Source organism: Canis lupus, chromosome 23, assembly GCF_011100685.1.
Source record: "Canis lupus familiaris isolate Mischka breed German Shepherd chromosome 23, alternate assembly UU_Cfam_GSD_1.0, whole genome shotgun sequence".
In the NCBI taxonomy this organism is placed as follows: domain Eukaryota; kingdom Metazoa; phylum Chordata; class Mammalia; order Carnivora; family Canidae; genus Canis; species Canis lupus.
Window position 1 is genome coordinate 41,620,255 of NC_049244.1, and position 72,089 is coordinate 41,692,343.

The following is a 72,089-nucleotide window of genomic DNA, read 5'->3' on the forward strand; positions in this document are numbered from 1 at the left end:
AAACTTTACTATTAAGAATATTTTTATATTTATAGAAAATTTGCAAAGGTAGCACAGTGTTACGTATAACCAAAACTCCATTTCTCCATTATTAACATCTTATATTAATAAACACTGATACATTATCGAAACTAAATTCCATACTTTATTCATATTTCCTTAGTTTTTACCCAATGTCCTGTTTCTCTTAGGATTCTATACAAATACTGTATTACATTTAGTCAACATGTCTTCCTAAACTCCTCTTGGTGTGACAGTTTCTCAGGTATTTCTTGATTTTGATGACAATTTTGAGGAGTATGGATCAAGCATTTTGTAGAATGTTCCTCAACTGGGATTTATCTAATGTATTTTTTCTCATTATTAGACTGGAGTTAGGGGTCACTTTAACCCATTCAGTCTGTTATAACAAAATGTCAGAGACTAAGTAGCTTAGAAACAAGATTTCCAGTCTTATGAACAAAAATTTATGTCTCACAAATTATGCAAGTTCAAGATCAGGATGCCCACATGGTCAAGTGGTAGTTCTCTGCTAGGTTGCAGACTTTTCATCATAAATTCACATGGTGGAAGGGGCTACAGAGCTCTCTGAAGCCTCTTTTATAAGACACTAGTCCCACTGAGCCCTCATGATTTAAGCACCTCTGAAAGGCCCGACCTTTGAAAGTAATACAATTACCTTGGGAATTTCAACAAATGAATTTTAAGAGGATATAAACTTTCAAACCACAGCAAGAGTTTTCGGAAGGTATGATCACAGAGGAAAAGGGCCATTTCGTCACATCATATCAAAATGACTTATACTACCACTGATACTGAGGTGATTACTTAGCTAAACATAAATTTTTAAAAATAATTAAAATCAATGTGATAAATATTCAAAATAGATGCCTGAACTAAGAGACAGATAATGCGAGTAAGTGAAATGCAAATGTTTCTTGAATCTATATACATTATTTGTTTGCTTATTGTAATTTACTGAATAAAAGATATGACAATCTCCTCATATTTGTGAATGTCTACTTCTTATAATTCTGATAATTTTTTGGCTTTATATATTTTGAGCTTATATTAGCCTAATGCACATTTAGAATTGTTTCCTGATGAATTAACATTTTAATATCATAAATTGTACTATACATCTATTAATATTTTTCTTAAAGTATACATTTTTATTTATATAATTACTTAAGCTTACTTTGATTAGTATTTATAGCATATATAGCTATTTTAGTTCTCTTACTTTCTACCATTCTGTATTGTTAAGTTTGAGCTGTATCTTTTGAAACTAGCATACAGTAGTGTTTTATGTGTTACCTAGTCTGTGAATTATTGTCATTTAATTGTGATGGGAATATTTAATGTAATTATTCACAGATGTGAATCTGTGTATATTACCTTAACAAGTGCTATATATCCCTTCTTCTCCATATCACTTTTTTCTCTACTTTGTCTACTTTTTTCCTACTTAGCTATAAAATTCTAATTATTCCATTTTCTCCTGTATTTGCTTGTTACATAAATTATTTTACTAAAATTGTGCTTATAACCCTAAAGATGAAAACGTACATCTTTTGATACATCAAAGGTTAATTTTACCTTATGTAATTACCTTTTTCACCTATATGTTCCTGTTACCCCTTGCCTTACTTATATGCTATCATTGCATGCACTTTAATTCTAGAGATTTTAAACCTCAAAGACATTATCATTGTTATTGCTGTTGTTTATCAAGGCAATATTCATTTAGATTTAGTTTCATAATTACTCAACTTTTACTCTTCAGTTCTTCCTGCCATACATGAATTTCCACCTAGGATATTTCCCTGCTGCTTGAAAATCACCTTTTATTTCCTTAGTGACTGTATATAAATGCTAAAGTCTTTTAATCTTGGTCTTTATTTCACATTTATTTCTTAAAATATTTTTTCTATGTTGAATTCTAGATTAAAGGCTCTGTAGCCCCTTCCACCATGTGAATTTATGATGAAAAGTCTGCAACCTAGAAGAGAACTACCACTTGACCATATGGGCATCCTGATCTTGAACTTGCATAATTTGTGAGACATAAATTTGTGTTCATAAGACTGGAAATCTTGTTTCTAAGCTACTTAGTCTCTGATATTTTGTTATAACAGCCTGGGTTAAAGTGACCCCTAACTCCAGTCTAATAATGAGAAAAAATACATTAGATAAATCCCAGTTGAGGGACATTCTACAAAATGCTTGATCCATACTCCTCAAATACTCAGATACTTCCGTTCATCAATTTATATAAAAAAAAATCCCTTGCATTGTGGCTTCTTGGCTTTTGTTGAAATCACTGTCAATCTAATTGTCTGACATTATGTCTTTTTTTATCTGGGTATTTTTTACGTTAGTCTCTGTGTTCTAATTTCAGGAGTCTTATAACATGGCTAAAAGTGAATCCCTTTTTCATTAATCTTGTTTTGTGTTCAGAGGTCTTGAATTTGCAACGATCTTCGTCAATTTCACACATACAAATTTGGTCAAATACTGCCTTTTATCTTACTCTCTCTTTTCTCTACTGAGATTCAAATAACATGTCTTTTACTATATCCCTAAGTATTACTCTCATTTTTCTATTTTATTTCATTCCCATTTTTCAACCTCATATTTTCTGGGTTTTTTTGTTTTGTTTTGTTTTGTTTTTAGTATTTCATTTACTTATTGAGAGAGACAGCATGAGAGAGAGGGAGAGAGAGTATGAGCAGTGTGGAGGGGTAAGAGGGAGAAGCAGACCCCCTCCCCCACTAGTTTATTATTTCCTTTTCAGCTATGTTTCATCTATGTTTTAATTCTGGTTTTAGTATTTCCATTTGGGCCTTTTGGGTCATTTTAGAGTTTGCAGTTTCAACGGAAGGGTTTTTTTTTTTTCTTGTTTGTTTTTACAAAATGTTAGTGAATATATTAAGCATAGTTATTTTAAAGTCTCTTTCAGGGATCCCTGGGTGGCTCGGCGGTTGGCACCTGCCATTGGCCCAGGGCGCGATCCTGCAGTCCCTGGATCGAGTCCCACGTCAGGCTCCCGACATGGAGCCTGCTTCTCCCTCTGCCTGTGTCTCTGCCTCTCTCTCTCTGTGTGTGTCTTTCATAAATAAATAAATAATCTTTAAAAAATAAAAATAAAAAATAAAGTCTCTTTCATAACTTTGCTACTAGAATGATGATAATCATTCCACTCCCTGATCTGATAACCTGTGACTCTGCCCTATATTCTATTATTTTTCCTGGTTTTTGTTCATCTTATTTTTTTAACTTGTACCAGATTATTTTTGATTGAGAGCTAGATACTACTTATAAAATATTGTAAAAAAAAAATTGGTGTTATCTCCTTTAGTAGATGATTCACATTTGTTTCTTCCAGCCGGGTCAGTATACTAGCACTTCAGGATAACTTTTATTCAATAAGATTTTTGATCACAGAGGATTTAAGAGCTTATTCTCTGGAAACAGATCTGATATAAAAAGTCTGTCTCTTTGGACCATTTCTACAGCATCTCTAAGCCAACACTTTTGTTTTCTTCTGTTGTTTATAAAATGGAGCTAATAATGGTATCCTCATCTGGGCATGAGGTAAAGGTTTACCACCATGTTTCTAGTACTCAAAAATATTAGATTATTATTTTTATTATTACTGGTGATGACAATTATTTGGTCAATAGAGGGTGAACCAGATATTGATGCTGAAACCCAACTGGAAATTTTGAGTTCTAAAGTTGTAAACACAGCCCAGTAACTAGAAAACATAAGAATGAATATTGATGCAGTAGTTTGATATTTTTCCATTGGTTATTTCTAATAAAATGCAAAAAGGCAAGTATGTTTCTATGAAGTTATGAATGTATTTATTCTCTGTCAATCTGACTGATTCTCTCATGTTCTCTGTTGAGATATATTTTTCTTCTCTTTCCCAAAATGCCTCTGTATCTCCCTAACATTAACTTTTGCTCATATGGATAACAACTATAGTTAATACCATGTTTTATTGAACTAAGATATATATGGTTTAATAGAAAAAAATAAATTAGTTAAGATAACTAGAAATAGATAATACATCATATGTTCAACCTACATACCAAAAATATACCCCTTTTCATGGATAATTTTCTGTAGTCTTACATAGTTATAAATACCAGTTAAATACTAGGTTTCTGTTTAATAATACTAGGTTTCTGTTTAATAATACACTTGAAAAGTCAGCCGAAAAGGTACAAATTCTAATGTTTCTATTGGCCACTCTGACACTAATGCATTTTTAAAGTTTTAACCACTTCTAAAGAAATTGAATTAATCTTAAGCCAACTGCAAAGGAATTGTAGAGAAAGTGCATTTGGAAGAGATTAATGAAGAAATTTATTACTTTGAGCTAATTTGTTTTTAATTAGAGCTAGAGAAATTCAACCCAAAACTCCATGAGGAATAAGAGTATATTTTTGTCAGTGTTAATAAGAAAACTGTGACTCTGATTCTTTTCTAGTTCACCTCGTCATTACAAATGGAGTTGTGCTTTGGTATTACATCTTTACACTGTAACACAGTATCTCTTCTTCTGAATATTATCCTTTCAAGGAATACAATTATGCCCCACTTTGTTCTCCTAAGTAATTGTTCACTGATGATATACAGAAAACTGTCTTTGTTCACTCATGTTACACTATGTTTTGTTTTTCCTTGTTTGGTTTTAGCTTTGGTCTAAATTGAGCTTGCCAAATGAGAGGGAAAAAACGAAGTCTCAAAGAAAGAAGTGATTTGGATATGGTATAGGACCCTCCATAACAAAAGCTTTTAGTTAATATCTTAAATAACTTATATGAGCAAAATAAATCATTTGATGAAAAAAAGCTGTCATGATCTTGAATTATTATTTGTTAAGTTAAATAATAGGATGACTGACATTTGCTTTAAAATATCTCAAGACAAAGGAGGTAAAGGAGATAGATGGAATACAATTGGAGAGATGTTGGTAATCATACCTGTTGACCCTGGATGAGGCACACATGAGCATTCACATATTACTCTATTTTGCTGTATATTTGAAATTTTTCATAATACAAAAGCTATTTCCAAATGCCAACACGAATCAAATTCTTCACTATATATCAGAGGCAATATTATTTGTTTTTTCTTACATATTTGAATAAAAAATAAAGCAAAGTTTTTGTACTTACGACGCATAATCATTTACATCAGGAATTTTTATCTTACTGTTCACAGTGACCTTACTTTCAAAAACCAGTAAGTTAGGCAGCCCCGGTGGCACAGCGGTTTGGTGCCGCCTTAAGTCCAGGGCGTGATCCTGGGGACCCGGGATCAAGTCCCACATGAGTGGAGCCTGCTTCTCCCTCTGCCTGTGTCTCTGCCTCTCTCTCTCTCTCTCTCTCTCTGAATAAATAAAAAAAATCCAAAAACCAGTAAGCTTTCACATTCAAACAAAATATAACAAGTGAAAGAAATGAAGAAGAAAGAAAAAATCTAAGATCACCAACACTCCTCATCCACCTAGCCATCAGAGGATTTGCTCCTGAATATCATCTAATTTTCAGGGTGCTGAGCAGGATCATAAGGGAAATGACACTGAAAGGCCAGAACACTGAGAGAACTGTCACTATTGTATGAAAGTAAAATAGCCTTTACTTCTCAGGCTTCTTCTCAATTTTCTAAACTCGATTTTCACAGACTATCCAACATACCAGTGCATTTTATATCCAGCATTTTTATTCTGTTTAAGTTTAAAAAAAATAATTTGGCAACTCCTAGTGCTTCCTGAATTTAAAAGAAGTAAAAGAAAAAGAATCAGAACAAAAATAACCCTAAACCAAATATTACTAATTGTACAGAGAGAACATAATCCAGACTCCAACTGACTTTCTACTGAAAATGCCCCCCTACAGATGCTAAAATTGTTCTCATATGACCATTTTTCCTTCAGTCTTTGTAGAAAATCATGATGTTTCAAGTGCAGTGATATATAAGTGCAATGATGACTAGTGCTGACACAGTAAAATAAATATAAACTGCTTGAAATTGGCCAAAGAATTGAAGATAACTAGCCCATTCAACCCCTCCAGCATCATACTTCCTTCTCACTGTGCAGGCAGATAGAATGTAAAATAGCCCAAATGGAAAGCTCTATCTAAACCTACCAATCAATATGAAATAATTGTTAAATGCTGGATGTGACAATCACACCTGATAAACTCCTGAACAGCAGCAACTTGAAATAGAGGACAAAATTAAGTAATCATCAAAATGTCTTCAAAGTGCTTGTTCAGCTGACAGTTATATACACATCCTCTTCATCAATGTCAAGAGGTTTACAAATCTATGAAAAAAATAATGCCCCTGCACAGCATTTTCCTATCTGAATGTTTTCAATTTCAAGCTTGAAATTCTGTCTTTAGTTAATCTTTGAGAAATTTGTATAATTTACTTAAATATTTAGCACTTAAACTCATAAAGTGAGACTTTCTTACAAAGGCAAGTCAAGCATACCTCAGATATATTTTAGTTTGGATGTAGGCCACTGCAATAAGCAAATATCACAACAAAGTGCGTCAAAAAATATTTTTTGGTTTCCCAGTCCATATAAAAATAATGTTCACACCGTACTTTAGTCTACTAAATGTGCAATAGTATTGTGTCTAAAAAACAATGTACATACCTTCACTTAAAAATACTTCATTGCTAACAATTTGCTAATCATCATCTGACCTTTCAGCAAGTCATAATCTTTTCCACTGGTAGGCTGTCTTGCCTTGATGTTGCTGGCTGCCGACTGATCAGGGTACTAGATGCTAAAGACTGGGGTAGCTGTGGCAATTTCTTAAAATGAGACAACAATGAAGCTTGCCACATCAATTGACTCTTCCTTCACAGATGATTCTTTATAATATGTGACATTGTTAGATAGTATTTTATCCACATTAGTGCTTCTTTCAAAATTTGAATCAATCCCCTCAAAAAAATTTGCCACTGCTTTATCACCTAAGTTTACATAATAGTCTAAATCCATTGTCATTTCAACAGTTTTGACAGCATCTTCAGTAAGAGTAGATTCCAGATCAAGAAACTATTTTCTGGGGATCCGTGGGTGGCTCGGCGGTTTGGCACCTGCCTTTGGCCCGGGGCGCCATCCTGGAGTCCCGGGATCGAGTTCCACGTCAGGCTCCCTGCATAGAGCCTGCTTCTCCCTCGCCTGTGTCTCTGCCTCTCTCTCTCTATGTGTGTGTGTGTGTCTCATGAATAAATAAATAAAATCTTTAAAAAAAATAAATAAAGGGTCCAGTTTAAAATGAATTACCGGGATCCCTGGGTGGCGCAGCGGTTTGGCGCCTGCCTTTGGCCCAGGGCGCGATCCTGGAGACCCGGGATCGAATCCCACGTCGGGCTCCCGGTGCATGGAGCCTGCTTCTCCCTCTGCCTGTGTCTCTGCCTCTCTCTCTCTCTCTCTCTCTCTCTCTGTGACTATCATGAATAAATAAAATCTTTAAAAAAAAATAAAAAAAATAAAAATAAAAAAAAAATAAAATGAATTACCTTCCAGTGGTGTGCTGGCACCAGCTGACCCCCCAAAGGTAACTGTTAAATTATCAGGAATTTTGTGAGTCAATTTTTATTAAATTATAGAATTTAAATCCTATTAATAAGAAATCTAATAAATACCCAAAAGTCACCATTTCCAAATTATTTTTCTACATTTTACTATTATCTATCCCCTTGAGATTTTGTTTTACTTGAAGTATAGATGACATAAAATGTTATATTAGTTTTAGATATACAACATAATGATTTGAGACTTCTATGCCTTATTCAGTACACCATGATAAGTGTAATTACCATCTTTCACCATGTTATTACAATATTACTGACTATATTCCCTATACTGTACTATGCCTACTGAGATTATGCCTATTTTGCTATATGGTGGGAATATTATAATGGTGTGCTACTGCACCTCATCCCATCTTCATATCAACATGATGTCGTGTCTGTAGGTTGAAATACAACATGATGGGATTATTTCAACCATATATATCAACAAATACTACAAATGAGTGTTTTTCTTAGAGAGCTGGCTATTAAACATTTTATCCATACATCACTGCATATTGAATTTAAAGAATAAAATAAACATTAGTACATATAAAAGAGATTTTATATGTAAAAGGTACAAAAAAGTCTATGTTCTATTACTTTATTTTTACAAATTCTTATTTGACATCTCAATCAAGGGAGAAATTATTTTACTTAATCATATATATAGTAATCTAGTTTGCATGTTTTTCTAGGTTGGAATGGTGCTAAGCACTGTATTATGGGCAGAAGAGAATCTGATATTTAATTTTTTTAGAAAAACAGTCCAAGGCACCTGGGTGTCTCAGTTAGTTAAGCATCTGACTCAGTCTTGGCTTGGGTCTTGATCTCGGGATCATGAATTTGAGTCCTCATTGAGCTCCATGCCCAGCATGGAGTCTGCTTGAGATTCTCTCCCTCTCCTTCTTCCTTTCACCCTGCTCATGCATGCATGCTCTCTCTATCTCTCAAGTAAATAAATAAACTCTTAATAATGATGACGATAAACAAATAAAAGAAAAAAAGAAAAATCCACGTAATTTCAATTAATAAATTATTTCTAGGTATATTTCCATCAACAAATCCACTGGCAGTTAAAACATAATGTCTGCACACAAATAAATGGTTATTTTGATAGCTCTCAATAAGGAATCTACCTATTTGCAAAGTAATCCATATTTTGTACATTAACCCAGAAAGTATGAAGTAACCTGAAGATAGTACAAAACTAAACAAAAAGTGAGAAATATTTGGTATAGAGGAAAACTCCAGTAGAATTCATTGTGAGATAATTTCATGGAATAAGAGGAACTTAAATTATACCTTTTGTAGCCAGAGTAGAAAAGCAGAAGGAAAAGGAGTCACCATACCACCTGGTACAGCAATAAACACAACTACTGCTATTGCCAAGTGAATAGCTAGACTGCAGCTACTCACATTCCCAGAGCCACTAGTATTGTTACAACAGAAATGTTTCCTACACTAAGAACAGGATCTTTCTGGCCTTGGGGAGCAGCCCTGGTTAAAATGAAGTCAATAATTACCTAGCCATGTTAAATCTGCAAGAAATTTGCATCTAATAAAATGGAGCAGTGGAATTCAGTTAAAAAAAAAAAAAAGACAGGCTGGATAATAAAGAGATGCTTATTATGGGAAAGTTTAAATATAACTTTAAGATAATAAGGAATAATACCTCTCAGAAGCTCCCCAGCAAGCTTAAATCCCAGTTGCCCTACTAATGAACACACCATTTATTGTCTCTTCCACCTTCCCTGTTTTTCCTCCCTACTCCTTCAACATGCTTCCCAGAATTACCTCCACCCCACAACCCCCAACCAAAAAAAAAAAAAAAAAAAAAATCCTTTCACTCAATTATTTGTCCCAGAATTTTGTTTTCAGGAAATCCAAACTAACAAAGTCCTTATCGATGTTCAAGACTATGTGTAGTATGAGAAAAATAAGTAATTCAATTGTGACCAATGGCATTTCCGGTAAGATTTTTCATACTATGTCAATACAATTCCTGGGTTGACTTAGAAGAGAGAAAGCTACTTCAAGCATGTAATTAAGCATAGGATCATGAAGACAACTCAATTCAGTAAATGTTTATACAGTATCTGCTATATATGCACTACAGAAAGCACTTCCCCAGGCCACAAAGTACGCAGTTTCCTTCCCCTAAAATTCCCAATCGAGATGATTAAACAGACCCAAATAGATAATCAGATTTCTCAAAGGTGATCAAATAACTTCTTTTATTATTTTTATTATTATTATTATTATTATTATTATTATTATTACTAGACCCTTAAATGTGAAGCGGATCGTTTATAAGATCCTGATCAGGCCACATAATGAATCAATCTATCCAACGTCATTTATTTGGAAGCTGACACTAACAAATTTGGGGACATTCCCCAGAACCAAGAAGAGAAAGAGATTTTCTTCTGGTGATACACAGCAATTCATCTAACTATATTTGTCGTTATAATCAATCAGGCAATTATCAAATGTGTTGTCACTTGACAACTGGAGCAATACCATTGATCTGCTGCCTGGCCATAATGGTACTCAGTTCTTCAGTTCAAAGGTCAGGGTTCTTTAGGACTGTTCTTATAAACTAAAAATTCTTGAAAGTCCTCGAAACTCAATTCAATAACCTACTGATGGATGTTATAAGTCTCCCCTTGCCACCCTACAGTCATACTTGTCTCTTGCCAACTCAAGCTTACTACACCTCTTCAGGGGTTCATAAGTATTCCAAATCTACTTTAGCCTAAAGCTACACATTTTGGAAGTTCATCAAAATATGAGGGTCTCCATAACTACCCCCCAGTGTAGTTGTTTAGAATAGAGCAGGCAAAGGTGACTAGGATACAAGGGAACACAAGAGAACCACCATGGTAAGAATACCAATGAACATTCAATTACCTGTATCTTGTGCTTTCTCTGTGAAATTAAGCAATATTCAATTTCCCAAAAGCTGAAGTCACATAATGTAATCTCTGGAGCAAGTTAATTTGTATATTTTAATTACTTCCCATTCTGCTATAAAATCACCACCCAAATACATTAAAGCATATCTATATGAAGAGACTACTGGGAATGCTAAATAGTCCACTTACAATAAAAGTAAAATATCTTAATTTTCACAAAAAAGCTTTATATTTTTAATTAGATGTTAAGAAAAGTGAGAATGAGAGGGCAGTTTCTGCCTTTGTCAGAGCAACTTGGGTACCTCATGAGAGCCCCGGAACAAGCTTCACACTAGACAAGTCTACCCCACAACACCCAGCTTACTGTATGTGGCAGAATATGGCCCATCTATAAAGTTTAATTTCTGAAAATGATGCCAGAAATATGTTGGAATAGAATAAAAGCTGACAAAATTTTGTACTAAATCTCTAATCAACACAATAATACAATTCACAGAGGTGTGTCACAGATACTTTCTTAAAATAAAAATCAAACTATGGTAAATTTCAGGTAGAAAGACACACAGAAAATGCAGATATGTCCTTTTTAAAAAGCTAATTCTATCTTGCTGGTCTACTGCTGTCTATAAGCAACTGCCTATGTCTTCCATCTGGACAGTAACTGAAAGGCCCTTCCGGCTAAAATATCCACTATGCAGTCTACTATGGTGTCTAAATTCCTAACTACATTCACTGCTTAATTCCTTTTGGTCTAACACATTATCTTTGTTTTATTTTTTAAGTTAAAATACTTACAAAAAAGGAGAGCATTTTATCATTGAACATTTTATATTACAGCTGCTATCTATGGGGATAGGACATTGAATAAATATTGATAGCAGTGACAGCATCAAGAATGAAGTATAAGAAAAAGCACTCCTTACTCCTTTGTCAAGAGCCTAGTAGATAACTAATCGTGCCTCTCAGAAAAGAGTTCTGATTGAATAGATCAAATACTTCCTTCATCATTTTAATTCAATTGACATTATTTTCAGAGAAAATTAGATCATCAGCTAAGCAGTAGACATTGGAAGCCATGTGTTCTAACTACCTCATTATACACATAAAGGCACTGAATCTCAGAGAGGTTAACTTGCCAAAAATTGAAGAGCTATCTGTTGCCAATGCTACAGTCAGAACTCTGGCCCATGTCAGAAGGTAAAGCTGGTCAGATGTCTCTATCAAACTGCTCAGAAATAGGGAGGGGAGATGGGATATATGTAATGACTAGAGAAAAACACTACCTTTATCACAAGTTCTCAGAAAAAATGCCTCCAAGAATTTTTTGTAACACATCTGAAATTGAGATGGGAGGAGCTCCTATGCCTTCTTATAACACCCTCTACTAAATGAGTAAAAAGTATAAAATACTTCACTAGTGTATTTCATCTATCTCTCACTAAAATCTATTACCTTTCACAAAAGGGACAATATTTTCATTTATGTACATCTTTAATATCTTATGTGGAAGTGCAAAGACTGACACCTTATGAATATTTGATATATATTTGATGAATAAATAAAACAATGTTTATAGCATAATTCCTCTTAACAGTGAAATTAGCCTAAATGAATAGCAATATATTATCAGTTAAACAAAACCTGGCAAAGACAATGATAGAATACTATCCATGCATTAAAATGATACTGTTGAAAAATATTTAATAACATAGAAACATTCACTAATGTTGCAAGATAAAAGTCAGTACACCAAGCAAGATGTTTTAATTTTTGTGAATAAATACCTGGCTAGAAAAGTAAGCATCAAATGTTAATAATAATTATTTCTGGTTCTGGTCTTACTCTCTTCTCGTTGTTGTACTATATTTCAAATACTTTGAAGTGGTACCTGGATGACTCAGTTGGTTGAGTGTCCAATTCTTAATTATAGCTCAGGTCATGATCACAGGGTCCTAGGTCCTGGGATCAAGACCTGCCTCCACCTCCACACTAAGCATGGAGTCTGCCTGGGGTTCTCTCTCTCCCCATCCTTCTGCCCCTCTCCCCAGTCACATTCTAAATGAATGAATGAATGAATGAATGCATGAATACATAAATTCTTTAAAAAACACTTTGAAAATGGTCAACCACTGATATAATAAAAACTTTATATTTCTCCAAAATAGCAATTCCTGTTAACTAATTTTTACATATGGTATTTGATAATAGGGGAAAGTAGTCACCTAACCAGACCTATATTTGTATAATGTCTTAAAAGAGTATTAATTTTAACAATTTAGATTATAAAGTGATTTTATGCTCTGGATCATAGCTTTCAATCTGAAAATAATGGGCTAAGGGCTAGTGATTTGTGAGGAAACTCATCCACTTGAGAAAGAGGTGATTATGCCCTTTCCCCTGGATTCATACAAATCTTTGGGAGCCTCTTCATGAATCTGAGCACTTACTTCCTCCATGTGAAATATCCCTGCTATGCAGCTTGTTTCATCGTTAAATGAGATGGTGTCTTACATAATGCTACATACTCAATGACTGCTAGCTCTTACTACTATCAGGCTATCATTAAACTGAAAAAGCCAAAATCCAAGGTGGAAATTGGACACTAACAGATGTTAAAGAAATAACTTATTATAGAAGCACTTGGAATTATTAAAAGAAAGGTGATGCCCATAGTAACACTTATGACTTCATATATACACTTATGCATCAAAAATAGGCAGTAAACCAAAATTGATACATAATATGGACAGTAATTACTAATATGCTAATTATTACCAAAATTTATTAAGTATGGCTATTAAAAAAATAGGAACAATATGATGGCAGACAGTTTTTATAATCAAAGAACTCTGGAGATAAACTCCATTATCATCATTTTTTAGCAATTTATTTTCTTGAAAAAAATTCTCTGATACCTGGTAAAATTGGAAATAAGAAGAATTTTATGCAGATTAAAGGCCAAAAAAAAGTGGAAGTTGGCATGAAGAAAGCAATTAGTGACATTATTTTTTATATTTTCAATCATTTGGAAGAAACAAATCAACTAGAAAGGAAGAAACAGCAATGATAAAATTCAACTTGTTTAGATGTCTCAAAACAGGCACTTTGGAATGAAATAAGGATGAAGACATAAGAAAAGGGAAATAAAATAGATAATACTGTGGTAATATGCTAAAGACTTAGAAGCCAAATAGAACAAATGTATTTCTCTAGAACATAAAACTGACCTGAATGCAAGATATAGCTGTTATGGGAAAACTTCAAGTCCCAAGCCATCTACTAGGAGCCTAATACTGCTTAATGCCAAGCAGCTGATAAATAGTTAATGAATTCAGTACTTGACCTGATGAAAATAGCTTTCCACAATATTGGAATAGTTGAAATATGAATGTGAACTTGCCAAGAGAGCTGTGTAAATCAGTTTCATCCAAACAGGGTATCTCTATCAATTGAAACTAAAAATGAAGTAAATATAAATATCATTCCTTTTAATATTCTCTTTATTGGTGGATCTTTTAGAAAAATATAACTTGTGCATGTATAATAAGATGTGAAAATAAATTTAATCATGATTTTATAAATAACGGTCTAATAAAAGTAGCAATGAAGAAAAGCCTATTGGAATTCTCTCTGAAGTTGTCAGGAACAAAAAATGTTGTACAAACAACTATTCACATTCATTTATTCATTTAATAAGAATACATTAATTGGACAGCCACATGCAAAATAATGAAACTGGGCCACTGTTTTACATCATACACAAAAGTTAACTAAAAATGGATTAAAGACTGAACATAATACCTGAAACCATAAAACTCCTAGAAAAAAAAAATAGATGGTAAGCTTCTTGACATAGACCTTGGTAATGATTTCTTAAATCTAACACTAAAAGCAAAAGCAAAAAATGCAAAAACAAATGTAAGGGATGATATCAAGCCTCTGCACAGCAAAGGAAACTATCAACAAAATGAAAAGACAACCTACTGAATGCAGAAATTATTTTCAAATCATGTATCTGGTAAGGAGTTAACATCCAAAATACATAAAGAACAATACAACTCAATAGTAAAACAAAATAAAACAAAACAATCCAATTTAAAGGCTGGCAGAAGATCTGAATAGACTTCCCCCCCAAAAAAGACATATATTCAGCTAAAAAGGATGTAAAAAGATACTCAGCTTTACTAATTATCATGCCTAAATCTCACCTGAGAAAGTAATGAAAGTGTGTGTGTGTGTGTGTGTGTGTGTGTGTGTGTGTGTGTATAGCAAGAGGGGGGGAGACAGCACAGTGGTTCTCAAGGTTCTCAAACTTACAGTCTCAGGATGCTTCATACTTTGCAAAACAAAGAGCAAACAAATGAAAAACAATAATAAAAAAATCTAATAGGTGGTTTTATACTTAGACCATCTTTGAAATTTAAACTAAAAAATTTATTTAAAATAACAATAATAAGCCCATTATTAATTAACACTAATAACATATATTAGTCAAAATTACTAGTTTTCCAAGACAAAAAAGGTAAGAAATAAGCAAAGCAATCCTGAGAAAAAACAAAACTGGAGGCATCACACTTTCTGATTTAAAGATACAATAATCCAACAGTAAGGTATGGCATAAAAACAGACACACAGACCAACAGAGCAGAACCAAGAGCCCAAAATTATACCTATATACATAAGCCAACTAATACTCGACAAGGAAGCCTAGAATGCTCACTGAACCAAAGACAGTCTCTTTAATAAGTGGTGCTGGGAAAACTGTATACACATATACAAAAGAATGACACCCCTCACAAAAACTAACTCAAAATGAACTCAAGCCTTAAATATAAGACCTGAAACTCCTAAAAGAAAACATAGGGAAAAGTCTTGAAATTGGTTTTCACAATGATTTTTTTGCATATGATACCTAAAATATAAGGAACAAAAGCAAAAATCAACAAGTGGGACAACACCAAACTAAAAAGTTTCTGTATAGGAAAAGAAATGATCAATAAAATGAAAAGCAACTGACAGAATCAGAGAAAATACTTGCAAACCACATATCTGATAAGGGGTTAATATCCAAAATCACTAATGATCAAGGAAGTGCAAATAAAATCCACAATAAGATATCACCTCATACCTGTTAGATTGATAATTATCAAAAGGACAAGATATAACAAGAGCCTGGAGAGCCTTTTCCATGCACTGGAAAAGTATTTTAATAGCCTTCCCAGGTAATTTTAGGTATTATTTTCTGATAGTACATCCACTGTTGACAAGTAGTAATTTTTAAAAGGTTGTTTGGAATGTGGAATCTGTAATTTTGTCAAGGAAATTTCAGATTCTGTTACATTACAATCGACTGATCTATCGTGCATTTGAATGGATCTTTTACCCCTGCATGATTTTGTAACTTTTGCATTGTTCATTTGGAAAATATTACTTCACTATGGTACGCAGATCTTTCAAATGTTAACACATTTTGTTATGTAATGTTTTTAATATCATACTTAACATCAGGAATCTAATCAGAAAAGTCAATATGGGTAAGCTGTTAGGCTCACAGTGGTAGGAGGAAGTTTCCTAAAATCCTAATTTTCACTTGAAAGTTCAAATTTTCCCACTGGCAACAGTCAGTTGTTTTCCTTGAAGTGACAGGCTCAAATGATTCATTAAAAGAAAGAAAGAAAAAGTCTGTCAAATACTCAAGTCTAAGTATAGTTTGACAGTCTTTCTTTCAAGTAAAAGCAATATTTCATGAAAAGAAAAGCAGCTAAGTGACTAGCTAGCTAGTTCAGGCTCCCACTCAAGTAATTACACATGCACTTCCTTATGCAATGGAAGAGCTTTCTGTGCACTTCTCATTTTGTCACAAAATATTAGAAAGATGTATACTCCTGGGCTGAGATCTAATAAAATTAAAAGTTGTTACTACTTCATCAAGGACATTCCTAAGTGAAACTAGTTTTTTTTTTTTTCCTTCTTCTAATGGAAGATGCGTGGCAGTAAAGAACATGGTAACTACTAGAACAATCTGTTGCCACTGCCTTGGTTCCTGCCAAGGCACCAGCAGTTTCACACACCATTGCCTTGTGCTCTATCAGTACAAATGTCAATACAGTGAAAAGGGCAAATCATGTTTCAGTATTATTATGAAAATAGGTTTGCCTCATGGACCTCCTGAAAAAGTCATAGGGATTTCTAGGGCCCCACAACACTGAGAATTGTCCTTTAGATCCCTGGTTCTTCACAAGGCTGCATATGGCATATTCTGGGGAACTTTCAAGAACTGTCCACCTTCTGGCTCCACTCCAGATTCACTAAATTGGCCTCCGGGGTGGGGCCTGGAATAGGGATATTTGAAATCAGCTAATTCTAATGTAACTTGGATGAGAACAACTAGTTTAGAGAACAGTAAAGGGGGGCAGGGGGTGGCAGCCCAGGTGGCTCAGCGGTTTAGCACCACCTTCGGCCCAGGGCGTGATCCTGGAGATCCAAGAACGAGTCCAATGTCGGGCTCCCTGCGTGCAGCCTGCTTCTCCCTCTGCCTGTGTCTCTGCCTCTCTCTCCTTCTATCTCTCATGAATAAATAAATAAAATCTTTAAAAAAAAGAGAGGGGGGATAATCTATTCCTTTGTGGAAACTAAAGCAGAATACTTTATGAAACTGAAGAATCTAAGGACCTACTGCAGACTTTTTAGCACCTGGGGTCTTTCCCTTAATTCTTACCCCTAAAAAAAAAAAAAAAAAATTCTTACCCCTAAATGTCTGGCATGTCTCCATATATTCTTGAATATAAAATTTCTTTTATGGTGTCTGGAAGACCTGGAGCAAGGAATTCTACAAAAATTTTTAACACAATACGAAGACAGTTGTAAAAATTCAACAGTGCAGAGTAGTATATGTGAAAAATGATTAAGAGAGCCTCAGGGCCCATCCAAGATAAGCAAAGCTAATGATCCTCTATATTTTTTTTTTATTTACAAAGGTGTATCAGTTCCTAGATCGTTTTACTTCTCTAGCCATAGTGTTCACCCTCTGTAAAACAAGAAGTTAGATGCATCTAAGATTCATCAGATAGTCCATGAGAGCATCACATAGCTGGGCTTATGCACAATGAAGAGAGAGTCATATCTGCATAGCATGGCACTGAGGGAGCCATGAAACCATCTCTGTCCCCTCCACAAATTCAAATGATATCTGTCAAATATCTGTTCACTGTTGAGAACTCTAGTCATTTGACTTAAGACTTAAAATAGGTTTTAGCTCTTAAAAATAATTTTTTCTTAGTAATTCTAAAAATGGTAGGAGGGATATTTATTGATCCCCAACAATGACCAAATCAGAAGCTTTCTCGGTGGAAACTAAGCTAGTCAAGTGGAATGGAATCCAAATGCAGTGTGACTGCTGATCCCTCCCCAGACATCCAGGCCCTTCTTTGTATCAGGCACTGTGTTTGATGTGGAATTACTGAATCAGGCCACTCTCTCTGTCTTTCTCTCTCCCCACCCCTTCCGTCAGCCTCTATTTTTTAGCTTAGTGAATTTGCATTTAGCTTCATCACAGGGCTTCCTTGTGTGGAAAGTACAAATCTAAAGTACCTGAGCCAGAAGTTACTGATCATTTAAAGATCATCCAAAACTATGATTATTATTAATTTTTGGTAGTACCTTCTCCACAAAGTTGCATATGTTTTGCAAGGCTTGCCTCTCTCCTTTTTCTAAGATGTTCTATTACCTTTACTGGGAGATTTACAGAATGCATGGGTTTTCAAGTTCATATGCATTGTGTTACGGAAAAATCCCCTTTGCCTGTTGTCTTGAGGAAAACAAATGGTGAATATAGGTTAATCTAAACTGAATTTTTCCAAGATAATTTACAATTAAAGTTTCAAAAGTGTTTCTTTTAGTCATTTAGTCACCATGAAGCAGCATCTTTTATTGAAAAGTCTTATTTCAAAAAAAAAAAAAAGAAAAGTCTTATTTCAATAACATCTGTGTTCTAATCTACTTAGTTTTTTGAACATTCTCTATTTTTTTTTAAGATTTTTATTTACTTGAGAGAGAGAGCAAGAGAGCACAGCAGGGGAAGCAGCAGAAGGAGAGGGAGAAGCAAGCTCCCCACTGAGTAGGGAGCACAACATGGGGCTCGATCCCAGGACCCAGAGATCATGACCTGAGCCGAACGGAGGAGCTTAACCAACTGAGTCATCCAGTGCCCGATGCTCCTGATGCATTCTCTATTATTGCTTAGAATAAAATTCAGGTTTGAGGTTATTCTTTGTGGTATTATTTTCTCCCCATTTAAAAACATTAAAAATGTCATGCTGAACATGGCTCAAAAAATAGCTCTTCCATATTCAACACAGAATTAATTCTTCTATACATATGTTATTTATTAAATGAAAATCTAGTCAATGTTTCAACCTTGGTGAGATACCCATTATTTTTCATAAGTCTTATTATTAAAGAAAATATATCTAAATATAACTCCTTCTTGTGAAAATAGCTTATTCCATTTTGTAAAAACATTTGCAAAAAATTTTCATGTTTCTAGTCTGGATGAAATTATGCTACTAGACATTCACGATTGTTCTCAAGGTTGTATCTTTTTTTTCCAAGAGAAGTAGAAAAAAGCTACATATTATGAACATTCAATGTCTTTCCCGTCTCTAAAAGAGGAGAAGGAAAGGAGAAAAGTAGAAAGGCTGATGATGCTACAGAAAAGAAAAAAGCCCAAAACCTGTGCTTAGTCAAAGTATGTATGGTGCCCCTGTGAGAGACAAATGGGTTTTAATGAAGCTGCCAACACTTAATTTATGAAAGCAGTACTTACAGAGGTTTATTGAACATATTATATCTATTGATACATCACTCATGAAAGAGAAGAAATACTGGATCCATTTGCTAAAGCCACCTTGCAGGTGGGTCTTGGCCAAGACAGTGAAGAAGATCAATCATACTCTCCACTAAAAAAAAAAAAAAAAAGTGAAAATAGATCACATATTTTAAGAAACTAAATTAGGATGATTTGCAGCAGCTAAAGCAGCATGCCTGTCCCACCTACCGAGAAAGAGTTCGACTACCTTTCCTGGTAGGTAGGTCACATGTCCCAATACAGTGCTTGGGACCCAGACTGCTAGCTGTGTGCAACAACCCTACACAGTTCAGAAATCTTGAGATGCAAATTTTTGAACATTCTAACAGTATCTGGGCTCACAGTTTGTCTTTTGATGTTCTCTCCTGATTGTTGTTGAATTGCCACATAATTGTCATTACTGTTCATGTGCAAACATGGTCATATTTTTATTGTTTCAATTTAGTTTCATGCATTGAATTTAATTGCCATTTACAATGACTTTTTGGTTGATGTCTAAAAGCTTTATTTTCATACCATCTGTAATGATTAAGAAAGTGCCAGCATCTAAACTTTTAGAAACAGTGCCAATGGCTAAGAAGAAAATCTGAAAGCCCAAAATTGAGCATTCTTTAATGAACTGTAGTATTACAAATGCTTTTGAAGACACAGAAGAGCAAATGTGCAGAAAAACTTTATATGATAAAAAGTGATGTGAAAAACTTTATATGATAAAAAGTCATGTGTTATACTTTAATTGGTAACATTTTTTTCTTTCTTAGCATGTATAATAGTGGTGCATATTAGCAATGACAGCATAAGAATCAATAAATACAATATTTTTGAGAATAACAACATTCCGTAGCAATTGGTTTCAACAATAATTAATGATTCCTTTACTTATAGAACTTTAACTTGGTATCATCTGAATTAACTATCTGATTTGTAAATTCAAAAAAAAAGATTTTATATTTTTGTTATACTCCCTGCCTTAAGAATAAGAATATTGCCCTTCTAGGTTGTTGGTTCCTAAAAATACTATTTACATGATTGACAAGATGTGAGAGGATAAATAAAAGCTTTTTTCTAGATCCTCAAAAATAAAGAAAATATTCCTCCGCACTTTACTAGATGGCTTTTAAAATAAAGTGGATGTCAGATAGTCTACTAGTGCCAACAAAGAAATGATAGATGTGAGAAAAAATGATGTCTCTTTAAGAACATTTTCAGAAAGAGAAACATACCTTTTATTAACCTTACTTTATTCAACAATGATATATTAATTCTATATTTGCCAAGAAGAGCTCAAATATGTCATTATCCATACAAATACAGCCTAAAATATTTTCTAATGAACTGTAATCTCTTTTCCAAAGTATATATTCATCACCTTACTCATAGTAATGAAGCTCTACCTTCCAGAAGAGGAGAAAAATGTATATTGTCCTGACACACTGAGGGGGTAGCAAAAATAAAGTGTCAAATATTCCCATGCCCCATTTGAAATGTCTAACTGGTTTCACTGAATATGTAATAAAACCCTCAGAATTTTGATCATCAAGGCCTATGCAGCTGGCAAAAAAACAATGGTATCCCATGGTTTTTCCCAGGGATTTTCTGCAAATAATAAGAATGAGGTGAATCTTTTGGTATCAAAACTCTCAAATCCCTGAGAAAATACTTTAGTGTTTAAATATCAAAATCATCTCTAGTTGGCAACTTAAAAGAAGGTCCCTTTTGAACTTCCTGAAAATCATGCTCAGCAATATATTTATGTATAGTTTCTTTAGCTAGACTAGGAAAGAACCACTGGTAACTTTACATGGTGTTAACTTTAACGAGCATTTAGTTGACTCTATGCACAGAATTAAGATCTAAATAAAACAAATGCCCCTATAGACATCAAGAATTCTGAAGATTTATAAACATTGAATTATTATGTTATATACCTGAAACTAACATAATGGTATATGTCACTTAAACTAAAAAAAAAAAAAAAAAAATCTTTTGAGATTTAGATACTAAAACAACTTTCTCTGTGACTACTGCAGAAAAAGAATGGCATCCACCCAAAATTTGGTTCAATATAGAGAATAATGATACCACACACTTGCCAAGAGGGTATGAAACTAGAGAAAGCTAGTTTCATACCCTCTTGGGGTAGAAAGCTACGGCTCTTGAGCAGGTCTGAAAATGGCTTAAGAGAGCAAGAAATGAAATTTTTGGATTTTTTATGGATTGGAATTTTTATGGGGGCTGGGGGCAGGACTGATGAGAGTTCCCATGCATGGTCTGGACTTCCTACCTGTTCCAAGGGGGCGGGGGGGTACCTGGGCCTATTTACTAGCTCTCCAAGATGTGGGGCGGAAGAGAGGAAGGATAAGCGATGCTTAAAAGTTGTCGGCAAACACCAAAATATGGACTCAAACTGTTTATTACACTTTCCTCATTCTTTACCACTTAAATTCTCAGATCAAACTGAAACTAAACCCTTCCAATTGACTAGCAATACTTCACTTGTGAACTACTCCCCATTTCTTCCTTCTTGGGCGCAATGGTATTATTATAGAGGTCCTGGCTAACAGTCAGAGTCCAGTTAGGAAATCACAGGTCATAGCAAGTAACTCAATGGAGGGAATTTAATATAGGTAGCTAGTCACAAAAGTGTTAGAACCACTAAGAAGCCAATCTACAGTTGATGGAAAGCCCAGAAATAAGGCACAACACAATGCTGGAAGCATGGCAGAGGCTCCTGGGGAAGTGGGAATTACAGAGGTGATATTATTATGGAGCCTGAAACAGGCAGGAACACAGACATATACAAAGAACAAAGATGGACTTGCTGTGAAGCCACGGAAACTTATTCCTCAGGGCCCCTCACAAAGACCTTGGCAATGTATTACATAGTCCTGAGTTGTAGAAATGTTAATAATAAGAAAATTAGTAGGACGTATTAACCGCAGTTGGGTTAGGACCATGGTCTCTTTCCATCCCAATTTACCATCATCATAATTCTTTCATGTCAAGTGACATGGGAGTAGCTACCAGAATTTGAACCCAACTAAGGGGCAGTTGAGATTCAATTAAAGAGATCTCAGTGAGACACAGTGTGTGGTTTATAGTCACTTTCACGTACAGTAAAATTATTTCTGGCTATCCTGGTATAAAACCGGCCTCTAGAAACCCTCTACTGTCCAGTATGGATATCTATCTAATGTCCTGACAGGATGAGGCACTGTACTATAATATGAAAGTATTCTAGGGCTCAGCACAAGTATGCTGGTGATGGGAGAGAAAGTGCATTTGCAATGTATGGGCACAAAAGCTACATTGGGGAAAATTCTTCTATAGTCAATCATATAAAATTCTAAGATGATACTTAGGTTGTTAAAATCCAAAGAAAACAGAAATTATCTTTTTTGAGGATATAATCTATACACTGTATATAATTGTAAATATGCAATACATTTCTTATAAAAACCATGCAGAGTAGAAAGTTAAAATTCCCGCGTTTCCAACACCCAAATCCATAGCAGTACTGTGAATAGCCAAAATGTCTGCATGTGAAATCATGTTTTGTCCATCTCAACTGTAATTAATAAAAGAACAAGTTTTGATCACCCATGCCAGAGGAAAGAAAGACTACATAATCTTATACTGTTATAGTACATATAATAATCTTACATACTATATAATTTTATACTGTTTAAAGTGTACAAAATCATTATCATATGAAGAAGTAATTAAAGAGTATGCAAAAATATTGAAAACAAATATTATGGAGGTATATAGAGTAACATAAGAAATTTTGTGATATTTATCTTGGGCTTTTGATGTTTGTGATTATTGCCAGGTTTTATTTGTTTTCTTAAATTTTTTAAAAAAGATTTATTTATTTATTTGAAGGAGAGACTGGTGGGGGAGTGGGAGGGGGGGAGAGGGAGAGAGAGAATCTCAATCAGACTCTTCACCAAGCATGGAGCCCAATGCAGAGCTCCATCCCACTACCCCAAGATCATGACCTGAGCTGAATTCAAGAGTCAGACACTTAACTGACTGAGGCACCCAGGTGCATCTTGCCAGCATTTTAAAATCATTAAATGTAGTGAAGTGATTTCTTTTCTCATTCTAAGTATATTTTCACTCTTAAATATAATTCGTATAATGCAATTTTATATTCTTTTTCTTGAAGAGGGCTCAAAACATCATGTAATCTTCAGGCCCCAACAAACTTTTATCCCCTCTGACACAAAATAAATCCCTGATTTCTATCTGCTCTCTGCCCCCAACCTCTTCCCAGCATTTCACATTGACTGAACATTGACTGAAAAGCAGATTGCAGGGGTCAGCTCCCTGAGATGCAGGTCAGTGCTCAAGGATAGTATGGGAGTGGGAGGCTGGATTCAAGATGAAAAGCAATGACTAGCATCAGCCATTCACTGCAAAACATAATTAGAAAACCTTTTCCCACCTCCCACTCTGTCTCTCATGGCTTTGAGTGTAGGAGTTGAACACCAAAATTTCCCACTTTCTCTCTTAAATTTCTAAATCAATGCACAAGTTCAATTTCTAAACCGGTTCAGGGTGAGCTGATCCATTTTGCTAATTCCTTTTGGCAAAGAAAGCAAATGATGTTTTTTTTTAAGAAGACAAGGAAGGGGCAGCCCTTGTGGCTCAGTGGTTTGGCACTGCCTTCAGCCCAGGGCGTGATCCTGGGGACCCAGGATCGAGTCCCACATCAGGCTCCCTGCATGGAGCCTGCTTCTCCCTCTGCCTGTGTCTCTGCCTCTCTCTCTGTCTCTCATGAATAAATAAATAAAATCTTTTAAAAAAATAAAAAGACAAGGAAGAAGAGGACAAAGTCTCCTATTCATCTTTGCATATAACCCTCTTGGACACCAATGTGAATCCAATCTATGGGGAAAAAAGCTGGACATCCAATGTTTTCCTCAGTTATAACGACCTTTAATTTAAAACTAAAAATCACAGCTAGCTCCAAAAGACATAAATTCCTTAAAATGAGTCTGATAAACTTTAGACCTCTTGTACACATTTATATCTTCTAGATAATAAAAAGAATCTCTTCAGGACAAAAGTAAAGAGAAAAGGCTGTTCTATTTAATTTAATTGCTTTCAAGTATGTTTAGTGATGGTCAGGGAATGTATGACCTAATTAGTTTTGAATTACATATCTAAACTAATGCCAGAAAAATAAGTGAAAAAGATGCTTTACTACCAAAGTATACACATATCTGTGTTAATCTTACTACTTTAAACCCTGGTGGTTATAAACAACTTAGTGGTAAGGGTTTACTGTAAAATAACATTGGCTTTACAAGACGAAGTTAAAGAATCTTCTAAAATAGAGCATTGCTTTATGAATGAAAATGACTAACACCATAAGTAAAATTCTAATTTCTTGTGAATTATATTAAGATGTCTTATCCCAATTTGTAAATGTGAAAATGGCAATTATGACCATCTTAATAATATCAAGTTTTGTAACTGGTGCATATACAATGTCAACAAGGGTTTTAAATGTTGAGTACAAAGAATGAAAGTTACCAATATTCTTAATAAGGTTTTAATTTAAATGTGATCTCAAACGTGATCAACAAAACTATTATACAAAAAAGAATTATTATGTATTTAGAAACACACGTTACTATCTATAATATGCTATACATTGCTGATGAATATATGTATGTATTCCTTAAAGAGACACACTATCATTAGTTTTATTTTACAATCAGCAAATTAAAAACCAATAAGATTAACTGATACTCCCCAATTCATAGAAGTACTAATAGACTTTGAACTCAAAAAAATCTAGTATTTCCTTTCTCAATATCCTATTAAATAGAGTAAGCATTAAAAATTACATACTTGCATAAATATAAGTTGTTCCTCTTAGAGAATGTCATTAAAATCATACTTTTTAAATTCTCCAAAAAGAAACAAACTTAAGTAGTGGTTACATAGTCTTCAATCATATCCTCCAGGGGCCATATTTATGCACTGGGGATTAGACACTTACTCTTTTTGTGAGATTTAAGTATGGGCTTCAGAGGCCTTAATTCTGTCTTCATTTGTCAATATCTGAAATGGTGTCTGAACTTTTCTTTTTAATTCACTTTTTCCAAGTCTAATCTTCTAACCATTTACATCAGAATTACTCAAGGACCTGAGCAATTTGACAACAGGGAAGAAACAGGTATGTAGGCTGCGAAAGAGGTAAAATTATATTTACAGATGATATAATCCTATAATAGAAAATAAGTAATCACTAGAAAACTATTAGAATAAGTGAACTCAGCAAGGTTGCAGAATACTAGATTAATACCAAAAAATCAATTATCTCTATATACTAGCAAAAGCCATTCCAACAATGATATTAAGAAAAAAAATTCTATTTAGAATAGCGTCAAAAGAATAAAATATTTACTATAAATTTCATAAAAGATGTACTGGAATTGGCTACTGAAAACTACAAAACACTACTGATAGAAATGAAAAACCTAAATAAATGGAAAGATAGTGTATGTGCACCAATTACAAAACTTGATATTGTTAAGATGGTAATATTCCCCATATTGATCTATAGTTTCAAAGCAATTCCTGACAAAATCCTAGCTAACTTAATTGCAGAAATTGACAGGTTGATCCCAAAATGTATATGGAATTAGGACCCAGAATAGCCAGAACAATCTTGAAAAAGAAAAATAAAGTTAGAGATCACCTATTTCCCAATTTCAAAAGTTAACCAGGATCTATAGTAATCAAGAGTACAGGGATCCCTGGGTGGCTGGGATCCCTGGGTGGCTCAGCGGTTTAGCGCCTGCCTTTGGCCCAGGGCACGATCCTGGAGTCCCAGGATCAAGTCCCGCATCAGACTCCCTGTGTGGAGCCTGCTTCTCCCTCTGCCTGTGTCTCTGCTTCTCTCTCTCTCTCTCTCTCTGTGTGTCTCTCATGAATAAATAAATAAAACCTTTAAAAAAAAAAGAGTACAGTGTTAACTGGCATAAGAGTAAACAGAAATTAATGGAATAGATCAAGAGTCACAAAAATAGTCTTACATTTGTGGTCAATTGACTTTCAATAAAGGTGTCGAGACATTTCATCACAGAAAGAATAAGTTGAACAAACAGTTCTCAGACAACTAGATATTCATATGCAAAGAAATTAAATTGAACCCTACTACACAGCACATACAAAAATTAACTCAAAATTGATCATAGAAATAAATGTAAAAGCTAAAGCTATAAGAAGTATAAGAATAGATCATGATCTTGGGTTAGGCAACAGTTTCTGAGATATGACACCAAAAGCACAAAAAACAAAAGAGAAAAAAAGTAGATAAATTGTATCAAAATTAAAAACTTTTGTGCTTCAACAGCCAACATCAAGAAAATGAAAAGACAACCCACAAAATAATGGGAAAAAATATCTACAAATCATATATCTGATTAGAAACTTACATTCAGAGTATGTAGAGCACTCTTACAACTCACTACTGAAAGAACAAAAATAATTAAAACCTAAGCAAAGGATTTGAATATACATTTTTCCAAAGAAAATATACAAATGCCCCAAAGGACACATGGAGATGCGCAAGGTCTTTCATCATTAAGGAAATTCAAATTAAAACACAGTATGATACCACTTGACATCTACTAGAATGGCTAATTTTTTTTAAAAAAAAGGATAATTGTAAACATTTGTGAAAATGCAAACTCTGATACTTGCTAATGGGAATGTAAATGATACAGCCAATTCTTTGGAAAAACAGTTTAGCAGTTCTTCAATAAGTTAAACATAAAGTTACTATATGACCCAGCAATACCACTTTCAACTTTATACCCAAGAAAAATTAAAACAGGCATCTAAACAAAAAACTTGTACATGTATGTTCATAATAGCACTATTTGTAACAATCAAAAAGTGGAAACAACTCAAATGTCCATCACCTAATGAATGGATCGATTAAATGAGGTATATCCACATAAATGGAGGGGTTTTTTTGGCAAAAAACAAAAAATACTGACACATGCTACAACATAAATGAACCTTGAAAACATGCTAAATGGAAGAAACCAGTCACAAAAGAACACATATTGTACTGATTAATTTTAAATACAATCTTATTTAAGACATTGCATTTTCCACTTAACAATACAATGTTTATTTCCTTTCCCTATGTACATATGCCATATTCAAGTATCAAGAACGCCTAGCATATTTACTATAGCAGCTTGACTTTAAAACTGTCATTAAAATTTGCTACACATTTAGGTCCTTCAAATGTTTTGTGTGGAACAAGGCTAGACCCGTTCTCAGGTTGGCTTAACCAACCTCTTCAATGGTAGACCCAGAAAAGGCACCACCAGAGAGAGGAGCTCCACCACCAGGAAAGCCTCCAGGCATTCCCCCTGGCATGCCTCTGGCACTCTGGTACAGCTTGGTAATGATGGGGTTGCAGACCTTCTCCAGCTCTTTCTGCTGATGTTCAAATTCTTCCTTCTCTGCAGTCTTATCAAGCCAGTTGATGGTTTCATTACACCTGTCAAGAATCTTGTTTGTTCTCATCATTGATTTTACTCTGAAGGTTTTTGTCTTCAACAGTTGCTTTCACTTTGAATGCATAATTTACTCAAGTGAATTCTTTGAAGACACCTTGTCCCACTGCTTCTCATCTTCAGCTTTGTACTTCTTAGCTTCCTGGACCATGCACTCAATGTCTTCCTTGCTCAAGTGGCTCCAGTCACTTTGAGGGTAATCTTGTTCTCTTTTCCTGTGCTTTCTCTCCAGAGAAGAGACATAGAGGATACCATTAGCATCAATATCAAAAGTGACTCAGTATGAGGAACACCAAAAGGGGCAGGAGGTATGCCTGTGAGTTCAAACTTGCCAAGTAGGTTGTTATCCTTAGTCATAGCATGCTCACCTTCATATACCTGAATAAGCACTCCAGGCTGTTTGTCACAGTAGGTAGTGAAAGTTCATGTCTGCTTGGCAGGAATGGCAGTATTGCACTTGATAAGCACAGTCATGATACCTCCAGCAGTTTCAATACCAAGAGAAAGTGGAGTGACATCCAACAGCAGCAAATCTTGAAGATTTTCAGATCTGTCTCCAGAAAACATGGCTGCCTGGAGGGCTGCACCATACACAACAGTTCCTATTCAGTTCCTTTCCTTTGAAGAAATCTTATAGAAGTTTCTGATCTTGGAGATACGGAGAGAACCACCCACCAGGAAAATATCATAGATCTGAGGCTTGTCTAGCTTGGTATCCTGAAGAGCTTTCTCTAGAGGGTCCAGGGTGCCACAGAACAGGTCAGCATTTAATTCTTCAAACCAGGCATGAGTAATAGAGGTATATAAGTCAATTCCTTCATAGATAGAATCAGTCTAGCTTCCAGGCTGGGTTCTAGAAGAAAGTATATGCTCAGCATGTTTGCAAGCAGTACAAAGATGATGGACTACCCTCTTGTTTTCACTGATGTCCTTCTGTTTGCACTTGAACTCCACAATAAAATGGTTGACCATTCAGTTGTCAAAGTCTTCTCCACCTACTTGGGTGTCTCCAGCTGTGGACTTGACCTCAAAGATCCCACCTTCAAGAGTAAGGACTGATATATCAAAAGTGCCACCTGCTAACTCAAAGATCAGCACATTCCTTTCAGCTCCAACCTTTTTGTCTAAGCCATAAGCAACAGCAGTTAACAGTTGGCTCATTGATGATTCAAAGTACATTGAGACCAGCAATAATAGTTCTAGCATCTTTGGTAGCCTGAGGGTTATTGAAGTATGCAGGTAATGGTCTTCCCAAGATAGGCCTCCATGATTTCCTTCATTTTCATCAAAACCATAGAGGACACCTCCTCTGGATAGAAATTTTTTGTGTCCCCCTTATATTCTACTTGGACCTTGGGCCTGCCAGCATCATTCACCATCATGAAGGGTCAATGCTTCAGATCAGATTGGACAACAGCATCATCAAATCTATGTCCAATCAAGTGTTTGGCTTCAAAAACTATGTTGGTGGTGTTCATCACAACTTGATTCTTTGCAGTATCAACAATCAATCATTCTGTGAAGGTGATATAACTTGGGGTGGTTTAGTTTCCCTGAACATTGGTAATTATTTCCACTTTCCCATGCTAGAAAACACCCATGCAAGAGTAGATGGTGCCAACATCAATGCCAACTGCAGGTCTCTTAGTTGCTTCTGTGTGGGTCCAGCTCACCTTCAGAAGAAAACAGCAGTCTGGAGAGCTACTGCTGCATTCAATGAGCTGTATGATTTCATTTCTATGAAATGTCTAGAGTAAGCAAATGTAGGGAGACAAAGTAGATTCATGGTTGTCAAGTACTAGGAGAATGGAGAGTTAGTGCTAATGGGTATGAATGAGGTTTCCTTTGGGGGTGATGAAAATGTCTTAAAGTTCTATGGAGATGGCTATACAACTCTGTCAATATACTAAAGCAACTGAATTTTACATTTTAAATGGGTGAATTACATGGCATGTGAATATGTTCCAGTAACATCTCAGTAAGATGGTTTTGTTTTTTGGGGTTTTTTTAACATTATAATAGGAAAAAAGAAAGAATAAATCTGGGAGCTTGTTTAAAACATACATTACCGGGATCCCTAGGTGGCTTAGTGGTTGAGTGACTGCCTTTGTCTCAGGGTGCAATCCCTGGTCTGGGGATCGAGTCCCACAACCAGCTCCCTGAAAGGAGCCTGCTTCTCCCTCTGTCTATGCCTCTGTGTCTCTGCATCTATGTGTCTCTCATGAATAAATACATAAAATCTTTAAAAAAGAATACATTACTTGATCCCATTCCATGCAGCTGAAATTTCTGGGAATGCTATCCAAAGGTCTGCAATGCTTTTCACAATCTCACCAAGTACCAGATTTCTTAGGTACCCAGAAATCTAAGAACTCCACTTTAGACTTCAGAGGTTACTAAAATGGAAACACCCCTGGAGCAATGACTATTAGCTAATTGCTATTAGCTGTCAATTCACCCTCAGATCAATGACTGGGTTGAGTTTTGATCTATAATGAATGAGTTCCTTACATAAAAAGAAAGCAACCAATCCTTTTGGGTAAGGAGCATTAAGAGAGAAGAGTTTGAGTCTGGGGGCTCCAATAGACAAAGTTATATCCTAGTCCCCCAGGGTAGACAAATAGGAGCCAGAGCATCAGAAGGGTAGTACCACAGCCAGAACCCTGGACTTGCACGGCTCTGTGGTTAGTCTAACTTTTAGCAAAATTAAAAACAGAAAACAAGTGGAAACCCAAAGATATATATAAAAGATCTGGATTGTGAATGTTCAAATAATGTAGAAAATAAATCCTCAGCTTAATTTTTTAAGTGATTACTTCTGAGATATTACTTTATATCATAACATACTGTTGTTGGCAGGAAATTCATTAATTTCATATTACTGTAAATTTTTATATCTTTGCAAAGTACATATGTGATCATCCCTGAATCACTCATGGAGTCTTCTGTAATTATCTCTTTTGATAGCTTAAAATGGACCCACAAAATACAATGTTTTGTTCTATTAATACACACTGAGAAATCTTTCCTTCACAGTGTTTTTAGAACTAATTCATTTTACAAACTGTGGCATGTTCCTTCTGACTCTGTCCCAATCATTTTAATCAGATTAACCACAGATGTTTGGGGAAGTATACAGCATCTTTTACATTATAATTTTCTTTTCTGGGGAGTAGCAGGCCAAAAGAAAGCCTCTTGTCATACTGTCAATGTCAATGGTAAATGTCAATGTGACATTTAATAACTGATCTGCAAAAAGTAAATGAGCTTACTTTTATTCTCTTTCCACCACACCCAGGGCAAGCTTCCTCTTAGTTGACCAAATTACCACCCTAACGAAAAAGACTCAGGAATCAAGCCTTTGTCAAAGAATCTGAGATAATATTAGGGTTTGTGAAAACTTTAAAAATACGACTTAATAATGAATTTAACATTTTGTATTTTCAGAAGAGTCATTCTTCTTAGGGTCATTTGAAAGGAATGAGTTTTTAAGCACAGCTTCATCAGCTCACAGCAGGAACATTACAAGAATTTTAAAGATTCTTATAAAGCTGTCTACATCAAGCTGAGTCCGCTTATCACTGACTATTTTAAGTCTAACTGTTAGCTCTTAATTTTATGATTTAACATAATTTTAATTTGGGGTTCTCAGGTTCCTTTCAGGTTTATAAAAGGACATTTCCTGAGGGGGGAAAAAACTGTGCTATTACTTATCAATTTGCTATATTAATTTGAAATGAAAAGCTCCAAAATGGTTTAAAGGTCACTTTAAAATTTGTACTTTGGGACTCGTTTTGACATTTTAATGCAGTGATCCTTTTCTTTATTTTTAGTGACTCTCTGAAAGAAGGAATATTAACCAGATTCCTATACACAAAGTATTTATCTAAATTTATTCAAGAACCAGAGCCATAAAAACTTTACTAATAACTCTTTAGTAACTAGTATATAATTTATGTAACTTTTTAGACTTCGTATGTGTAGACAAAACCAACAATTGTCCTGCTTTGCAAAACTGTGACTGAGACAGGTTAATTTTGGAATCTAATATGGAATATGAGATAACTTTAGTTTTGTCCTCTAACCCCTGACTTCCTTTTTTTTTTTTTAAGATCTTATTTATTTATTCATGAGAGACACACACACAGAGAGAGAGAGAGAGGCAGAGACACAGGCAGAGGGAGAAGCAGGCTCCATGCAGGGAGCTCGATGTGGGACTCGATTCCAGGACCCTGGAATCACACCCTGAGCCAAAGGCAGACGCTCAAACACTGAGCCACTCAGGAGTCGAACCCCTGACAACTTCCAGAAAGCTTCCAAGTCAATACAATAGGCTCACTGACATGCCAGTATAAATAAAAATAAATTTATAAAAAAAAAATAAATGGGAATAACATCAAGAAAAGAAGAAAGTTCTTACATAAATCTTAAATTTTATGTTGAACATACTGGATAAGAAAGAAAGAGAAATTAAGGAGTCAATCCCATTTACAATTGCACCCAAAAGCATAAGATACCTAGGAATAAACCTCACCAAAGATGTAAAGGATCTATACCCTCAAAACTATAGAACACTTCTGAAAGAAATTGAGGAAGACACAAAGAGATGGAAAAATATTCCATGCTCATGGATTGGCAGAATTAATATTGTGAAAATGTCAATGTTACCCAGGGCAATATACACGTTTAATGCAATCCCTATCAAAATACCATGGACTTTCTTCAGAGAGTTAGAACAAATTATTTTAAGATTTGTGTGGAATCAGAAAAGACCCCGAATAGCCAGGGGAATTTTAAAAAAGAAAACCATATCTGGGGGCATCACAATGCCAGATTTCAGGTTGTACTACAAAGCTGTGGTCATCAAGACAGTGTGGGACTGGCACAAAAACAGACACATAGATCAGTGGAACAGAATAGAGAATCCAGAAGTGGACCCTGAACTTTATGGGCAACTAATATTCGATAAAGGAGGAAAGACTATCCATTGGAAGAAAGACAGTCTCTTCAATAAATGGTGCTGGGAAAATTGGACATCCACATGCAGAAGAATGAAACTAGACCACTCTCTTTCACCATACACAAAGATAAACTCAAAATGGATGAAAGATCTAAATGTGAGACAAGATTCCATCAAAATCCTAGAGAAGAACACAGGCAACACCCTTTTTGAACTCGGCCATAGTAACTTCTTGCAAGATACATCCACAAAGGCAAAAGAAACAAAAGCAAAAATGAACTATTGGGACTTCATCAAGATAAGAAGCTTTTGCACAGCAAAGGATACAGTCAACAAAACTCAAAGACAACCTACAGAATGGGAGAAGATATTTGCAAATGACATATCAGATAAAGGGCTAGTTTCCAAGATCTATAAAGAACTTATTAAACTCAACACCAAAGAAACAAACAATCCAATCATGAAATGGGCAAAAGACATGAACAGAAATCTCACAGAGGAAGACATAGACATGGCCAACATGCATATGAGAAAATGCTCTGCATCACTTGCCATCAGGGAAATACAAATCAAAACTACAATGAGATACCACCTCACACCAGTGAGAATGGGGAAAATTAACAAGGCAGGAAACAACAAATGTTGGAGAGGATGCGGAGAAAAGGGAACCCTCTTACACTGTTGGTGGGAATGTGAACTGGTGCAGCCACTCTGGAAAACTGTGTGGAGGTTCCTCAAACAGTTAAAAATATACCTGCCCTACGACCCAGCAATTGCACTGTTGGGGATTTACCCCAAAGATACAAATGCAATGAACCGCCGGGACACCTGCACCCCGATGTTTCTAGCAGCAATGGCCACTATAGCCAAACTGTGGAAGGAGCCTCGGTGTCCAACGAAAGATGAATGGATAAAGAAGATGTGGTTTATGTATACAATGGAATATTACTCAGCTATTAGAAATGACAAATACCCACCATTTGCTTCAACGTGGATGGAACTGGAGGGTATTATGCTGAGTGAAGTAAGTCAGTCGGAGAAGGACAAACATTATATGTTCTCATTCATTTGGGGAATATAAATAATAGTGAAAGGGAAAATAAGGGAAGGGAGAAGAAATGTGTGGGAAATATCAGAAAGGGAGACAGAACGTAAAGACTGCTAACTCTGGGAAACGAACTAGGGGTGGTAGAAGGGGAGGAGGGCGGGGGGTGGGAGTGAATGGGTGATGGGCATTGGGTGTTATTCTGTATGTTAGTAAATTGAACACCAATAAAAAAAAATATCATTATAAAAAAAAAAAAAAAGAAAGAAAGGAAACAGTGTTGGTTATAAAATATTTTGTATACCTTACCTTTTATAATATTTTCAGTATATTTAATTGAAAATAAGTATTAATTTGATATGTAAGCCATCTATAACCTCACCTATGAAATGATATGTAGTTCTTATTTTCTGAATAATTTTGTCTGTTTATTTGTGCACTTATATGGATATGTGTATAATTTCCATGTTTACATGCATACATAGATTATGTGTGTGGTTTATATTCTGTATCGCATCAGGAAGTATTTTCACTAATTTTAATTATGAAAAATTCAAATATGCATTGAAGTAGGGAAGTTACTAACAATGGACTTCCATATACCCCTCACCAGAGTGAAAAATTATCAAGATTTTTATTCTTGCTTCATGTATTTCTTTCTCATTTTATCTTTTTCATTGCTGAATTATTTTAAAGCAAATGGAAGATCTGTCATTTCACTCTCACTTAGTTTCATACACAACTATTTTTAAAAAGGGCCTTATCTTATGTCACCTTAAATCCTAACAGAATTATCAATACTCTATGAGTGTAGTCAAATTTCCCAAATTGCCTCAAAAATATGTTTAGTTGTTTTATATTAGAATCTAAACAACATCCACACATGATATTTGCATGTTGTCTCTGAAGTCACTTTTAACCTAACATAGAGCACATTCCTTCCTTTATTTTTTTCTTCTGCTATTGAGCTGTTGTTAAATTGGGTCAATTTTCTTTCAGAATGTCTCACATTCTGGGTTTGTCTGCTTCCTTGCACTATGCGCCATTTACCTATTGTTGAATAACTAACAATCCCAAATTTTAAAACATATTACTTATTATCTCAGTGTTATAAATTAACCAGGCTCAATTCTAAAGTTCTTACTTGGAGTCTCATACGGTTTCAGTTAGATGATGGCCAGGACTGTTAGGATCAGAAGAGGTGACTAGAGTAAATGTCCAGCTTGGTTCACCTTGATATGCCTGGATATCAAGGTCTCAGCTTGGACCTCAATTGGGTTGTCAACAGAAATACTGACCTATGGCATCCCCACGTGGTTTGAACTACTTACAGCTTAGAGGTCAGATTTCAAGAAGGAACATATCAAAACAAATATTCCAAGAACAGAAGCTACAAAGCCTCCTATCTTCCAGCCTAGGATGTCACCTGTTGTCACTTTTACGACATCTATCGATCAAAAACAAGTCTTGAAGTCAACCTAGATCCATAGGGAGAGGACTCTACAAGATAGTAAAAAAAAGACATATACATTGGAGACCAATCTTTAGAGTTTAGTGACTACCCTGCATTTGTTAATGTGTTCCTTTAGTATCAATACATACTATAAACAGAAGTTAACTTTAAATACTTAATTATATTCAACTCCTTTGGCCAATTATATGTCCTAGTGATACTGTACATTTCATTTTTTGCCATATTGGAAGGCTCGTGGAGCCGGGAATGATTTTAAAGGCAGATCACAAATTTATATAAAAGCCAACATAGCATAAAGTAAGATAATAAGGTAATAAAATATTAAAAAGAGGATATACACCTAAGATGCTATTAAAACGTATTACATAAAAATATATACAAAGAGTCTCCATTCTCACCTCACAGCTTCCTTGCCCTGGGAGAACAGAATCTCCAAGGAGAATGGAGTATGACGACCCTTAGAGTGTTTTTTAAATACTGTCTTAATCACATGATTGAGTTCTTTAATAAATGCATATGTGTTTTTGAAAAGAGAATCACCGGAATCACATATATCACACATCAGAGGGTCATTCAATGTGAGTCATTAGGAAACCACCTCCTGACTTTAGACAAGATGGTGGTCTCCCTGGCCCCACTCTGTGAGAAGTTACTGGATGTAGTGGGTGAAGGACGTTATTTTTCTCAAAAGGAAGGCCCTGAAATCATTCGAGATTCGAGATTACAAAGTGTTTGTCTGGGACTAAGGGGAGTCACCAGATAAATCTGTGAAGAAAAATACTAGATGCCCAGTTAAATTTGAATTTTGGATAAACAATTTTTTTTAAGTGTAACTATATTCCATGCACTATTTGGGACATAGTTACACTAAAACAATTATCTTTGTTGTTTATCTGAAATTCAAATTTAACTATATGTGTGTGTGTCTGTGTGTGTGTGTATTAAAATTTACTTATTTGACAGAAAGAGAAAGCGCACACAAGTCAGGCAGAGCAGCAGGCAGAAGGAGAGGAAGAAGCAGGCTCCCTGTTGAGCAGGGAGCCGGACCTCATAGGGCTTCATCCTAGGACCCTGGGATCATGACCTGAGCCAAAGGCAGACACATAAACGACTGAGTCACCCAAGTGTCCCTAACTTGGTATATTTTTATTTGCTAAATCTGGCAAATTGAACCCCAGAGATACTGGAAGAGGCTATCTAGATTTGAAAAATTTAAGAGAAGCACTATTATTATATTCATTAATCATAATGAAGCATCAATGTGGGTCAGATAGCATGTCTGATTTGTATAGCATTAACCAAAAGTTTCAAATTTCGTCTTTATTTTGTGCCTAGAAAATATTATTGCAAATTTTGGTACTCAATTCAGGACATTATAACTCAATTCAGGACACATAGCTATTCTAAAAGTAGTATGTAACTAGCTATGGTTACTAATTACACTGTTACCTAGTACTAGGCAAAGAACAAAAGTATAAGAAACAAAAATAAAACTTTTTCAAACGAAGAATGGATAGAAGAGTTACTCTAATTATGAGGTAATTATGGTACAAATTATCTTTGTAAACCAAGCTCACCACCACCCGTATTCAAGATACAAATTAAAAAGTCCTGACGGGAAGAAAAATAACACAAATGTTACTAAGAGAGACTCTGTTCATTATGATTGCCCTTTCAAAACTTTAAACACCACCCAGTTTAATATAGCATAAGCTAAAAAAAAAAAAAATACAGCTTAGAATTCAGGTTGCCCAGATTTATATCCTCCATCTTCCATTTGTCTTTGGGTAAACTAACTTCTCTAAGTCGCAATTCCTGTTCTGCAAAATGGGGAAAATAAGATCTACAGTACAAGTTGTTTTGTGAATGAATTACACCAAGTCAGACACTTAACCCAGTGCTGGCACACAGTGAGCATTCAACCAATTTTGTCAATAATGATAACAAAGAGAAGATGGTTAGAAGATAAGAATGGTAGTGGTGATACTAAAATTAACATGCATTAAAAAAGAGGCATATAAATGCTATCAGTTGTTACTCCTAGGCTGATTTGGTTTTCTTACTCTTATTTCTAAAATTATGTAACTTTTATAATCAATTAAACCTATTATTTTAACAGTCTCTACAATAAATAACAAGTGCATTTTTGTACAGCTTAATAAGCACAAGAGTTATCTTTGCCCCAAGCAATTCTTCAATATTCTACAGTGTCTAAATTGCAATCATGCCTTTAGAATAACAGTATATATGTGTTACTCGGGGACAAGTATTTGCCATCTGAATTAGTATTGAGCATGTTATGCATCAGATAATTTAGCTGATGCTTAGGGGAGATGTAAGAGAAGTGAAAGATAAGGTAATGAGGTTTTCATAAAGAAAAGCACGGTAGAAGGGCTAACAAGGATACCTCTAAAGTCCTAGGGACTATTTGGGATAAGGAGGAACTGAAGACAGAAGGATGTGCCTACTCTGAAGACACAAGTCATCTGAGGATTTTTCCTACTGGAAAGATTCTGGCCACAAAGTTGGAAATGAAAGAATAATGTGATTCACAACTTTGCCTACTACAGTCCTGAGTAACGGAGTAATGATGCTGGTGGAAATGGTAACCTATCGTGTTCAGCTGGTTGCAAACAATTCACATATTCTTTAAGTTTTCAATTCTTTGTTTTCTTCTTACTTAAATGTAGTTTGGAAAGCCAGTGAATATTTTGGGGATAGCTTCTGCATCTCATGTCTCATTTTGACAGAGAAACCTCTAAATTTCATGGCTTTCAGATTCTCATATAGCATATAGTATGAATCTCAGATTCATACTTTCAATAACATTCAATAACTTTTCTCTCACCTCTACTACAATAATCCCTGAATCTTTTTCTCTAGCTAAATAAACCTCCTTTCATGAAAGGAGTTCTGTACACAAGGCACCTAGTTATCCCTCAAGCACTGCAAATGAGCATGTCCTAAGGAGAACTCAGTCTTCTCTTTCCATCAGCCACACTCCAGTGTAAACTATGTTAGAAAACTAGAAAACCCCATTCTTATTTATTTCTCTCCACACAACCCATAAAGTTCTACATTTCCAGCTCTCCTTTACCATTTTAGTCCATGGTAGTCTTCCCTTCAGTTCTTTTCTTTTCTTTTCTTTTTTGTTTCCTTGCAATGCAGTTATTTATACCACAAGAAAAATGTAAACTCCACCCTTGGAGACTATCCGTATTTTTTCACAGTGTAACAACACTGCTATATACTTAGCAGATTGCATTTGTACTTTCCTAAATTAGCCCATTTTCTGCTTTGTAGGCTAACCTCACACAAACTCTTCTTTAAAAGGGTATATGAATATCCTTAGTGTTTTATAATATTCAGCTGAACAAGGAGAAATTTTGCCTCCAAATTTTACAAACACAGAAGGTTTTGTTAATAATTAAATGCATGCCTCTAATTTGGAAAATCCTATTTATACATGAAGAAATAATATAAAAAATTGGTAATCTATAGACTAAGTGAAGTTTCAAACGTTGCAGAATTCAAAGAAAATGGTTTTGTGGGACAGATTTTGTCACTTTATAAAGCTCATCTGCTACTGTCCTTTAAAAAACATACATATGGGGGATCCCTGGATGGTTTGGCAGTTTAGCGCCTGCCTTCAGCCCAAGGCGTGATCCTGGAGCCCCAGGATCCAGTCCCACATAGGGCTCCCTGCATGGGGCCTGCTTCTCTCTCTGCCTGTGTCTCTGCCTCTCTCTCTCTGTCTCTCATGAATAAATAAATTTTAAAAATATATGACTGATATTATTGCAATAATTTCAAAATAAATGTCAAAATAAATGAATTTGTCAGCTGTAAGAATTTATGCTTTATTCACCTCATAAGGTTTACTTCAGTCTCCCTCTACCATCTTCTGAATTATCATCCTTTTATGACAAGTTTTTCATGATACTTAATTAGGCAACACTTTGCCATCTGAATTATATGTATTATCTATTTTCTCTTCATATTTTTCCCCAGGATAATGCCATGGATCATCCAAGGTAGATGAGAAAAGTTGTGATAAGGGACACTGGGGTGGGTCAGTGGTTGAGTATCTGCCTTTGACTCAGGTTGTAATCCTGGGGTCCTGGGATCAAGTCTCACATCAGGTTCCTCTTCAGGAGCCCACTTCTCCCTCTGCCTATGTCTCTGCCTCTCTCTGTGTGTCTCTCATGAATAAAATAAATAAAATCTTTTTTTAAAAAAGAAAAAAAAAGTCACGATAAAATAATACTGTGAAGCCTTGCCCATTGTGTTCTTTCCCAAACTTGATTCATACTTCACGACCCTCACCAAATGAGCTGCAAGACTTTTTTTTTTTTTTTTTAAGAACCCTGGGTGGCTCAGCAGTTTAGCACCACCTTCAGCCCAGGGCATGATCCTGGAGACCTGTGATCAAGTCCCACGTCAGGCTCGCTGCATTTTTTTTTTTTTTTTTTTTTTTTAGAGAACACAGATTTAATGAGACAGTGGCTGCGGCATCATTACAGCTGGATGTGCCTTGCTTCTCTTCTGTGAAGTGCTGACCATGCAAACTGGTTCTTTGGTGGGTTCTTGTACCAGGCTGTGGACTCCAAGACCCACACATGATTTTGTTTAAAGACTATCATTTGGAAAGGGTAGGTGGAGATATTGGGGAGGAGGAAATGGGAGTAGTTGAAAAGGGAGCTCTTTGTCCAGCAGACACCAGCATATTAACACTATCTGTGGACACAGTGATTATAACTGGAATAATGTGATGTTCATTACACAGTAAATTCAGGAATGGCCAATATCCTTATGACAGAAATGTAATGCAGTGGTGAGAAATGTGCAGATCTGGAGATGTAGGTAAAGGGCATTTGGCCCTTAAGCCCCTCTTCAGCCCTGAAGAGGATGGGGAAGCAGGATGAGGACCTGTCATTGACACAATGTCAATGGAGTGCTTGTTCTCACTGTTACCCCAAGGCAGATGAGAACACACAGCAAGAGGCCTTTCTGATGGTGCAGAGAAGTGGGGAGGAGGTGACACTGTCTTTATCCACCTCTCTCATTGGCCAGCAAGCTAAGCTGACCTTTCTGCTGGCTGAGACCTCACCTCTTGGGCTTCCCGGTCGAAGGTGATGGATATCCAAATGGCTATGATCCACTACCACCACCTTTGTGTATCAACCATGCACATCAACAGCCAAGCACAGTCTGGGAAAGAGGGCACAAGAGACTGGAAAGCCACATCCTGAAGCATCCTCTTCCCACAGGCCTCCCCCTCAATGGCAGGGTCTCTAAAGCACAAAGCATCTCTGCGAATACCGAGGCTGACCGTAGTTCCCCCAGTGAAGAGCTGTGGGTGCTCTTCCTCTGTCCGGGGATTCCATTAGTCAGCTGGTGTACAGAACCTTCCTTCATGTGGAGCCTGACGGGGGACTTGATCCCAGGTCTCCAAGATCATGCCCTGGGCTGAAGGTGGTGCTAAACCGCTGAGCCACCCGGGGTTCCTGACAGAACTATTTGTTACTCTCAAGAAGTTCTCAAGAATTCGTGGAAAGAGAAAGTGACAGTTATCACTGCCCATGGTGATAAGAAAGGTGTAGTTCTCAGTGGAGGCATCAGTGATCATTGGACTGGAGAGCAGCCGGGGAAGTGAACAGCCTTGTGGGTACTGGCAACAATGATTCACTGTACCCAAGATCAAGACTATACAACGCATAGCTGAGCAAATGACTGTGTGGTACACATAATGGTGCCAGTAACCAGAATCCTCTCCTAAATCACTCCCCATACACCAACCCATGTGGCCAGTGCTACAAAATTTCATGAACATTCTAGAATTTAGAAGCCACCTCAAGAAGATGGTGAGGAGATGATAAACTGAGAAGAATCCTTAAACTTTCCCCTCCTGGAATCTTTCTACTCAGGCCAGAATAAGGCACTGTTTTTATCTCTAATCTCAGAACTTTTTTTCCAGTTTTCTTGAAAAATAACTGATATACATCACTGTATAAGTTTAAGGGCAGCAGCATTGGTGGTTTGATTTATATATATTATAAAATGATTACTACAATGGGTTCAGCTAATACCCATCTTTTCCTGTGGATACAATAAAAAGAAAGAAAAATATTTTCTTCTTGTGGTAAGAACTGTTAGGATTTTCTCTCTTAACTTTCCTATATATCACAGAGCAGTGTGAGCTGTAGTCATCATGTTATATATGACCTTTCTGCAATTTGATGGGATATAAATTGGTGCAATCACTATAGAAAACAGTATGGAGATTCCTCAAAAAATTAAAATGAAAACTACCATATGATCCAGTAATGCCACTTCTGGAAATATATCCAAAGGAAACAAGAACACTAATTCAAAAATATGTCTGCACCATCATATTTGTAGCAGCATAATTTATAATAACCAAGACATGGAAACAACCTAAGTGTCCCTCAACAGGTGAGTGGTTAAAGAAGTTGTGGTATATTGTGGAATTCAATAATAAAGGAATATTATTCAGCCATAAAAACATGAGTGGACCTTGAAGGCATTATCCTAAGGAAAATAAGTCAAAAAGAAAGACAAATACTGTATGATCTCACTTATATGTGGAATCTAAAAAACAAAAATAAAACCTCACAGAAAAGTGATCAAACTTGTGGTTACCAGAGATGGAGGATAGGGTGAGTAGGAATTGGAGGACACTGTTCAAAAAGTATAAACTTCAGGACACCTGGGAGGCTATCAGTCAAGCATCCAACTCTTGATTTTGGCTCAGGTCAGATCTCAGGGTCCTGGGATTGGGTCCTGAGCGCAGCGTGGGGTCTGCTTGAGATTCTCTCTCTCTCTCTCTCTCTCTCTCTGACTCTCCCCCTGCTCTAATAAATAAATAAATCTTTAAAAAGTACAAACTTCTAGTTATAAGATAAATAAGTACTAGAGATGTATCTCAGAACTTTGAATCTATTTTCTTTTTACTATCTGACACATTTAAATGCATTTGCAGGGATGCCTGGGTGGTTTGGCCAGTTAAGCATCTGACTTCAGCTCAGGTCAGATTTCAGGGTCTTGGAATCAAGCCCTGCTTTGAACCCCATCTTGGGCTCCACACTTGCAAGGAGTCTTCTTGTCCCTCTCCCCCTCCTTGCATTCCTCTCCCTGCTCATGCTCTCTCAAATAAATAAATATTTTTAAAATAAATAAATTAATGAATGAATGCATTTGCAAACTAAGAAAGTCACTATTTCCTTTGAACCAAAGAGCAGTATTTTATTTGTATCCTTATTAATATTCCTAGTTCCAGTCCACTACCTATGCACTGTCAAAATGTTGACCACATATATCTACTGCTCCATCTTTGCCAGCGCCCTGTGACCTTTGGGTCGGGGAAATATAATTAAAAACAAAATCTCCTCCCAACCCAGGAAACTTCTCCATGAAGGCAGTAGAGAAAGAAAATAGTTTATTATTAAATAATCATTAAACCAGAATGTGATATGCATCAGAAGCAATCTACTAAAGACAATGCCAAGACAGAAAGAAATCTCTCCCTCTTCTGGAGACAATCATATACAACTCATTATACACATATTCTCAAGATAAACATGATATAATCCTCAAGAAGAAGGACTTCACAGAACCATTTGTCACACACAGTTCATCCTAAATTCACCAAGTTACTGGGGTGACCATCTATGTTAGCAGATTGACTTTATTCAGAAGAAAGACAAATTCTTATCTATACAATAGGAAACATTTTGTAACGTGGGGTGAGGTATGTGCTGCCAAAGTTAGGCTCCTACCATCCCACAGAAACTGAGAAACAGGGTTATGATGTTTGATGGTTACCTTCCAAAGAGATGTCTCCCAGATCCTTAAGAAAGACATTCTTGGGTCATACAGCTGGAAAGAGCCTTATTAATTATTAAGCTTTTAGTAAAATTCATGTATATTTCAAAAAGACAGAGAGGCGCCTGGGTTGCTTGGTCAATTAGGTATCTAACCCTTGATTTTGGCTTAGGTCGTGATATTGAGGTTGTGGAATCGAGCCCTGCATCATGCTCTGAGCTCATTGCACAGTCTGCTTCTGATTTTCTCTCCCACCCTCCCCCTCCTACATGAACAGAAAATCTAAAAAAAAAAAAGAGAGAGAGAGAAAGAACTCACTAGTTTTCTAAACTAAATGCTCTAAGAAAAGGGGAGGTAAAGTCTCTTTGCTTATTTTCAACAGGGAGAATTAAGTCTCTTAATTTCTATTTGCTCTTTCAATTAGATAAAGTCATTAATTGCTTTAGGCTTTTGTTTCTAGATTTATAAAAGGCTAACTTGTATTTTATACTCTCTAACATACATTTTATCTCTAGAGTCCATATAATTATCTTTTTTCAACTTGATGTCATCCAAAAATTTGATTAAGTTGCCTTCTACATTTATCTAAATAAATCATTAAGAATAAAGAACCCCTTGACATTCTGGTCTGATGCTTACAGCTACGCTGTGTTCTCTTATTGAACATAAACCATCTCACAAAATAGCAACATCAGACAAGGTCACTCAAAAAGTATGATAAAGAGAGACAAATCAAGGTCACTGTGTAAGCCACAAAATATGAAACTTCCTCCCCCTTGGCTAATACAGGTCACTGCTTTTTTTTTTTTTTTAATCAATTATGGCTTTATCCTATGTTCTTTTTATAGATAAGATTAAGGGACCCAATCACAGAATTATCCCTATTTCCTGATAACATCTAAAGCCCCATTTTCCTAGGCCCTCTCCAAAATCATTCCACCAAAACTCAAATCCTGTAATAGAATGCCCCAGAATAACATTTTCCTGCAATGACAATGAATAACAAACCCATCTTTTTCAGCTACAAGTATGTTGCTAGTGTTCTTTGGCAGGAAGAATTGACATCATTGATTTAAAATGAATGTGGAACAGGACAAAAACAGGACAAGGGCAGAGCCTGTGAAACAATACTGGAGCCTTCGATGAATATTGTCATTGATCCCTTTAATCAATAACTTTGGCCATGGTAATTAACCCAATACATATCCATCTGACTATATAATTATTCCTTTTATCTCTTTTTTATTTTCTCCACAGGGATATCATGAGACTTTTTCACATTAGCTTGTCAGTCCATTTATGCAATATCTATGACACTGTCCTGATATTTTTTTCACTTTTGATTTATGTGTGTGTGTTTATCGTATATGTCTTCTAATTTGCAGGGGAAGGTAATCAAAGTTGTTTGGTTTGCCAGTGTTCATTAAACTCATGTCACTACTTACTGCCTCACTTTATGATCTTCAACATGGCATCTCTCCCTGGTTTGACTACTGTATTCTTATCTAAAGTAAGAAGTTTCTTACTTAAGTTTCTAACTTCTGAGTTTCTATTTTTGTCTCCTCCATTTCAGCTTCAATTCTCTTATTAATATATTTGTGCTGTTCTTTCAATTTGATGTTGTTGCTATTTTTTTAAGATTTTATTTATTTATTTGACAGAGAATAAGAGGACAAGTCGGAGTGACAAGCAGGCAGAGAGAGATCACAGGACCCTGGGATCATGACCTGAGCTGGAGGCAGCTGCTTAACCTGCTGAGCCACCCAGCACCCTGTTGCTTTTTTTTTTTTTTTTTTAATAAAATGGCTTGTGGGTTTCTCCTTTCTGTCATGTTAAGTCTGCAGTATCTATTATAATCAGTGTAGCTAACAGAATCCCTAGTATATATAATGTTCTGACTAATACAAAGAAAGCCTAATAATTAACCCAGTAACTTAATTTTTTTTTTTTTTTTTTTTTTTTACAGAAATGAACTCACTAGATGCTTAAGAATTAGCTAGGTCTAAAACTAACTAGGAAAGGATCAAAATGGTACATAAATGTTCAATGGAAGTGGCAAATATGGGAAACAATGACCATCCCTAGGAGTAGGGAAACAAAGGGGAAAGTCGACATTATTACAGCCTAGAGACTAGGAGAAGGGGTAAGTGAAGCTGAGACTCAAACTTCTGTGGGTTGTGTGCTAGCAGGCTGGTACTGGTGTCTTTGAGGGGCGGTCTACAAGGGATAGAAAAACTGCAAACTGGATCAGATGCTGTACTTAAAAGGAGCTGTCTCTGGCTGGGATGAAAAGCATTGCTGGCAAGACACTCACAGGAATGGGAAATAACTACAACCCCACAGAAAGGACAATATCCTTTCTCCTTCCTCCAGTCTTGTGTGTTCTTTTTGGCATCCCCATTGCCAGAGAGCAGCTGGCCGAGAAGAAATGTGGTTTGCGGAGTCCCAACCCCAGAATCACAAGCTGAGTCTATAGGCTGGATTTGAAACTTAGATAATAGCTTAATGGCTGGCACACTCTATCAACATTCATGCCAGGCTTTTTATTTGACTTGCCTTTGGTTAAAGATCTCCCTTTTTCTTCTTTACACGTCCTATCACTCATAATGAGTTTTTTAAGTAGCTTTGTCTGATGCCCAAATCTATTTGGCTTTTTCCAATCAGGTTAATGATTTCTAAAGTTACATGGTCACTCTTTTCCCCATGTTCCTTTGGCTCCCTTTTGACCAACAAGCTTTCCTGGTAGGCCATAATTAAACACAGAAGGATACTTTCTTTCACTGTTCCTCTGCTTTCTGAAATGCATTACCATAAATTTCCACAGAGTGACCTATGCACTCATAAATCTGTTTATCTCCTCCTGAGTCCACTTCCATGAACATATATCTTACAGCCTTAATGGTACAGAACTTTTGAATATGTACAGAATGTGTTAATGAAAACTCTGACTAGCTTCTAGTAAGGTCTTTCCTTAGCAATAAATAAAAAATCCCCTGATCCTATCTCTTCACGAAAAATAAATTTTCTTCTTTATATTCAGCCATTTTCTTGTCTTAGTTTCCTTGTATTAAAGCCCTCTACTTTTTCTTTTCTCTCAAAGTTTAATAATTAAATATCCAATCTTTTGATTTTTTATGGTATGTTCCCCACCTCTAAATCATAATACATTTATTTTGCTCCTAATTCACTTCCTGTGTTGCCTCTGTCTTGTATTTTATCTTCTCTGCTTAGGTTCTACCTACACTACTTCTATTATTCCTATTGTGCTGGTCTTTTCTTCAATTAAATCTCCAGAGGCTCTCTACTTCATTTTCTTCCCCTGGGGACTTGAGACAAAGCCTCTTCTTCAGAACTTAACATTCTGTGTCCTCTCCTCAGCAAGAAGGCTCCGGACCCTGCTGTATTCCTGTTGCTCCTCCCCTGTGGTCACTTGTTTTCTTCAATTTCTTGTTTCTTTAGCATCCTCATCCCCTCACCACTGCATGGGCCCTTTCTCCCATTCACCCCTTTTATTTCTTTATCATCATGTGGTTTGCAACAATTTGAGAAACAGAACATAACACACAGCATGACACTGACTTGCCTCTCCTTACACATAAAATGTTTCCTCCTCTTACCAGTCATTACACACAACCATTTTAGTACTTGACACATATAACTCATCTTTGGCTTTCACATATCCTGGCTTTAATTTTTTTTTTTTTCAAAAAGAAATAAAAAGTTCCTGGCAGTTGGAGCACTTGACCTTCCCCTTTCCATAACTACTACACAAATGAGTTGCCTAGTACTAATCTAAGCTGGTTTACCATATACTAGGATTGCTAAAATACTACAGTATTAGAGATAAAAGTTTTAAAAAATTGCATTATGCAAGAAAATGGAGTCAGCCCACAGTTCTCAGATAACATTTTATTGTGACACAGCCAAAAATAAATCAAATGTCTCCGATCAAATGCCAAAGCCCTCATTCTCCAAGATCTGAATTTCTATCTCTATCATACTAGATTATAAAGCCATTTGGTTTGAATTAATAATTAGAGTACTTGGCATTTTCCAAAAGCCTTTCAAATATTTGATTAGTATAGTACTCTTTAAACCAGACAGAAAAAATATATATACTATTACTATGGTACAGATGAAAAAAAAAAAACTGGAAAAATGTTCAGTGATATTCAAGGTTTCAAAGAAGTGGCAAAACTAAGATCTAAATTTAGCTTTTCTAAGATATTACCTACTAAGGGAGTTTTAGCATTCTCACATCATATCTTCCTAGCAAGATTCCAACACAATTTGAGAAACAACATGAAAAAAAAATCTCCCATTAGACATTGTTATAAAATTCATGAATTCTTCTGGAAAGTTATTTGGCAATGGATATCAAATATCATAAATGTTTCTTAGTCTTCAACCTAATTATTCTACTTCCACAAATCCATTTTGAGAGAATAATCTGAAATACAAAAATGATTCATGAATAAATATATCCATTGAAGAGTTATTTATACCCAGAATTAAACTACAGCTAAAAATGGTAGAAGGTTAAATAAATACAGTAAATCCACAAGGTGAAATTATGAACAGCTGTTAAACTAAGTCCCATTATGAGTTTATACTACCATGAAAAATTATTATTCTGGGGCACCTGAGTGGCTTGGTGGTTGAGCATCTACCTTTGGCTTGGTCATGATCCCATGGTCCTGAGATCAAGTTCCACATTGGGCTCCCCACAGGGAGCCTGCTCCTCCCTCTATGTCTCTGCCTCTCTCTGTGTCTCTCATGAATAAATAGATAAAATCTTTATAAAAAATTATTCTATGACTGCTAATTGAATAGGATTCCAATTTATGGATAAATTATGAGTACACATATCACATATCCTCACAATATATTTTTTCACTTACGTACATTTTTTAATGATTTTTATTTTTGAGGTATCTAGGTGGCTCAGTCAGTTAAGTATCTGACTTCAGCTCAGGTCATAATCTCAGGACCCTGGGTTCAAATCCCAGGTCAGGCTCCCTGCTTAGTGAGGAGTTGCTTGTCCCTCTGCCATTCCTCCCGTTCATGCTTGCTCTCTCGCTCTCTCTCAAATAAGTAAATAATCTTTAAAAATTTTATTTTTAAGTAATCTCTACATCCAAGATGGGGTGTAAACTCACAGCCCCAAGGTTAAGAGCTGCATGCTCTACCAACTGAGCCAGCTAGGTGCCCCTCAATTGTGTACATTTAAAGTAATTTTTAAATTTTGTTTTCTGAAAATATATAATTAAATTAATGTTGCTGGCATAATCAATGGCATTTTTTTACACTAAAGGAAAAAATACATTTTAAAATTCATGAAAAAACTCCAGAATAAAAGTAAAAAAATATTAAAAGTTGAGGATAGTGGAACTGTGGATAATTTTCTTTTACTTGACGGTAATTCTCCCCAAACCTATAATTTAGTAAATAATAACAACACAGACCCTCCCTGAGAAGTCTCCCTGTTGTCTATTTTCTCACATAAACCAAATATCTTTTCTCTTAAAGATCTTATTTATCAAGAAAGAGTGTGTGTGTGCATGAACACATGTGGGGGAGGGAACAGAGGGTGAGGGAGAGGGGAAAGGAAGGGAATCTTAAGCAGACTTCCTGCTAAGTGTGGAGCCCAGATGTGGGGCTCATCTCATAGTCTGAGATCATGACCTGAGTTGAAACCAAGTTAGATGGTTAACCAACTGAGCCACCCAGGCACCCCCACAAATATCTTTTTTTATCATTGACTTTCATTCTAACATCCTTTATTAATGTAGCTATCACTGAAACATTTTAGACCAATAATATTTTATTCCTTTTTATTTTCTTATTTCCCCCAATTTTTCCTCCCATTTTTTTCAATTTAAATTCCTACTTTTTGTTTTGTGTTGTTTTTGTAAGCTTCCCAAGGCTGCAATAAAACCTTTGTTCTATGTGTCCCCTTCTGCCTCTGCTTTGTTCATAAAAACCTTTGTTCTATGTGTCCCGTTCTGCCTCTGCTTCATGGAAACCATTCTCTGATCTGGTCTCTCTCAGGTCTCCAAGTTATTGATTTATCATATGATCTCAAAAAGTGACACAGTAAACTCTCAAAATTGAGAATTTAGTAAATAATTAGTGCTAAACTAATCATTTAGTACCAGACTTCAATGTCTGGCATCCCATGAAACCAAAGCACCAGGAGTCTGCTTTCATGAGGATATTAGAAGTCTCCCTGGAAGAAGTATACATTAGTGAACAAAAGATCTTGCTTGCTTAGGTCTATGCATAATAGTGAAGACCAAACTATTAGAAATCATGTATCCTACACTCTAGTACTCTTTTGTAAGAATACTAGTAATAATAAAATTAGTTTCTCTTTTTTACAGACTCATACACAAGGCTTTTCTGAGTAAGAAAAAAGGTGTTTCTGGGACACCAGGGTGGCTCAGTGGTTAGGCGTCTGCCTTTGGCTCGGGGCATGATCCCCAGATCTGGGATCGAGTCCCACATCAGGCTTCCTGGTTGGAGCCTGCTTCTCCCTCTGCCTATGTCTCCATTTCTCTCTCTCTGTGAATGAATAAATAAATCTTAAAAAAAAAAAAAAGAAAAAAAAAAGTGTTTCCTACACTACATATATATAACTTTGTGTGAGCGGAAAGGAGAGCTCTTACCTAGGATGTTATCCTAAGGCTTGGTAACTAGCCAAACCTCTCATTAAACTAAGTTAAACGACCAAAGTTAGACCCAAAGCTAGAGCACAACTTCCATTACTATAAGACTGCTTGAGTAATGGTAACAAGTGACAACTGCTGACCACAATCTAAATATGAAGGTTAATCAAATATTACCAAAACCCAAACAACTACAAATAGGTAAATAGGTAGAATGCTCTAATCAGCTATGTTGTGCTATGTGAGTTCAATAATTAAAGAAATATTTTTAAATTTCTTCATAAGATGAATGATTTGAAATTAGTACTTCTTCACCCTCCAAAGAAACCCAATTTCTTAAGAAACTGGAATCTATCAACACCCACCAAGAACAGCATGCCACAGTGGTTAGTGGATTCACCCTGCAACTGGATTCAATTCCTTCTTGCTTCTGCTTCTTGGGCAAATTGCTTAACCACTCTGTTCCTCAATAGGTGTAATGGGACTAATAAAGGAACCTACCTCAAGGTATTACTATGCCAACTAACTAATTACAATGTGCTTGGAAAAATGCCTGTGAAGGGTACTGTACCATCCCAAAATCCTTATGCTCCTTGGCATAAGGATTATTTTTAAACTGTTTATTTTTAAGACAGCAGAGGAGAAGCTCTGAAAACATGGTAGAAGTTACCCTTTCCTAAGGAAGATTTACATTTAACAAAGGAAATCTCCTACTTCCATCTTTCTCTCTGTACCAGGAAGGGAACACCCTAAATCATAAGAAACCCTTAAAACTGGAGCAGGACTTAAATCTACATAACAGGGAAACCTGGGTGGCTCAGTGATTAAGCACCTGCTTCAGCCCAGGGCATGATCCTGGAGTCCTGAGATCGAGTCTCACATCAGGCTCCCTGTATGGAGCCTGCTTCTCCCTCTGCCTGTATCTCTGCGCCTCTCTCTCTCTCTCTCTGTCTCTGCCTCTCATAAATAAATAAAATCTTAAAAAAAAATCTACATAACAAACTTACTCTTACGTACTGTGCTTTTCCTGATGACCTCACTTAGCCCCCCCATCCCTCTAACATCTTTCTTTTGTCCTTAGCTGAAGATGATATTTAAGGTGGTGATTTGGGCCATTTCAGTTTTCCTGTTTCCCCTGGGGATATTCCATGTATACATGAGGTATGTACGTTCTTAAACTTCTGTTTGTTTTCTGCTTGTTAATCTGTCTTTTATTACAAGAACGTCTCAGCCAAGATCCTAGAACAGTAGAGGAAAAATTATTTTTCCTCCCTTATACCTCGCACATAATGAGTACCAAATAAGTTTTGCTAACTAAAGAAAGAAAGAAAGCTTGAAAGAAGGTCAATGTTTTGTTCTAAATAGTTTGTTCCACTGGTTGAGGCCCTCATCCACAGGGGTCTGGGCCCTGCAGTGGATTTGTATTATTGGTATAGTCTGTGACCAAATATGGCAAGATGACTATTATAATGGTCAGTTTTAAGTGTTAATTTGGCTTGGCTATAGTAACCAGTTTTAGGAAAGCAAAAATAGTTTCCCCTTTATCCTACTTCTCAGCTGGGAACTCTGCAACAAAAGACAGATTAACAACAGAAAAACAAATGGATGTTTATTAATAGATCTACTTCATGTATATATGGAAGATACTGAGAGAGGGGGCCTTAACTCAGGTTTATAAACCATCTTCAGCTGAAGACAAGGAGAGAATAAAATAGTTATGGGGGTATAGGGGAAGCTAGTTATGGATAGGTGACTATGAAATGCATGGTAAACAAAAGTAAGGTTTGTTATGCATATATATGCATTTCCTATTGATTTTCTTTCTCTGGTAGTATCCTGACTAATTAGTTGTCAAAAGGCTAACTCAAAGAAACCATTTTTTTTTGGACCCAAAATCCTTTGCTAGAAGAGTAGAAAATGTATCAACTCAGAGGTAACTATGCCACACCACTGAAAGATTACAAGGACCTAATCTAAAAGTTTGTGGAGTTAATGATAAACCATCTTTATGCAGATACACATCACTGCCCTTGGACAACTTATAGCTATAAATGAATTCATAATCATCAATCAACAACTCAGAGAAAACTATTACAGGTGCCATCCATGGGGTGACAGCTGATTGAGCTTCCTATGAGCAGAGAGGTAAACTGGAGGTGAAGGATGAAAGGGGTCAGAAGTAAACCAGCACTGTTGAACTTCTCAAACCTGGTAAGTCACCTGAATTATACTCTTTAGGAGAAAGTAATCAAGCTGACATGCTTCTGTAAACTTCTAGGAATTAAAATAACAAAATACACATCTAAGACACAGAAGTAAATTGAGAAACAATCAACATTTCAGTTTTATCTCTACCCTTAAAAGGAGAACCCAGCAAGTAAGGTCCTAGTCAGTGGAGTGAAGTCCCTATCCTGGTATAGACTAGCCTAAAGTCATTTTAAAGTCACTTGTCTCTAAATTACTTCTTCTAGGTGTGAGAATTGGCCATGGGTTAAAATTATCTTACAAAGAATTTTCCAAGTATAAACAATACCCACCAAAAATAAAATTATTGTGGGATAATACTGTGATCAGGAGATTATAGGGGAAAAAACACTATAGAACAGAAGAGAATTCAAGCAAATAACAACTAATTCTTATGACTCGCATATTTTTCAATTGCAGGTCTTTTTAAGTCTGCTAAATTTCATACTATAAATCATTTTATATTTATCATTTCAACTTTTACAACAAATCCAATGTTGTCCAATATAAGGGAAATAAATTATCTGATAAAAGTTATGATAATTCAAATTTTTCCTATTCTGAATATTATTCTATCATTTTGAAGAATGTTTATAAAAGTAAAATCACCAATAATGCTGACTTTTTCTTTACAGAAAATGCAGACTCTTTCCCACCAGAAAAACAAACAGAAAACTACCTTGCTTAAATGGAAGAGGGGGAAAAAAGAAAAACACCCTTCATTAGGTTGAAAACCCCTACTTTATGTCACAAAAAAAAGAAAATAAAATCTGAAATTGAAATCAAAGGAAAGGTATTTGTAGAAACCTTGAGCCTTTAAAATATTCAGATTCCAAATGAATTAGACTACTTTAAAAGAAAGAATGTAAGATCTAAGTCATGAATAAGACAGAAGCCAAAATATCACCTCATATAAAATAGGCCACCTGAATTAGTATATTCCCAGAGACTAAATCTGAAAGAAAAAAAAAGAAAAGACAAAGACATGATGCCAGCTACAAAAAAAAAAGTCTGGAAGAAAGTTACATTTTTGCAGGTTTTATGGAAACCCAAAAAGGGCAATTTGTATGCTTTATAAAGTATGCATAACCAAAAGTTACTTTCACAAGTATGAAATGAAATAGGTTTCTACAAATCCCAAGCATTTTCTGTCCTAAAATGAAAAAATAAATGAAATTTATCACTGTGAGCTATAGTTTGTCTTGCTGTGTTTTGTTTGTAATAAAGCATTATGCAAGAGATCCTATATTTTAGAATAGTCTCTGAATAATAAGTGAAGGTTGAATTTATAGCTGAAAATATACAACAGTAGACAAAATTTTTTGATTGATTTCGGTTTGTTTTAATGAAGAACCAAACTTCATTCCTTTGACAAAGAAATCTAATAATTTAATTTATCTCAAAATGTCAAAGGTTTAGAATTGCCATGTGATTCATGGATTATCTCATCTTTTCAGTGACCTAATAGGTGCTCTAACTCAGAGGGTAAGCTAATTGTAAAATGTCACTTTCACTTGTTCCTAGTCTCTCTGTGGTCAGAATCTTGCATCAGGAACCTATGTTTGGGAATCCTGGGTGGCGCAGCGGTTTGGCGCCTGCCTTTGGCCCAGGGCGCGATCCTGGAGACCCAGGATCGAATCCCACTTCGGGCTCCCGGTGCATGGAGCCTACTTCTCCCTCTGCCTATGTCTCTGCCTCTCTCTCTCTCTCTCTTTCTCTCTCTCTCTCTCTGTGACTATCATAAATAAATTTAAAAAAAAAAAAAAGGAACCTATGTTTAACCAAGTAAATCTGTTTCATGACTCTTTGATTCAGTGTCATTAGTTTGGTGCTCTGATCTATTTTGGCCCCTTCATATTTTTTTTAGATGCAACATGAAATTATGATTAATATATCTTATTATATGTTTAATAAAACAGCATGATAAGGTATTAAGGTTAGAGAGTTAACTTCTATCTGGAGCCTTCCTAAAAACTATGGTCATTTTTATTGTTCCTTCTATAGTGCCAAAAATACCATCTATTCTCCTCTACCAGGCATTGCCTGTGATGTGTGTCTTTCTCTGAGAGCTCTTATCATCCCTAATGTTCCTCACCTGCCAGAAAGTAACATTCTTTATCACTTCTAAGGAATAAAGTCCATAAATACTAGAGTAGTGATAAAGGAAATTTGCGTATAGGGACCCACAAAATGGGAGATGCCTCAGTGGCCTGGCCCACGCCACAAATCTAAACTAAGTCAGCCCACACTTACAGGAACATCTGGCTGTCTAGGAAACCTAACATACACCAATTACAATTTTCCAATTCAGCTTTAGCTAGTTCACCTTACCCCAGGAAACAGGACCTGTTAATCTTACCAGGAGATCCCGGAAGTTCTAGCCAATTATGCCGTTTCCAAGTTGTTGTTGTTTCCAATGCTCCATAAAACCTGCTCTCACCCCAAATCCTACACTGCTTGTAAGGCACGGTACTCCTCTAAACCATGGATTGTATTCCCTTGAATAAAAGACATCGAACTCATTACTAAATTATATTTTTTGTCATTTGGCAGTAGTTATCAGACCAGTTGTCTGGAAGGACTTTGAGGCACTGTTTCCAAAAGTGAAAAACAGTCCTCTTTCTTATCATAGTCTTATTGTACTTAATTTAACGATATTTTAAAATATTTTAAAATATTTTAAAATAATGATATTTTAAAAATATTTTCTTGTGGTAAAATATATATAACATGACACTCTAACCATCTTTGGGTGTACAATTCAGTGCCATTACTTATAACCACCATGTGGTAAAACCATCAGCACTACCTATTTCCAAAACATTTTCATCATCCAAAACAAAAACTATACCCACTAAGCAATAACTTCCCATTTCACTTTCCCCACAGCCCCTGATAACTTCTAAGCTCCTTTCTGTGAGGAGTTTATTTTTAAATGTGACATTTCTAAGATAGTCCTGCTTATAAATTTTGGTTTATCCAATTAAATTCTGATGGAGAAAAAGAAGAGATTTTAACTGAACCTATTCAAATAACTACATTGCCACAAAAAAAGTATTTTTTTATAATATTTCACCATTCACATAGTTTTGAAGATAAAGCTAATCAACATAAAATCACTAGTTTCTATGCCCTATAACCATTCTTAAGTTCTGATGATGACCATTTGATTATAAACTATATTAAAAATCTTCCATAGGATCTTTCTTTTTCAAATTCTGAAACATTAGTTGGGGCCAGACACCTTTCAAAGAGACTTTTATTTCAATTTACACATGTGGCCCATTAAATGAAGGATTATAAATAAGCCAAGGAAAAAGAAAATTGTTTTGGAGATCCCTGGGTGGCTCAGCGGTTTTGCGCCTGCCTTTGGCCGAGGGCGTGATCCTGGAGTCCCGGGAATAAGTCCCACATCAGGCTCCCTGCATGGAGCCTGCTTCTCCCTCTGCCTGTGTCCCTGTATCTCTGTGTGTGTGTGTGTCTCTCATGAATAAGTAGATAAAATCTTAAAAAAAAAAAAAAGAAAATTATTTTATAATATGCCCATTAGAAAATACAACATTAATATAATTAAATTTCCTTTATACCAGTTATACTCAATCTTACATAATTAATTCTTTATAGCCAGGACTTGGCTTAATAGCCTGCTTTCACAGAGTCATCTGATTCTAAAGGTCTCTTGGATTTCCTAATCTAGTCCCTGATAGAGACTAACAAGTGTCTGTTCATGGTGATGACATCAGCTGATACCTGAAAACCTATACCTTGAGAGTAGAAAAGTCAGTATCAATGAGATCAGAAGAGATCAGTCATCATGTCAAAATCTAAAGACAAAAATGATTGTAGTCTTGAAAAAACCTATAGGCAGACTGTCAATGTTTTGAAATAAAAATAGCAGAATGTCACACTAATTACAAGGATGTGAGCTTTTTCAGAGGAGAAGTTCTGATCTTGACTTTAAAAATGTTTCATAAGTATGACAAGTCAGCACAAAAGCACGTAAAGTTACCAAATCCTCAAATGAAGATGTTCTCAAACATAACTAAGACCAGACTAAAATCATACCCATAATCACATTACAAAGAGGTTGAGCCAAACACTGGGGATTTCTCCAGGTCCTATAAGCATGTAATACACACAAAATAAGAACAGTTCCAGTTATCATCTGCTGGTACAGCATATTCACATGGTCCCTAAAACAAAACTAATCCAGAAATGCATGAAGCAGAAATAAACCAGAAACAGACTGAGAGAGAACAAAAGCTCTATTACCATACATTAAAATCATATCTTAGAGACCAAATAAGAAGCCTAGGCACCAGATGACCATAAGGTGCATCTACTGAACAACTTATTTTGCTCAATTTCATTGGATAAATCTTTATGAGTCAGATACTTGAGAATAATAAAAGACAAACAACCAATCAAACAAATAAGCAAGCAAGGAAACTCATTTAGGTCAATCAGTGAGTGAAGATTTTCTTACTTGCAATAAGGCATTATTAAAGTCAGATCAGCTTTCAGAACAAGTAGCTTCCTGGAATAAGGAGTAAAGCCTGTATTGTGGATCAAATTCTTATATCCTAGTTGACAGCTCTGACTGGCTGGCATTTGGGTCATTGTTGACAAAACAGAAGTTATCACACAAGAAAAAAAGACAACATATTTCAGGATGCAGTTTTCAAAATCATGGATAGTAAGATCCAAATAAGTCAAAGAAAAGGAAAAATAAAGTAAATTTTTAAAAAGACAAATATATATGCATATGTTATATATATGTAATATACGCATATATAATAAAATGTGAATATATACTCTGTGCATGTGCATGTAGACATTTTTCAATTCGGTAAAAATATAAAACAAAATCTAAGCTAAAATATATTAGATTAAGTTTACTATAAAAAAACCACAACTCTTTCTAGTTTTTCTAGCATGAAAATACATACCAAGCATGAGAACTGTATCTTGATTTTGGAGATAAGTACATGTTTTTCCATGGTTGTTTCCAATTCTTCCATTCAGGTGTTGCACAAAGTTGCTCTGGCTCTGAATGGAACCTGAATTCTAAGACCAGACTGAATTAATCTAGCTTCCTAATCACTACAGGAAAATTAATATTAATGCTCACTTTTGCTTTAACAGTACATCTACTACATTACTCACTTTCTTCTAAAAATGTAACAGAAGACAAAAAAAAAAAAATGTAACAGAAGACAAACACATTTCTAAATACGAACTTGCCAAGCACGGATTTTTTTAAATAGCTTATTCTTCTAAGAATAGATAAACCCTATTAACACAGACTATCCAAAGGGATAGCCATCAAAAAATATTTACAAATACACAAGTTTTCACTTAGAAGACATTTAGTGAGTACCTATTTTGTGCTGGCCGTTATGCCAAACAGCCCTGATGTGCAACTATGAATCTATGAACATTGTCCTTGAGTAGCTTCCTCATAGTGAAGAACACTAATATACACAAGAACAACCAAATCACACAGAAAGTGCCATAATGAAGTATAAATAAAATGCTATGCACATTCAGAATGATGAACTGTATCAGCCTTATAAATTTGGAGATAAATTTATAAGGTGTTGAAGAGTAGGAAGCATATTGCCATTCAAGAATGAGAAGTATTCCAAGGAGAATCTTGAAAAAACTGAAATGAGCTAAATATTTCCTCATAAAAAAATACTTCCAGTGTATCCACTCCTGTCCACAGCCACTGCCAGGGGTCTAATCTAGGTCACCATCCTTTTCACTGGGACTTTTGGGACTCTCACTAACTTATCTCCATCATCCAGTCTTGCCTCCTCCATCCCCCTACCATGAATCCTCCACTCAGTAGAAATATTTATATTTTTTAGCATAAGTTGGATCTTGTCACTAGTGCTTAAAGTTTATCATTTTCCACTGCATGAAAAGGAAATCCAAACTCACTTATCAGAGCCTAGATATTTTGCCCATGCTTCCCACTTCAAGCTCCACACTACTACTTAGCTGTGATATATTTGTACATATATTATCTTTAAACTCTTTCCCCTTACCAACTTGCTTGTGAAACAATATTTTTAGATGCTCACATACATTTCAAAACCAGAATCTATTCTGAATAATATTTTTGAAATTGGTCTGGCACTTTCTTTGTTATACTATTAGAAACATACAATTTCAGAGAAAAGGTGTGTGATTTATAACTATATGGGAATAACTATTTGTTTACTAGATGTGCTTCTGAAAAATTGAAATAAATAATATTTTTTAACTTGGAACCATATTTGAATTCTAAAAGGAGTCCTGAACTCATGGACTAAATAATTCAGACAGACCTTTTCAGTGAGGATAACTAGAAACACCATTTTAAAAAATTATAGGCATACGCTTGTAGGAAATGAAGAGCTAACAAGGCCATGCAGAATTACTGGGCCAAGATTTGGGAGACAATGAAAATCCACAGATGTGAGTTAGGCATTTGAGACCACTTTCCTCTAAAATATTGATTATTCCAGTGGCAATGGGGCAATAGGGAGGCTGAAAGTTTGAGCAGGAGACTCTCTATGCCTCCCTTTCCTTTCTGAAACTCAGAGGGGACAAAGGAGACAAATGTGAATCTAAAGCAGGCAAGAGGTTTCTAAACTCTGATGCATAGCTAGGAGCTGAAAAGTTGTGTAATAGGTGTCTACCGGGTGCCTCACAGGGACTGCATCCCACCTTTGAGTTATTCACTTATTAAAATTGGATTAAAGAGACAGCCCTGGGTTGTCTAAAAACTAAAGATGTCAGGCCAAAGCAAACAAAAGACAGGTCTGAAAAAGGAGAACACCATTCTACATCTCAATTTATTTCTATGAACAATTTTTCAAATGCAATGCCTGACATCCAGTACAAAATAATGAGGCTTATGAAAAGAAGGGATACCTTGATTGAGAACCATCAAAAGTAACAAAAGCTAGAAACAGATCTGTTTTCTGGAAATGGAAGAAAAGTACCAAAATATATTAGCTTTGGTAATAAAGGATAAATGTTGCAATTTCTAGGATAATAAGTAAAGAAATAATAAAAGCATATACAGTTGATCCTTGAACAACACAGGCTTGAATTGCATAGGTCTGCTTATATGTGGATTTCTGTCAATATACATATTGGGAAAATGTGGGGACATTTGTGACAATTTGAAAAAATTTGTAGATGAACTACATAGCCTAGAAATACAAAAGAAAAAGAAAGAAAGAAAGAAAGAAAGAAAGAAAGAAAGAAAGAAGAAGAAAGGAAATGAAAAGAGAAAGAAAGAAATGAGAAAAAAAAGAAGAAAAGAAAGGAAGGAAGGGACGGAAGGAAGGAAGGGAGGGGAGGAGGGAGGGAGTTGAGTGACAGAGCGAGAGAGAGAGACGATCGAGAGAGAACCGACAAGCAAGACAAGAAAGACAGAAAGACAGAACGTAACGAAAGAAAGAAAGAAAGAAAGAAAGAAAAGGTAGATATTATTGTAAGAATATAGTATATAATAAATACAACCTACAAAAAATGTGTTGACTCTGTTACTGGCAAGGCTTCTGCTCAATGATAGACTACTAGTAAAGTTTTGGGGCAGCCAAAAGTTACAGGTTTTTTACTGAACAAGGATTGTTCAGTGATGTTATTGTTCAGCCCCTGTGTTGTTCAGGGTCAACTGTAGAAATCCCAAAGTTAGTAAAGGCAAAAAATTAGGATGAAAAGAAGAGAGGACAGAAAAGGGACGCCTAGTGGCTCAGCGGTTGAGCACCTGCCTTTGGCTCAGGTCGTGATCCTGGGGTCCTGGGATCAAGTCCTGCATTAGGCTCCCCACAGGAAGCCTGCTTCTCCCTCTACCTATGTCTCTGCCTCTCTCTGTGTGTCTCTCATGAATAAATAATTAAAAAAAAAAGAGAGAGAGAAGAAAGAAAACATCAAACAAAACAAAAAGCAAACAACAGTCTAAGATATTTAAAATAAAATATATTGGAAACAACAATTAATGTTCCAATCCATCTAAAAAACAAAGCTTGTTAAGATCAATACAAGAGAGCATAGCAAGCTGGACAAAAGTGAGAGGTAGACCAGAGGGCCCAGGGTTAAAATGTGTGAGAAAATTACATCTTCTCTATGTCTCCCTTTCCTTTCTTTAAAATAGCAAATATCATACATAGAATTAATGACTCTAGGGACAGTTAGGTCATTATGTAAGGACCCTTATATAGTACCTAGCACACTGTAGTGCTTCACCCTCTTCTCCTGTAAGATAAACATATTACATAAGGCCAAGTTCTTTTATAATCAGATTTGCTTAGAGTGAAGTATACCCTTAATTTTAGAGTGACTTTACATTATTAGATCTACTTAGCTCTAAAGAGCAACAAAGCTATTATATTAATTGGGTCACTGAAGTACATGGCATGAAGCTTGATACATAATTAAAGTAACTAAATATGTCCTAATACACCCCTTTAAATGTTTTATTGATAGTGTTGGCTAAATGTGAGAAGTGTGATTTTGCTGTCTTTGTGGGTCATATTTCATTATATAAACATCTCAATTTTAATCAGTTATTATGTTAATATATTCCATTAACAGTGGATATTTATTTTCCACACCTAACAATCTACAATCTTGAAAACTAATTTAAATAGATCTTTTTATAGCAAGTCTGTGAAAACTGTGTATATTCATTAAATTAAAGATCACTTTGTGTGCCAGCACAACCAAATTGTATTTTGAAATGATGCAGGATAAACAGCAGATGTGTCCAATATATATTTTTCTTCAGTTGCTAAGGCAACATTGTTCAGTCTTTAAAAGAGTGAGATGGTGCAGAAACAAAACCAGAAAATAATTCCTTTGGGCATTTGTTTCAGTAAAAAGGTACCCTTCACATTTGTCATTGCAACATAGCCAGTATGGTTCTAATGTCTCCTGTGCATAACATTCTATCTAGTATTATATTATCTGTGCTAGACATTATAAGTTGTATTATCTGTCAGTATAACATGTTCTTCTGTTGGCACAATTCTGAAGAGCTCTCCATATATTTCCACTTCTAATTCATTGTTTATTAACTTGTCCCAAAGGAGACAGGACAACGGTTTCGGCATTTCTCAAGAAGGTGGAGTAATTACAATGGTGACCAAGATAAAAATTGAGAATTGTAGGCTAGATTCCCAAATATAAGGAAGAACTAGTTTGGCAACAAGATGCCTATTACCTCATTCTTTTCCAATTCAGGAAATCTCTTTTCTTCTATCCATTCCTGATTACTGCCCACCTTGTTAATATGTATTTACTCTCTCTCATTCACACAAGTTCAAGTAGTATCTTTTTTTTTTAACTCCTCTTGGACCAAACAAGTGGAGGGTTCTACCAGTTATATATATAATAACATGAAAATTACCATTTGGTCATTATTTCTTTTTTTGCTGGTGGGATCATATGAGATAAAAAGAAACACGGGACCTCATCAGAGCAGGAAAGTTCTAGGAACCAGTGTGTGGCTACAAGTTCTCTGACTAAAATATTAGCACTACTTGAGGAGAGTTTATAAGGAGAAAACCATCTACTTTAAGCAGTTACAGAGCTAGGAAGGGTCAATTGACAGAAAAGCAGAGAAGCTAGCTGTAATTCCAGAAAGAAGGCTATTGGCTAACCCATTTAGTCTCATTTCTTGAATGTCCTTAGGTCATTTTAATATTTAATAAGTGATATGTTAGAACTATAACATGCAAAAATGGTAAGAATGAATTTTGAAATGGTATGAAGAATCAATATGCTTATACATATGAAGCACACTTAGGGTTAAATGTCCCAGAACATATTTTAGAAATAATTTTATCAAAAAAGAAAGAGAGCTTCTCACAAGAGGTGTTATTTTATGTGAGACTGTGATATTAATAGTTCTTTTCTGAGATACTTAAAACCTGAAATAAAACTGGAATATTATCTCAACTTGTACACATACTTAACTGTGTAAAGCCTATTTTGAAAATTTCATTATCATACTAAATGATCTCCTTTGCTCTTGGTGAGTAAAAAATATAAACTTTCAAAAATCTCTCCTGTGTGTAATGCTAACAGTTTTAGAAAGTGAATATTAAATTTCATTAGTAAGACATAAAAATGTTTGAATGTTGTGGCTCAAGCATCACATCTCTATGAGAATTTATAAACATCTTTTCTTAATCTGTTTCAAATTCAGAGACTGAAAAATTCACAGCATATTTTGAAGACTTTTGACTTAAAATGTCCAATAATGGGGGAAGAGAAATAATTTCTCTATTCATCGATTTGAGTTTTACAGATGGTTTCATGGGAGATTAAAGGTGGGACTTTACCAATAGCACGTCCCCAAATATTTGTGATTTCTTCTGAATAAATTATTATTTAAATATCTGACACAAAACAAGACATCTGGGAATAATGTGAATAAAGAATTATTATGGTAGTGCTAGCAAAGTTTAACTACTCGATAAACTATTTTGTAGGCTTAATTCCAATAGAAAAATAATTGATATTGACTAGAGACCAAGAAACACAAGAAGCCATTTCTTTGTAACAAATGAAAATAATCGGCAAAACATGAGAAAACATGATGAAAGCAGGACTTACATATCTATTTGTAGGATACTTAAAAAATTCCAATTATTGTGATTCACATGGAATAATTTTAAAAACTCTCAACCTCATCAATTTTGAAAAAAGTTCTATAAACCATAAAAGCAATTTTATACTTATTACTTTTTAAGCTATGTTGCCATTGCAACATAGCCTAAAGACTAAAGACTTGCTAGAAATATTTTAAAGTAGGGGTGGGGGAACACTTTGGGAGTTATTGCACCCAATTAAAACCCAAATTCCCACATATAAAGGAGGAAAAAAGTAAGGAAGAGGGTTAAATGAAGGCAAGGGCGTAAAAAGTGAATGGGATAAGAGAGAACATGGAAGAAAGAGCAATGGATAATGTGATCATGATTTTCTAGAACATGGCGCTGGCTGTAGTAGCCACTAGGTAACAGAGATAAACCTTCAGCAAATTTGATTTTTTTTAAAAAAGAAGAAATTAAATGAATAATGGCTGGTTTTGCTTGGACCCCATACATGGAGGGGCAAGGAGAGACCAAAGAAAAAGGCAGATCGCTCCAGATAAGTTAGTGACAGGTTTAATGAGCAAGGGCACTAACTGAACCCAGTTAAGGCCTCTATATAAACTTTTGAGATTCTGGAGGACAGATGTGGAGATTTACTTGTATTGCAGCCACTCATGGCTTCTCTTGGGTGGCTGCAATACAAGTAAATCTCCACATCTGCCCTCCAGAATCTCAAAAGTTTGTATAGACGCCTTAACTGGGTTCAGTCATGTATACCTTCCAGATGGTCTCAGCAATACATTGCTCTCTCAAGGCTGAAACGTTGAAAATGACTCCCAATATGGCAAGAGTGGGCAGACTGTACAGTCCAAAGACAGGGAAGGGCTGAGCAGCCTCCATGAATACAGCTCACAAGTCAACTGTTACTCACCATCCTCTGGATGACCTCCTTCAATAACAATTTAGGAACTATAAGGAGAACTATCTATATCCATAGATCTTTAAAAATATATATATAATTACCATCTATATCTTTACATGTAAATTTGAAGTTATATCTAAAATCAAAATTTTTAGAAAAATCAAAAATTAGTCTCATGAAGAATAAGCAATCTACTCACAATGGAAAAAAAAAAAAAGACAGATAAACTCTCTCAAAACCACCCATGAAAATATAAGTTACTACTGTCAAGTTCTACTAAGCTTTCAGAAACAGATATATCCTATATAATGTAAGCTGTTCCAGACTAGAGAAGTATATGTGCCTTATGCTGAGTTCCAGAAGTGCTGTTAAGACTCAGAGCTAAAAAAAAAAAAAAAAAAAAAAAAAAAAAAGACTCAAAGCTAACAAAAAGAGGTACCAAGGACCTTCTATTATAAATTGAGAAACCTTCAAGGAAATGGTATTTGTCACTATGATATGTGCCAGTGCATTAAGACCAAAAACAAAAACCAAAAAACACATAGGTAGAAAAAGTGGAAAGAAATAATATTTCCAATCTGTTACTCTATTTAACAAGTCTAAGAAAATAGTATTTCAAACAAAATAGAATTAATGTAATATTTCAATCAAGTAAGTAAATACAGAAAAAAAAAACATAAGATTGGTGAATTTCCTATGCAGTAAGAATCAATTTATAAATACATTACTAAAAAGGAATCCATTTAAAATAGCAACAATAATTTGTTCTAACTCTCTGAAGAAAGTCCATGGTATTTTGATAGGAATTGCATTAAACGTGTATATTGCCCTGGGTAACACTGACATTTTCACAATATTAATTCTGCCAATCCATGAGCATGGAATATTTTTCCATCTCTTTGTGTCTTTCTCAATTTCTTTCAGAAGTGTTCTAGTCTTTAGGGTATAGATCCTTTACCTCTTTGGTTAGGTTTATTCCTAGGTATCTTATGTTTTTGGGTGCAATTGTAAATGGGATTGACTCCTTAATTTCTCTTTCTTCAGTCTCATTGTTAGTGTATAGAAATGCCATTGACTTCTGGGCATTGATTTTGTATCCTGCCACGCTGCCAAATTGCTGTATGAGTTCTAGCAATCTTGGGGTGGAGTCTTTTGGGTTTTCTATGTAGAGTATCATGTCATCGGCAGGAAACCACAAATGTTGGAGACGATGCGGAGTAAAGGGAACCCTCTTACACTATTGGTGGGAATGTGAAATGGTGCAGCCACTCTGGAAAACTGTGTGGAGGTTCCTCAAAGAGTTAAAAATAGACCTGCCCTACGACCCAGCAATTGCGCTGCTGGGGATTTACCCCAAAGATTCAGATGCAATGAAACGCCAGGACACCTGCACCCCGATATTTCTAGCAGCAATGTCCACAACAGCCAAACTGTGGAAGGAGCCTCGGTGTCCATTAAAAGATGAATGGATAAAGAAGATGTGGTTTATGTATACAATGGAATATTACTCAGCCATTAGAAATGACAAATACCCACCATTTGCTTCGACGTGGATGATCTGGAGGGTATTATGCTGAGTGAAATAAGTCAATCGGAGAAGGACAGACATTATATGGTCTCATTCATTTGGGGAATATAAATAATAGTGAAAGGGAATAGAGGGGAAGGGAGAAGAAATAGGTAGGAAATATCAGAAAGGGAGACAGAACATGGAAGACTCCTAACTCTAGGAAACGAACTAGGGGTGGTGGAAGGGGAGGAGGGTGGGGGGTTGGGGTGACTGGGTGGTGGGCACTGAGGGGGGCACTTGACGGGATGAGCATTAGGTATTATTCTGTATGTTGGCAAATTGAACACCAATAGAAAATAAATTTATTATTTTAAAAAAGCTTAAAATTAAGAATTGAGTTGTAAATCACATAAAAAAATAAAATAAAATAGCAACAATATATTAAAAAAATTCATAGCAATACATCTAAGAAGAAAGATTCAATAAGAACACAAAACTCAGGGGGTGCGTGGGTGGCTCCCTTGATTAACCCTCTGCCTTCAGCTCAGGTCATGACCCAGGTTTCCAAATGGAGCTCTTTCAGGCTCCCTGCTCAGTAGGAGTCTGTTTCTTCCAGCCCCTACCCCTCACTTGTGTGTGTGCTAATGTGTGCTCCTATGTATGCTCTCTCTCTCCAATAAATAAATAAATAATTTTTTAAAAAGAATATAAAACTCAAATGAAGGATATTACAAAATAAATGGAGACACAGAATATGCTCTGGAAAAATATTCAACATTTTAAAGACATTAATTCTCCATGCAAACTCAATGAGAATCTGAACATTTTTTTAAACAAAACTTGGCAAATTAATTACCAATTTTACTCCAAGAAAACCAAATAGAAAAGCCAAGCCAAAAGTTTTGAAGAGAAAAATGAGAAAAGATTTGTTCTACTGAAATATAAAACAGGCTATAAAATAATAAGAGTTTAAACATATTTTGGTTTTGATGAGTATCAGACAAATATATCAATAGAGCAGACAGAAATATACTTGTCTGTTTATTTGAAGTTAAGAGATAGTAAAAACATTTCATATCAGTAAGAAATATAACCTAGTCAATCAATACATTTAATAACCAGGTTATTCATATGGGAAAAAATAAAATTAGAACATCTTATTATTTACAAAAACAAACTCTCTATGGATTAAATTTCTAGATAGAAAAATCTGAAAAGAACTATAGAAACATTAAACTTACAACATAGGTTAATTTGTTTATGTCCTTTAGGTCAAGAAAGCCTTCAAAAACAAAACATTAAATGCAGAGTTACACAGAAAATTTTTAAACTATGTCTAAAATTTAAAATCTGCATGATCAAATACATCTTAAATAAAGTTAAAAGATAAATGTAAAACAAGGAGAAAATATGTTAAACAGATAAAGAAATTATTTCTAGAATACATAATCAAAAAGACAAGCAGCAAATAAACACTCTATTGTGAGTAAATTCACAAAAGAGAAAGTATGAATTAGATCATAATGAGCTATTTTTTCCCACTAGGTTGGCAAAAACGATAAAATAGACAATATCAAATATTTCTGAGGATGTATGTAGTAAAGAATAAACTAATAACCTGATGGTAGAAGTTTAATTAATATAGCCACATTGACCAATCTGTTAATATCTAAATGGTATGGATACTGAGAAATACAGCAGTATCTATCCCAGATAATTATATACATATTTGCAAATGGGAGAATATACAATAAAAAACAAAATAATCAGGCAGCCCCAGTGGTGCAGCGGTTTAGCGCCGCCTGCAGCCCGGGGTGTGATCCTGGAGACCCGGGATCGAGTCCCACATCGGGCTCCCTGCGTGGAGCCTGCTTCTCTCTCTGCCTGTGTCTCTGCCTCTCTTTCGCTCTCTCTGAATAAATAAATAAATAAATCTTTAAAAAATAAATAAATAATCAAAATTTCTATTAGTAAGAATAGGCTAAACAACCTATAGCATCATGTAAAGTACAATGCTATAGTAAAAAGTAATATGAAAATATATTGAGATATGCAACAATTCCCAAAGAAATTGCAGAAAGTTACAGAGAAATATATACAATATTATGCAAATAACCACAAAACATTTTTCTATATGCATTTATAGGTCTCTAAATTATACAGAAAATAATACTGATAAGGTGGTCACCTTAAGGGAAGAGACTGGGATTTTTAACTGAGTACATAGTCTTTTGGTTTACTATCTTTAAATGGAAAAATAATATTCAGTCAGTTATTTTTATAGTTAAAAATAAATTTTAAAACCATTTTTTAAAAAGTCAGGAACTGGGGGAAACAATACAAAATTAAATCAAGCAGGCATTTAATGAGCTTATAAATATGACAGAAATTATATCTCATTACTTAAAGAAAAATATCAATTCATTTTTATGTAGTCATCTACATAATTCAAGTTAAATCAAGGCCATATTTTTATGCCTGGAGACTATTCATAAGTGTTTGAAGCTATTATTTATACCTCCATTTGGAGTATACACAGCACATCCGGGACTCATCTTTAATGCTATAGCAGGGCTTTTTGCAATTAAAGAGAGTTAATGAAAACAAAATCAAACTTAAATGACTTTAAATGACTCTTATCTTTACTCTGAAAGACCCAAGAGAAAAACATACAGTTAAAAATGTTACTCTTTGGGCTAATTGACTATCTTAATATTGTTCAACAGCCCAAGACACAAGTTTGTCAACTTGGATCAAGCAACTTACTTGAAGGAGGGTGATTTTATTAATAGAGGTTGTGTTCCTTGAAGAAGCATAAAAGAGGGGTGAAATATCAACAGTGACAGCATCACTTAAGAAATCAACTTTTTTAGTGTGATTTTTTCCCCCAGTCTTTGCCAAAGATCTCAGTGACAATTTCTCAATTCAAGTAATATTTATTTAGTGCATCTCTATCAAGAAACAGATTTCTTAAAACCTGTAATTTATAATCTGGTTGGAAAGATGATGCCTACAAGTATAGAACAGTTAAGGAATATTCCAACATAATACATTCTCAAGTGTTAATTAATGTGATGAACCATAATGCTATAATAGATCCAGATTGGGATGGATCATTGTCATCTAAAGACATTAATTCATTGAAAAAATTGAAATGAGACTTATTCTCATAGTCAAATCATCCACATAAATTTTTCAACTACAGTATCCCTGTCAAGAGGATACCCATCTTGAACTGAATTTAATGTATCAGGGAACTCATAAACCCTTATGGGCTAGCTCAGAAGATTTTTATCTAAATCCACCTCCTGACCATCCCTGGTCTTTCCCATGTGAACCTGCATGAACTTCTTCCTCCATGACAATCATTTTCATTCTGCTATTATACCATACCTGACTGGAATAAATTCCAGGTACATTTTAGAAAACTTAACCTTAAAGATAAAAAAATGATAAACTAAGGTACTCAATAATGATGGAAATTGATCTGAAAAATATATGTTCCTGGCTTACAACTGAGAAAATCTCAAACACATTTAAAAAATATATCTGTTCAGTTTTTTAGGACCTTGAGGAAAGAAATTGCACCAATACCTTTCAATGTATTTGAAGTTTATTGACCTCTCCCTCAAACAGTGTGCCTTTATTTTATATTTATAGTTAACCTAAATCCTTCAATCTTCTCCAAAAGTTTTGTATCTTTAAGTCTAACTGTCTCCTTCATGGCCAGGAGTTTGTTTTCACTATGAGTTCTCTGATGTAAAGAAAAAGAGATAAGAACTCTTCACACATCCATTTCCTTCACTCTCCTGTGGAACTAATATGAGGCTTGTGTTTTAGGGAGACTGAGTTCTTAGATGTTTATAAAACAATCCAGCTACCCTTTCAAACTAACCATCCAAGAGACCTTCATTTTAATCACATAACGGTCAACATGGCCAGTTTATGCCACTCCACCTGGAAACCTATGACAGGGATCAGCTGTTCTGTGCTCCTACTACCCAAAAACATCAGAGTCACGTTAACAGGATTCTCATGCCTTTACTCATAATAATGCTGCAACACAATTCAAATTAAAGATGAAGAGAAAAAAAAACACAGATCAGGACAGATTCTTCGGCCCCAGAAAAATAATATTTGATCTATAAGATGTGCTTTGAGCACCCATTTGATATGTAATATTTCACCTCTACGTTTTGAGAATTTTAAGTTTTATATTCATTTTAAATAATTAAAGACAACATTTAAAGTTACTTTTAGTCATTTAATTTATAAATGAAAATGTTATTTACATATACTTAGGAAATACTGTAGTAATTTTTCTAAGCTAAAGTCTTCCTGAGAATCCATATAAAATTACTTTAGCAATTCTAAAACCAAGCCATGGGTCCCATCCTAAAAGAGAATCCAATCCAATAAGAAATATGGTAAGAAATGTGCAGCATGCTATAATAGCACACAGTACTGGCACTTAACCCAATGGTAGGAGAGGAAAGGGGGGCAAGAAGACTACTAAGAAATGACACTGAAGCTGAGGTCTGAAGGCTAAATAGCTATTGGTAAGGGGATGAGAAAAGTAAAGAATGATATAAAATTATATAGGCATGGGGAAAGGCCCAGAAGCAAGAGGGAATAAATGGTAAATAACTGCATTAATAATCCCAACGTTTCAGACCTCTCTGTAACCACACCCTTTGATAGTGCCCTTCCATACTGACCCTGAACCTGGCCGTGTGACTTGCTTTGCCCAATAGGATACCAACAAACTCAATGAAAGCAAAAAAAGCAAGGGTGCATTTTTGCTTCCTCTCTTGAATCCATGCAATCACCAGGCTATCCTGCTGGAGGATGAAACATGTGAAGAAAGCCAAGGACGTCCAAGTCAAGAGCATGGAAACTGCTAATCTTGTCAGTGAAACCCAACCAAAACCAGAATTATTTAGCACAGTCAATACTGACAATCAGCACTGCCCAACTGTCCAGTTGGCAGAACTAATATGGGAAAAGGAATAAATGGTTGTTTTCTTAAACCACTAAGTTTTGAGTGGTTTGTTATACAAATTATTAAGGCAATAGGTAAATGATAGAAAAGAGACACAAACTGACAAGCAAAAATAAATAAATAAAAGCATGTCATTATCTCAATGTATTTTATTAAATTTTTGCAAAGGCTGAATCTTCTTTCAAATGGTAATTCCAATTACATCACCTCTTTGGTGATGTGTTTCCTTGTGTCCTTTATTTTGTTGTTGTTTTGTCTATTTACATGTGTTTGCCTTCTTTATTTAATTTATTTATTTATTTATTTATTTATTTATTTATTTATTTAAAGATTTTATTTATTTATTCATAGAGAGAGAGAGAGGGGCAGAGTCACAGGCAGAGGGAGAAGCAGGCTCCATGCAGGGAGCCCGACGTGGGACTCGATCCCGGGTCTCCAGGACCACACCCCAGGCTGCAGGTGGCGCTAAACCACTGCGTCATTTATTTAAACTTAATTTTAAATAAATTAAGAGCTGCCTGTCTTCCTCATTTATTTAAACTTAATTAGTTCTCTTGAGAATCTTGCTAAAGCAGACTGAGTATATACAGTTACTACCTTGGCTCCACACTCTAAAGCTATCTTCCTCTGGGTTTTCTCCTATGTATGTAACTTTTGGGGGCAACATTTTATAGCTTACTACCTTCCCTTCTTCCTCAGGTTTGATTCTTTTCTATGCTCCCTTGATTTTATCTTCCAGTAAGAAATCTATACCTTCCAGTAAGGAACACACTCCCTGCCTACCCCCTTGGCTCCACAAAGCCCATGTGGCCAAGGAAACTTTCAGATGTCCCACTCACTCTGCAATCCTCATTCCCTGCCAGGTGAGAGGACTGGGTACTATAACCCCAGGATTCTGTATACTATAAGGTATTGATTTTTATTTTGGGCAAATATTTTCCTCAATCAATTTTAATAATATAGTAATTTGATTTGTACTTACACTGTTGGGGAGAGTCATATTTTAATTCATCTCCTCTGAGGTTTTTCCAAGTTTTGAAGTTTAGAAGGCCCTCTGTTAATAGATAGTATCAAAGTACTATTCACTATTCACAGAAAAGTAAATTCTTTATTTTATTTTATTTTTTTAAAGATTTTATTTATTCATAAGAGACACAGGGAGAGAGAGAGAGAGGCAGAGACACAGGCAGAGGGAGAATCAGGCTCCATGCAGGGAGCCAAATGTGGATCTTGATCCCGGGACTCCAGGATCACGCCCTGGGCTGAAGGCAGGAGCTAAACCACTGAGCCACCCAGGGATCCCAATTCTTAATTTTAAAAATAACTTTTGGGGATCCCTGGGTGACGCAGCGGTTTGGCGCCTGCCTTTGGCCCAGGGCGCGATCCTGGAGACCCGGAATCGAATCCCAAGTCGGGCTCCATACATGGAGCCTGCTTCTCCCTCTGCCTGTGTCGCTGCCTCTCTCTCTCTCTCTCTCTCTCTCTCTCTGTGATTATCATGAACAAATAAATAAATAAAATCTTTAAAAAAAAAATAACTTTTGGCCCAGTAATACTGCTGCTAGTAATTTGGTGAATGCACGCATTGGCTAAAATAATCTGGAAACAATCTAAATGTCCATTTTTAAATCAGTACTTAAATAGATTAGGTTGTATGTAATGTTAGTATCATTATTTACCATTATGGAAATAACACTATCATATCAGAAGTACAGACAACGTGCATACTATAACTACATTCAAGTAAAGATTAAAAATTATATATAACTATTATTTATGTAATGTATATTACTTTTTTATACATATGCTATTACATGCATATTTTTTCAAGGACTTCAGAAAAGTTGTAATAGCAATAGTTACCTTTG

At 35.4% G+C, this 72,089-nt stretch overlaps 1 pseudogene; it reads right to left on the reverse strand.

The window, feature by feature from the left end:
* Positions 1–26,889: 26,889 nt before the first annotated feature.
* LOC100688646 lies at positions 26,890–41,235 on the reverse strand (annotated as a pseudogene).
* Positions 41,236–72,089: the final 30,854 nt, after the last annotated feature.